Here is a 71,624-nt window from a genome sequence, read left to right as displayed (position 1 = left end):
TCTGCGCTATGTCATGCTGTGCCCCCTGAGCTATTATAGCTAAATCTTCTGCCTTCACTGATCTCCAGTCCGGTCTACTTGCTTTTACCTTCTCTGCAATCTCTTTCTTTAGTCCATTCATGAAAGCACTTGCTAATACCCTCTCACTAGTCTTATTTCCGGGGTTGAACCCCATTTCTGACCAGGTTTTCTTTAATGCATAGAAATAATCCTTAGGATCTTCCTCCTTCCCCTGCACTCTATCTTCTATTGTAACTTGCTTTTCTGCTTGCCTGTCTTTACATGCTTTTACCAACGCTTTTACATACAGAACCCCGGCTGCTGCATCATTAGCCTCCGCTACATCAGGGCCTGTTCTACTGTCATATTGTTTATAAGTTTCGTCCGTCAGTCTGTCATACCGAGCTTCATCTGCCAATTTCCTCTTAATTACCCCTTGCAGATCTATTCTAGTGGCATGGTACGTATCCTGTATGGTGGTGATCATTCTAGCGAAACCCATAGGGGACTGGGATGGGTCTGGCAGTTGGGAGATCAACGCCAACTGCTCTGAGGGACTCCATGGTCTATACATTAACATTGTGCGAGCTTCCTGACCTGGAACAACTGCGTCCCCCCCCCCCGCTGCTGCTGCTCCTGGCACAACTACCGTCCTCATTGGGAATAGTCTAGCTGGGTGGGGTCTCGGTCCTCTACATGCCACACAGATGTCTACTGTCAAGGGGCTCTGCTGTCCAAACCTGGGGCAAACCCAACAATTGGGTTCCTGAGAATTCTGGTACTGGGGTGAGGCTGAGCTGGGTGACGTCGGGAGCGGTCAGGGAGAAAAATCTGTCATTCCGGTTTTTGTCAGTCTGTAACGTCCGTCTCCTAATTCTTCAAGTTTTCCTTTAAAATTAGCACATGCATTCATCCATACATCCACTGTCTTCAACAGACCCTTATCTTTCAGCCATCCATGATAGCAGTTAAAGAAGGATTTCCATTTCTCTCCATTCATCTCTCCATTCTCATTCATTCCCGCTTTACACAATATTAGACAATGGGCCACAAAGGTTTCTGAACCATTCCACTACTAGCCTTCCAGGACTTATACGCCAACCAGAAAAACAGACCAAAAACACCAATCCCGATACACACCCACAACACAATCATCGGATCCATACTTTCATTCTTAAGTTTTTCCAAAGGATAGAAGGCAGGACTGACAATTTATCTGAGGGAATTCTACTGGTTCAAAGGGACCTGAGCCAGACAACAATCTGTGAATTACCTGGGAGCCGACCGCTCGGGGGTGAGGGAGTCTCTTCTATGCAGTGATATAATTAGGTAGAATATAACAGTTATTCTTACCTCAGCGCTGTATATATCACCAACAGAGAGCTTCACTCGTCCCACGTCTCGGACCGGTCGAGCACCCCTGGGTAGATTAACTCAAGGTCCCTGTTCGAGGCGCCAGCTGTGGTCACTGCATTCTGAGTCTATCCTTTGGATTACGAGCTCGGAGAGATGAGACACAGGACAGGATGTGTGTCAAACAAACTCTAAACTTTATTACAAATCATGGGTTTTATATCCACCCTGAAGGCAGGAAACGGATTTACCATATATGGTTTGATTATACAATTTTAGCACACAAAGACTGATTTCTTTTCTCGTGCTTGTGTTGAAGCATTCAATCGGACACATTTAATTAGACACATTTAATCAGATACATTCTGATGACTAGCAAGGACGCATTATTGATTCAAGAAGGAACATTCACTGCTGGTGTTATTTTGACCTAAAGTAACTTTTAGACATATATAGTGTTGAGCATTCCGATACTGAAATATCGGGTATCGGCCGATATTCGCGATATCGGAATTCCAATACTTTTACAATATCGAATACCGGAATCGGAAGTTCCCATAATGCCTGCGCTCTGCAGTGTCTCTGAAGGATGACAAGCTGGAAGGCAGTTCTCAGCTGCGATCCAGCCTGTCATCAGAATGCCATCCCAGCGTGGAGAATTCTCCTGATTGTTTAAAAGCCGGCGGCTTTTTACCGCCCGCCGGCTTTTAAACAATCACACAGCCCCATACTGCTTCCCCGCAGCCTCCCACCCCGATCCTCCGCTCCCCTCGCCACCTCCCATCCCGATCGTAAGTTAGGACCGGGCGGGGAGCACAGCACCAAGGAGCGGGGAGCGAAGGACCCGGGCGGGGAAGCCGGCAGTGAAAAGACTTCACCGCCGGCTTTCCCGTTCTGTGCTGCACTTTCCCGCCGGTTATTTCAAATGAACAGCTGAGGTATCAGGTGATGCCGATCAGCTGTTCATTTGAAGTAGCCGCGGTGCCCTCAGAGGGTTCATGCGAGTTCATGCTTGACTGCATCACATGAAAATTTCCCACGGCCACACAGGTCAGCCTCACCTCCCAGACGATCAGCCCGTCATGATTAGTGTGTGCGCGGTGTCTGTGCGATATCTGCGAGTGTGTGCGGGGTGTCTGTGTGATGTCTGCGGGGTGTCTGTGCGATGTCTGTGGGTGTGTGCGCAGTGTCTGTGCAATGTCTGTGAGTGTGTGCATGCAGGCAAACATAGGCCGATGTGACACTACTACTTCCATCGGCCTATGTCTGTCCCCCGTCCACTCGTGCCAGCAGGATCAGCTTGATGGGAGCAGTAGTTCCCATCAGCCTGATCCTGCTATTTAAACTGCCCCATGTGCTTTTTTTGCCCCTATACATGTTTTTTTTGGTCCCCAATAAATTTTACATACATGTCATTGGTGGCCAGTGGTTACCTACAATAAATTAGTTTATACATTACCTGTCCCTGCCACCTAAAATAAAGTAAAAAATAAAAAACTACACCTATACGCCTAATTCCCCGAAGCCATCGATCTCCTGTAATAAAATGTAAAATAATAAACCACAACCTTATCCTTACCCCTCCGTAGTAGTCCACGAGTATCCCACGAAGATCTCCAGTTTAGAGCAGCCACATAGAATGTGACCGCTCTGAACCGCTGCCGCCGCTAGAATGATGGGGCTGCTTTACGGCCCTGTCATTGCATAAGCGGGTTCGCCGGAGTTCAGGCAGCGCTGCTCCGGTCAGCTCCTTTACGGCCCTGCTGTACCGTGAGAAATTCCCACGGTACAGCAGTGCCGTAAAGGAGGTCTCCGGAGCAGCGCTGACTGAATGCACTCCGGTGACCTCAGTCAGTGGCTCCCGCTGCCGGGAGCGGACGTGTTCCCCGCAGCGTGAGCTTACAGCAGCCATGCACAGCTGTCACCATCTCCAGATGTGACAGCTGTGCATGGGAGAGCAGCGCAGGAACGTGGACAGGTAACTTTTTTTTTTTAGTAAACTAAGAATTAAATAAAATGGTGTGTTTTATTTCAAATAAATTATTTGTTCTGGGTGTAGTGTGTGTTTTCTTTTTAACACTTTGTAGGTTAGTAATGGGGGTGTCTTATAGACGCCCATCATTACTAACCTGGGCTTCATGGCAGCTGGCGCTGACATGAACCCCACCACTATTACCCCCTGCCACCGCACCAGGGCAGTGTGGAAGAGCGAGGCTAAGTGCCAGAATTGGCGCATCCTATTTCTGGGGCGGCTGACGGCTGGTGTTTCTAGCCTGGGAGGGGGCCAATATTCATGGCACCCTTCCTGGGCTATTAATATCAGCCCCCAGCTGTCTGCCTAGCCTTTGCTAGCTATTAAAATAGGGGGGACCCCACGTCATGTCTTTGGGGGGGTCCCCCATTTTAATAGCTGGTAAAGGCTAGGTATTTAGCTGGGGGCTGATATTAGTAGCCTGGGAAGCTCCGTGGGTATTACCCCCTTCCCAGGCTTCAAACATCTGCCCCAGCCGTCTGCTTAACCTCCGCTAGAGACTAAAATTATGGGGGATCCCACGCCAATTTTTTTTTTTTTTTTATATTGCAGGAGATCATTGGCTTCAGCTGGAATGGGCGTGATGGTAAGTATGGTTTAATTTACAACAATAAAGAATTGTGTCTTTATTTCAATTAAAGGACTTTATTCTGGGTGTTGTGTTTTTTTTAAATACTTTACTAGAAATTCATGGCGGTCATGTCTAATATTGGCGTGACCCCATGAATTTCAGGCTTAGGGCCAGCAATAATACCAAGCTGGCCCTAACCCCTTTATTACCCAGTGAGCCACCGCACCAGGGCCCTGGATGAGTTGAGTACAGCGCCAGAAGATGGCGCTAATGAAATAATTAAAAAAAAAAAATATGTGGAGCTTCGCCCTATTTTTTGTGTCCAGCCAGGTACAGCTAGGCAGCTGGGGGATGGAATCTGCAGCGCAGGGAGACCCAAGCTTTCTGGCTCCCCCCCTTCCCCCCCCCCGCTGCAAACTGCAGTCCGCAGCCACCCCGGAAAATGGCACATTCATAGAAGCGCCATCTTCTGGCGCTGTACTCAACTCATCCAGGGCCCTGGTGCGGTGGCTCACTGGGTAATAAAGGGGTTAAGGCCAGCTTGGTATTATTGCTGGCCCTAAGCCTGAAATTCATGGGGTCACGCCAATATTAGACATGACCGCCATGAATTTCTAGTAAAGTATTTAAAAAAAACACAACACCCAGAATAAAGTCCTTTAATTGAAATAAACACACAATTCTTTGTTGTTCTAAATTAAACCATACTTACCGTCACGCCCATTCCAGCTGAAGCCAACGATCTCCTGCAATAAAAGAAAAATAAACCAACCTCATCCTTACCTTTCCATGGTTTCCAGGACAGTTTCAGCTCTGCTACATCGAGATGAGAGGCTGGACCGCAGCAGAACGCTGCCATCCAGCCTGTCATCCCGCAGACACTGAGAAGCGCAGGCTTGCTTGCGCTCCTCAGTATCAGGCTGTGACGGCATAAAGATGAGCCGAGTCTCTCACGCTCACCACATGCGCAGGAGAATTTTCCCACGCTGTCAGTGACGTTCATGAGGTGAGCTGAGTTCATTGGACATGAACTCGACTCATCTGGATGCCGTCACAGCCAGACACTGAGGAGCGCAAGCATGCCTGCGCTTCTCAGTGTCCGCGGGATGACAGGCTGGATGGCAGCGTTCTGCTGCGGTCCAGCCTGTCATCTCGATGTAGCAGAGCTGGACCCGTTCTGGGAACCACGGAAAGGTAAGGATGAGGTTGGTTTATTATTTTATTTTTATTGCAGGAGATCGTTGGCTTCAGCTGGAATGGGCGTGATGGTAAGTATGGTTTAATTTAGAACAATAAAGAATTGTGTGTTTATTTCAATTAAAGGACTTTATTCTGGGTGTTTGTGTTTTTTTTTTAAATTTGACTATGGGGTTAGTAATGGGGGTGTCTTATAGACGCCTCTCCATTACTAAACTGGGCTTGATGTCAGCTGGCATCAACCCCAGCCCTATTACCCCACTGCCACCGCTACAGGGCAGTGGGAAGAGCGAGGCTAAGTGCCAGAATTGGCGCATCCTATGGATGCGCCATTTCTGGGGCGGCTGACGGCTGGTGTTTCTAGCATGGGAGGGGGCCAATATTCATGGCACCCTTCCTGGGCTATTAATATCAGCCCCCAGCTGTCTGCCTAGCCTTTGCTAGCTATTAAAATAGGGGGGACCCCACGTCATTTTTTGGGGTCCCCCATTTTAATAGCTAGTAAAGGCTAGGTATTCAGCTGGGGGCTGATATTAGTAGCCTGGGAAGCTCCGTGGGTATTACCCCCTTCCCAGGCTTCAAACATCTGCCCCAGCCGTCTGCTTAACCTCCGCTAGAGACTAAAATTACGGGGAACCCCATGCCAATTTTTTTTTTTAATTAATAAATCCTTTATTTTAACACTAAATGACAAGTACAGTAATCAACACTGTCACTGTACCTCTTATATATGTGACTGACATGTTTCTATCTTATCTATGTGTGATGCTCTATTCTTTCTGTTCTAAATTGTCGGGTACCGGTGTATGCCGCTGCTGAATTGCCGGCTTTTCATGTTTCACTGTGAGCACTGTTCCCATCGATTTGGGCAATCACCTCCCCCAATACATTCTACATTATTGTTAGTTGTTTTCCTTCATGTAGAATTAACCTACAAGGAAAGAAAGGGTTTATTTTCATTCCGATATTTGTGTCCCATTGACTTGCATTGGTTTCCGGTATCGGAATCAGCGATATCCGATACCCAAAATGTATCGGCCCGATCCAATCCGATCCGATATTTCCGGATATCGGAAGGTATCACTCAACACTACTTATATAGCATAGATGGGGTCTTTGAATTTGAGAGGCCTCATCTTCTGCTATAACATTAGCATTAGATACACATCTTAGCAGACTGTATCACACAGGATAGGATTAGATACAGAGCTCAGCAGACAGTATCACAGGGATAGGATTAGATACATGGCTCAGCACACAGGATAGGATTAGATACATGGCTCAGCAGACAGTATCAAACAGGAGAGGATTAGATACACGGCTCAACAGACAGTATCACACAGGAGACGATTAGATACACGGCTCAGCAGACAGTATCACACAGGATAGTGTCGTCACTGCATTCTTGGTCTTCTATCCTTTGGATTACAATATCGGGTAGAAGAAGACACAGGACAGGATGTTTGTGTCTAAACATACTCTAAACTTTATTACAAAACACAGGGCTAATATACACCCTGAAGGCAGGAAACGGATTTACCATATATGGTTCGATTATACAGTTTAGCTGAACAAGCGAAAAAAGCTAGTTTCTGTATGCTTTAAAATATTTAATTAGACGTATCTGGTTAGCAAGGCCATTTTATCTTCTTGCAAGGACACGCTATTGATAGAAGGAACATTTCAGCTTGCTGTTATTTTGCCCTAAAATAACTGTCAGACTTATATAGCATAGATAGGGTCTTTAAACTTAAGGGACTCCATCTTCTGCTATAACAATAGCATTAGATACACATCTCAGCAGACTGTATCACACAGGAGAGGATTAGATACACGGATCAGCAGACAGTATCACACAGGAGAGGATTAGATACACGGATCAGCAGACAGTATCACACATGAGAGGATTAGATACACAGCTCAGCAGACAGTATCACACAGGATAGGATTAGATACACAGCTCAGCAGACAGTATCACACAGGATAGGATACTTCCTCTGTAATCCCTCCTGGAAATGTAAGAACTCTACTTAATGCATTTCCTCTATAATTCCTCCTGGAAATGTAAGAACTCTACTTTGTGCACATCCCCTGTAAACCCTCCTGGAAATGTAAGGACTCTACTTTATGCACTTCCTCTTTAATTACGCCTGGAAATGTAAGAATTTTACTTTATGCACTTCCTCTGTAATCCCTCCTGGAAATGTAAGAACTTTTCTTTATGCATTTCCTCTGTAATTCCTCCTGGAATTGTAAGAACTCTACTTTGTGCACTTCCTCTTTAATAGAGATGAGCGTTGTTCGACTCGAACTGTTCGCCAATCTCAAATTCGAGCTGTTTTGGGCGGTGTTCGAGCCGTTCGGCGAACACGAACAATTTGAGAAAAATTCGGCTGTTCGAGGTTATGTTCGATAACTGTTCGTGCACCAAAATCATAACTGGATTTTTTCTCAGTAATGATGAAAATTAATGTTAATACGCAGTTTGAGTGTACAGCGGGGTGGGGGGGAGGGGCAGGGGATGGATCTCTGCAGGAATAATGAAGATCTCCATTTTTTTTTCTCTTTCCAGCATTTACAGTGGGGAGGTGCAATCTGTCAGCCTATCAGCAGCGCACACACGGAGCGAAGTGCTTTTTTTCACACAAGCAAGGGCATGTGTCATTGGCAGTGTATGTCACATGTCCTTGCCCTATAAGACCAAGCCATTTTCCCCGTCGCCACCATTTTCTCACTGCTGCAGCTGCGTGTTAGACGGCACCGCTGTTGCTGTGTGCGCTATACCTTGTTAATTTCAAGCCAATTTTCGCACAAATCTACAGATAGCTTGGGAGTAGGGAATAGTTGTGATTGCAGTCCTTTTAAGGACTAGGTTACAGCATTTCCTACGACTTTTATCAGGCAGGTCTGTGCTCTTAAATAGATAGATTGTGGGAGTAAAGACTAAGGCTGAGTTCACACGATGCGTTTTTCATGCGTTTCCGCGGCGTTTTTGCAGTTGCGTAAACGCCGCGGAAACGCATGAAAAACGCATGGTAGAAGGGCAGCAATGTTCCCCAATGGAAATCCGCATGTGCTGTGCCCATGATGCGGATTTTTCCGCAGCGTAAACACTGCGGTCAAAAATCCGCAGCATGTCAATTAATTTTGCGGAAATGCTGCTCTTTTGCCGCCATTGACTTGCATTAGACCGCATGGAATCCGCATCACTGTATATGTTGATGCGCTTTTCATGCGGTCTAATGTGCGGATGGTACCCGGGTGTGGATGAGAGGACTCGCATCCAGACCCAGGTACCATTAAAAAAAAAAAAAAAAAAGAATAAAATAAAAAATATATATATATTCTCACCTTCTGACGGCTCGCGCTGCGTCCTGCCGGCTTCCCGGGCACTTCGCGGTTGAATGAAGGACCTTCGCTGACGTCAGAGTCATGTGACGGGTCACGTGACGCTGACGTCGGAAGGTCCTACAGTCTTCACTGCCGGCAGCCGGGACCGATGAAGCAGGACACCGGGGGCCATCAGATGGTAACGTATAGATTTATTTTTTATTTTTTGACATCACACACTATATAAATCCATGCCGGCTGCATGGATTTATATAGTGTGAAGTTGACAAGCACTTTCCAAGTGATGCTAAAATCGCTTGGGAAGCGCTTGTCAACCCGCATGCGGAAAAGAAAGTGAAGACCGCTTCATTTCCGCATGTCCCTGGCAGGAAACCGCATGTACAATCCGCATGCGTTTTTTCCTGCCAGAGAGATGCAGAAACGCTCAGGAAAAAATCCTGAGCATTTCTGCATCGTGTGCACATACCCCAATTGTAATTGCAGCCCTTTTCAGGACTAGGTTACATCAGTTCCTATCAGTTTTTGCCAGGCAGGTCTGTGCAAGTTTTTTCACAGCATTTGGCTGAATCTAGCAAAGCTAATCCTTTTTGGCCTATTGCAGAGTGTGTTAGTCAGTGGAGTAGCCTATCTGTGTTGCAAGATATACCACCTGTGTATAGAATACCAATTTTTTTACTGCACCTAGTGAAGTAAAATCTTTTGGGCATAGCATCATTCTATTAGTCCATCTATACTGACCTCCATCAGGTTGCAAATTGAATATAATTTTTTTCAGCATCTAGCTCTGAAAAAATATTTGGGCTTCTAGCGGTGTGTGGGACTTGGTCTATTAATCCATCTATACAGACCTCCATCAGGTTGCAAACTGAATATATTTTTTTCTGCATCTACCTCTGAAAAAAAATGTTTTTTGTGCAAACAACTCCAGAGTTGTTAATTAGTTAACCACCAAAATGAGTGGAAAAAGGCCTGCTGCTGGTGGAAAGGGGAATAGGCGTGTTGGGAAGGGGAAAAAAGGTTGTGTCCGTGGGGTAGGTGTTAAAGCAACAGTAACATCTGCAGAAGAAAGACCATCTTCCAGCCAAACTAAAATGTCTACTTCTTTTAGCGGACAATGTGATAAGATCCCTTTCTTACGGCCACGCCAATCGCTACAAATTCCAGATGAGGCACAAAAACAGCAGGTGCTTCAACGGATATCAAGTGCTCCTTTAAGTGGGCTCTCCTCCACATCAACTTCAACATCACAAATACTCCAGTCCTCAAAGGTGTCACCCAAATCGCACTTGCTTCCTCACAGCTCCCAAATCTCCAGCTGCCCGTCTTAGTATGAGGTAGAACAGATGGTTGAGTCTGCAGAGCTGTTTACTCATACTATAGCCTGGGAATCAGAGGTCGACTCCAGCGCTTCTGTGAATCCAGACGAGGAAATGATCTGCACTGATGCCCAGAATCTTTATGAGTCGGATCCAGGACCAGACGCAGAAGGTTCTGACCATAATGTAGACCCTCATTCCAAAACTGTAACTCCTGTTGGTGGAGACAATGAGGAAGACGAAGATAAGACTCAAATACCTGATTGGAGCGACAACTTTAGTTTTTAGTCAGGGCAGGAACAGGTTGGCTCTGAGGACGACGGGTGTGATAACGCACAGGGTGATGATGAGGTCGGAGATCCCACAGTCAGCCAAGAGATGAGGTCAGCAGAGGAGGTGGAGGAAGATGCTAGTGACGACGAGGTCAGGTTGCGCCTTCCTGGACAGAGACGTAGTACTGGAAGCACGTCAACAACTGCATCCTCAAACACAACTCTGCCTCTGACCACAAGTCATGGTGGCTCTTCAGGTCGCATGGGTGCCAAGCCTTGCATAGCCTGGGCATTTTTTCAGATCGATAAGGATGACCCAACTCGTGTTATCTGTAACATTTGTCAGCAAAAGCTAAGTAGAGGCCAAAAAATACATAGTTTGAGTACTTCATGCATGAACCGGCACATGGACATGAAGCATAAGTTGCAGTGGGAAGCTCAGTGTGCTACAATGCGGCCTAGCCGGGCGGGCCAACCACCGTCTGCCACATCTTGTGCATCTGCGGCCTCTTCATCCTCTTTGACTGGGGGGACAGCAGTCACACCTGTTTTGGGATGCAGACCTGCCACCTCTTTACCCGCAACAGCCAGTGTGATTAGCAGGTCATCATTTCATTTGGTGGTGGAAACACCAGCTGGTGTTGAGCGCTGTCCGACATCGATAGCACAACCTTTGGATCAAGGCAGCCTAACATGTCCGCCTGCATCTTCCTCACAGACCGGCAGTTTACCGGGGACACCCTTCTCAACCCCGTCTAAGCACAACAGCCAGCCCTCGGTCCCTCAGATGTGGACAAGTAAAAGACCATTTCCTCCTAGCCATGAGAAAGCTAAGTGGTTGAATTTCACCATCTGCAAGCTCTTGGCTACAGAAATGCTGCCTTTCCACCAGGTGGACACAGAGGATTTTCGAGACCTTATGTCCGTCGCAGTGCCCCAGTACCAGATGCCCAGTCGGCACTACTTCTCAAAGAAAGGTGTGCCTGCGCTCCACCAGCATCTCGCACACAACATCACCGCTTCTTTGAGAAACTCTGTGTGTGACAGGGTGCATTTCACCACAGACACTTGGACGAGTAGGCATGGACAGGGGCGTTACATGTCGTTGACTGGGCACTGGGTAACTATGGTGACAGCAGGACAAGGGGCTGCTGTCCAAGTCTTGCCGTCCCCACGAGTTGTGCGTCAATCCTCTTTATCTAGAAGTTCCTCCACTGCTTCTGCCTCTTCAACCTCCTCTCGGTCCTCCACCTGCACCCAAAGCCTGTCTGGTCATGCCACCCTCTTTCTAACTGCGCAGAAGGAATCCTGCACACCTCCTTACTATGCTGGCAGTAGGGCTCAACGTCAGGCGGTTTTTACTTTGAAATGTCTGGGAAATGTGAGTCACACAGCTGAGGAGTTGTGGTCAGCTCTGGAGAACCAGTTTCATGAATGGTTGTCTCCACTGGACCTGAAACCAGGGAAGGCCGTGTTCAACAATGCTGCAAACCTCGGTGCGGCCCTTCGCCGGGGCAATGTCACACACGTGCCTTGTATGGCTCACGTGTTGAACCTGGTTGTCCAGCAATTTTTAGCCCACTATCCCGGACTAGATGGCCTTCAGCAGAGGGCACGGTCGCTGTGTGCTCACTTCCGCTGTTCGCATCCCGCAGCTCAGCGACTTACATCTCTACAGAAGTCGTTGGGCCTGCCACTTCACCGGCTAAAATGCGATGTGCCTACCCGGTGGAATTCAACTCTGCACATGTTGCAGCGACTGTGGCAGCACCGACAAGCCCTGGTGCAATACGTTCTGACGTATAGCCTGGGCCAACGAGATCCAGAGGTGGGGCAAATCACACTGGAGGAGTGGTCTCAGATCAGGGACCTATGCACCCTTCTGCACAGTTTTGAAATGGCGACGAAGATGTTTAGTGCCGACGATGCCATTATCAGCATGACTATTCCGGTGATTTACATGCTGGAGCACATGTTAAACAGAATTCGGAGTCAGGTGGTGGCACAAGAGGAGGTGGAGGTAGTAGAGGAGGAGGAGTTGTATGCGGAAGGGCAAACATCTGCAAGGTCCAGACGGTCGGCAGCACCAAGGCGGCAGGCATGTGAGGGTGGGGGAGATGGTTTTACCAGGGCGCATGGTAGCAGCCAAACTAGTGAGGAAGGTGCAGGAGCCCAGGAAGAAGTGGAAGACGAACTGATGGAAGACTCATCAGATGAGGGAGACCTTGATCACATTTCTGTTGTGCGAGGTTGGGGGGAGAGGGCAGAGGAAGGAAGCATGATTGCTACCTCGCCACCAACACAACAGGTACTTGGTGCTCCTGGATGCGCAAGACAAATGAGTGCCTTCTTGCTGCACTACCTGCAACATGACCCTCGAATTGTGAGAATTAGAAATAATCCTGACTACTGGGTTACCACACTGTTAGATCCCCGGTACAAAAGTAAATTTGCAGAAATTATTCCTGCCATAGAAAGATGCACGCATGCAGGAGTATCAGCAGAGACTGTTGCAGAATCTTACATGTGCTTTTCCACAAAACACCATTGGTGCACGTAGTGAATCTCACAGTTCCAACTTGCCAACCGTGGGACCGTCGAGTGTTCAGCACTCAAAACGTAACAGAACCACAGTATCTGCTGGTAACATCAATTTTGCGGAATCATTTCACCACTTTTTTAGCCCATCCTTTGCAAGGCCACAGGAGACAAGAAGTCTGACACATAGTCAACGCCTAGAGACGATGGTACAGGAGTATCTCCAAGTAAACATCGAAGCCATGACTGTCACTGGACCCTTGCTCTTTTTGGGCTTCCAATCTGGATAAATGGCCGGAGCTCGCCACTTACGCCTTGGAGATCTTGTCATGCCCCGCAGCCAGCGTTCTGTCTGAACGTGTGTTCAGCGCTGCTGGTGGTGTGCTGACAGATAAGTGCACGCGGCTCTCCACTGATAATGTAGACAGACTCACGTTCATAAAGATGAACAAATCATGGATCCGAAACGACTTTTCTACCCCTGTGTCATCCTGGGGAGAGTAAAAGCTTGATGATTTGTTAAAATCACCCTACCAACCGTTTTAAGCTTTCAAATTACTAATCATGTTTATCTGTATCTTGGCTGGAAAATAATTTTGGGGCTCCTAGATGCGCAACACACATGAGTGCCTTCTTGCTGCACTACCTGCAACATGACCCCCGGATTGTCAGAATTCGAAATAATCCTGACTACTGGGTTGCCACACTCTTAGATCCCCCACACTCTTCGATCAACCTTTTCATTTTAATAAAGAACAAAAAAATGGTCATTTTTGAAATTATAAGCATTAGCAGGTTATTACAAACTGAAATCAAACAGTTTTCAACTCAAAACTTTATTCTAGGTGATGTGTAATGCACACGCCCGGGCTGAGCGGCGTGTGCGTGTGATTGTAGTGATTCCACTGGACCGTGCCGGAGAGTGAATGCCTGGAGGGGCTTAACTAGGTATTCACCCGATCCGACCAGGGTCGCACGACGGCATACGACGCCATTGCACCAAGGAGGAACCGAGCAGAGGGACCAGGTGCTACTCCAGGACAGACCCCGGACACGGCTGTTGACCCACACAGGGGAATACAGGAACAGACTAGTAGGCTGGCACACAGACTGGTGGGTATAGGCAGGCACGACTGGTATGCAGGCAGGCGGGTATGCAGGCAGGGGGGTACAGGCAAGCACAGCTAGAGTGCAGACAGGGAGGCACTAGCAGGTAGGAACACAGGCGGGATAGGACCCAGTACACACTGGGACTCAGGAACAATACAGGCAGAGGGGTACAGGCAAGCACAGCTAGAGTGCAGACAGGGAGGCACTAGCAGGTAGGGACACTGGCAGGATAGGACCCAGTACACACTGGGACTCAGGAACAATACAGGCAGAGGGGTACAGGCAAGCACAGCTAGAGTGCAGACAGGGAGGCACTAGCAGGTAGGGACACTGGCGGGATAGGACCCAGTACACACTGGGACTCCGGAACAGAACCACAGATGTGGCGGACAAACACAGCAGAGTGAGGCCGCTCAGAGAGGTGAGCGAGAACAGGGCAGGACAAGGCCGCCTGGAGCGGTGAGCAAGAGTAGAGCAGGACAAGGCCGCCAGGAGCGGTGAACAAAGGGTCAGAGCTGAGCGAGACTGCCGGAGCAGTGAGCAAGAGTAAAGCAGGGCGAGGCCGCCTGGAGCGGTGAGCAAGAGTGGAGCAAGACTGCCGGAGCAGTGAGCAAAAGGATAAGAGCGGAGCAAGGCTGCCGGAGCAGCGAGCAAAAGGAGTCAGAGCAGGCTAGAACCGCCGGAGCGGTGAGCAAAGGAGTCAGAGCAGGCTAGAACCGCCGGAGCGGTAAGCAAGGCAGAGCAGGGGGGACAGGGCTCTGTTCACACGGAACAGACAGGAAGAGAAAGGCAGAGCCAGATACCGACAGGATACTTGCAGTGAAGTAGCGAGTGGACCACAAACTCACAAACGGGAGTACAGAGACAACAAGCAGGAGTTAGGTACGAGTTCAGACTCTGCAGAAAAAGGAAGGGAACGGACATAGAGGCAAAACAGGTAAAGGATAGGAAAGTTCAGACTGGAACTGAGTGTACGGAGGAGACCGACACTGCAGCGGGATACAGAAGCGGGTCTGGGAATACGGCCCCCAGAGAGGCGGGACGAACAGGCAAGGAGCGTGTTCAGACAGGACAGACAAGATACAGGAACAGGTCTAGGTAATCGGCCCCTAGAAGGCGGGAGGAACAGGCTAGGAGCGAGTTCAGACAGGCCTGGAAATACAGGCTCCAGGATAGGCAGACAAGAGAACACAGACAGGACTCAGTTCAGACACGGGAACTGATACCGCAAGGCAGGAGACATAGACAGGACTCAGTTCAGACACGGGAACTGATACCGCAAGGCAGGAGACATAGACAGGACTCAGTTCAAACACGGGAACTGATACCGCAAAGCAGGAGACAAAGAACGGGACCTGGCACCTTCAGAGTGCAAGCACACACTGAATGAAACACTATGCTCAGGCAGGGATAGATGGGAGCAGCTGAGCTATATACCAGGTGACAGACAGCAATAGGCTGAGGACGCACAAGGGGTGTGACCCACAGCAGGTACAAAAAGCAGGAAGTGATCGGGCGCCGCCCTTAAGCAGCAGAAACAGACACAAACAGACAGCATGGAGGGAAGCCAGAGAGACATTCTGGACTGGAGATCAAGTGCGCGCTCTTGCACAGTGGGAGATGGACCACCATGCAAGGACGCCGCCAGGTATGTTACATGATGTTACATTTTCACATAGGACCCCTTGTTCGAAAGGAGCTTCTGAACTCTCTCGTCCATTGAATTTGTCAGGTTTTGGATGGTTTCTGCTTCAATTGTTTTGCATGAGGACAGAATACCCTCCCAGAGCTGTTGCTTAGATGTGAACTGCCTCCCGCCATCATAGACACTCCTTTTGATGATGCTCCAGAGGTTCTCAATGGGGTTGAGGTCAGGGGAGCATGGGGGAGGGGGGGGGGGGGGTCACACCATAAGTTTGTCCCCTTTTATGCCCATATCAGCCAGAGATGCAGCATGAGACGGTGCATTATCATGCATGAAAATGATCTTGCTGCGGAATACACAGTTCTTCTTGAACCATGGCAGGAAGTGCTGTTTGAGAAACTCCACATACATTATGGAGTTCATCTTTACCCCTTCAGGGATCCTAAAGGGGCCGACAATCTCTCTCCCCATGATTCCAGCCCAAAACATTACTCCAGCTCCTCCTTGTTGGCGCTGTAGCCGTGTTTGCATGGGGTGTCCATCAACCAGCCATCCTCCACCCATCTGGACCATCGAGCGTTGCACAGCACTCATCAGTGAACAAAACAGTTTTGAAGTCAGTCTTCATGTATTGTTTGGCCCACTGGAGCCGTTTCTGCTTGTGTGCAGTGGATAGAGGAGGTCGACAGGATGGCTTACGCACAGCTGCAAACCTCTGAAGGACCCTGCATCTTGTTGTTCGGGGGACGTTGGAGGCACCAGCAGCTTCAAAAACTTGTCTGCTGCTATGACGAGGCTTTTTTGCCGCTGCTCTTTTAACCTGACGTAATTGCCTGTAGGAAAGAGTCCTCAATTTTACCTTAGCACGCACACGTGTGTACTGTGAATCAGATACATACTTCTTGATTGTGCGATGATCAGGATGAAGTGTCTTGGCAATGTTGATTGTAGTCATGCCTTGACCTAAACACTCCACAATTTGTTGCTTCTCAGCAGCCGACACATCCTTTTTCTTTCCCATTTTGGCAGAAAATGTAGGCTGCTTAATAATGTGGGACAGCCTTCTTAAGTAGTCTTGCCTTTCATTGGACACACCTGCCAAACTAATTAGCACAGGTGTCTGCAATTGCTTACAGTGATATAAAGAGCCCTGACACACATCACCATCAATGAGTTTAACTGACAAACAAACAAATTCTTCCCTTATCACTCCTAAACACTTTTTGTATAATAATTTGGAACGCAGTGTACATGTGCTTTTCCACAAAACACCAGTGGTTCACGTAGTGAATCTTACAGTTCTAACTTGCCAACCGTGGTCTGTATGGAGTTGTTCAATAAAGGGCCCAAAATTAAGATAACAGACGGGAGAGGTCTCTATGAATAGGAATTCCTAAGTATTTGATACCCTGTGAGGGCCAGGCAAAGGGAAAGTTGGACTGGATGGAATCCTGTATGGATTTGGGGAGGGAGACATTGAGGGCCTCAGACTTCGCTGCATTGATTTTAAAATTTGACCATGTAACGAAGTGATCTATTTCAGCCATAACAGCAGGGATGGATATATGTGATTGAGTGATATATACTAGGACATCATCAGCAAATGCAGAGCACTTGTACTTGGTGCCTCCCACCTCAATCCACCTAATATTGGGGTTATGGCGAATTGATGAGAGCAGGTGCTCCGTCACTAGGATGTATAAGAGAGGGGACAGAGGACATCCCTGCCTTGTCCCATTGGTGATTATGAAAGGTGATGAAAATGTTCCATTTATCTTCAGCCTAGGTGACGTATTGCGATACAGGGCCGTGATTTTGGCTATAAAAGGGTCCCCTAGACCCCTACCCCAAGCTTTTTAAGAGAATAATATATGGCGTGCCAGGAGACTATGGAATGCTTTCTCAGCATCCAACAAGAGTATCTAATTACAAATTTTTAACTGCATCTAGCCCAGGAAATACTTTTTGCCTAGTAGCAGTGTCTGCTAGTCAGCGGATTATCCCAGCTGTTAAGCAAGCTACACCACCTGTAGTTTGGACACTTCATTTTTTCAGAGGAAATGGTTCGGGCCCCCGGGACACTCAGTGAAGCGCATCGGGGAGCAGGGGCGGACCTACCTGTGTGACCTCCTGCATGGGGCATTGTAAGGGAGGGGGTGGTCTGACATACTGCATGGGGCATTGAAAAGGGGGGGGGGGGGGGGGACGACAGCCTGCATGGAGCGTTACATAGGGGCCAATATTCTGTATGGAGTGTTATATGGGGGACAGTATTCTGTATGGAGCGTTATATGGAGGACAGTATTCTGTATGGAGCGCTATATGGGGGCCAGTATTCTGTATGCAGCATTTTATGGGGGCCAGTATTCTGTATGCAGCATTTTATGGGGGCCAGTATTCTGTATGCAGCATTTTATGGGGGCCAGTATCCTGTATGGAGCATTATATGGGGACGTGTATCCTGTATGGAGCATTATAAGGGGGTCATAATACTGTATGGAGGACTATACTGTCCGGTCTGCACTGTGCGCTGTGAGGATTCGCCGGTTTCTGAGCTATTGTAGAATTTACAATAGATATCGCTCATGTAATGTAGTAAGTGAAATCCTTGGCCTTGTACTAATATATATATATATATTATATATATATTTTTTTTTTTTTCTCTGTGGTATCTGTGCATCATGAATCATGCTATGTGTTAAAGGGGCCACTGAAACTATCGCCCAGGGCCCACAAAAACCTGGAGCCGGCCCTGGGGGTAAGTATAACAAGTTTAATTTTTTTTTTTAAATACAATTAATTAACTAGGAGTGGGGGGAATCAGAGATGCACGGGGGGGGGGCCCCTTCATTCCCCCTATGAAGGGCAGGGGGGGGCCCCCAAAAAAATTCTTGCACAGGGGCCCACTACAGTCTGTGTCCGCCCCTGTCGGGGAGGCACCCCAAGGCACAGGGGCTGGGACTGGCGGTAGGATGCCTTGCGGTGGACAGCCAAGCTCGATCCTTATAAAAGCTTTTTAACTGCAGCAGCTTTAGTGGACGCTACTGGAGCTGGAATTACGCGGCTGCTGGCATGAGACTTGCCCTTCAATAGATCCTTGTAAGAGGATTTAAAGTGCACTCATTCAAATTAGAGAGACCATTTAAATTAAAAAGATTAGAGCTGCCTCCACCACAGGGGGGCTCGCTCGACCCACCAGCGGACAGACACCAGTATTGGGAGAGGGGGGCTGGCCGTCAGGGTCCACCGCGGCTCTGGCACAAACCCGGCGACACGGAGGTCGCACGGGCAGGAATGGACTGGCCGTGTCGGCTTCGCACTTTTTTGGTTTTAGAAGGGCCTATATCTGTGTCTCCCCCTCCTTTTACTCCTCCACCTCTTTTCTTTTCGCATGACTATATGTACTTGTCACTTTTCCATGTGTTAGTTGTGTCTTCTGAGCAGTTTGTCAGCTTTTGGACACCTTTGAAGGTGTTTTCTATTTGTTTTTGTTTGCCTGCCATTGGTTTTAACGGTGTTCGAAGGTGTTCGACGAACAGTTCGGCGAACATACGGGTGTTCGACGAACCGAACTGAACTCGAACACTACGGGGGTGGCTCAACACTAGTTCCAACCACCATGTCTTTGTGCGACACAGAAAAGGTGAACAGATGAACTCTACATGCCTGGGTCCCACCGTGAAGCATGGAGGAGGAGGTGTGATGGTGTGGGGGTGCTTTGCTGGTGACCCTGTTGGGGATTTATTCAAAATTGAAGGCATACTGAACCAGCATGGCTACCACAGCATCTTGCAGCGGCATGCTATTCCATCTGGTTTGCGTTTAGTTGGACCATCATTTATTTTTCAACAGGACAATGACCCCAAACACACCTCCAGGCTGTGTAAGGGCTATTTGACCAAGAAGGAGAGTGATGGGGTGCTACGCCAGATGACCTGGCCTCCACAGTCACCAGACGTGAAACCAATCGAGATGTTTTGGGGTGAGCTGGACCACAGAGTGAAGGCAAAAGGGCCAACAAGTGCTAAGTATCTCTGGGAACTCCTTCAAGATTGTTGGAAGACCATTTCCAGTGACTACCTCTTGAAGCTCATCAAGAGAATGCCAAGAGTGTGCAAAGCAGTCATCAAAGCAAAAGGTGGCTACTTTGAAGAACCTAGAATATAAGATATATTTTCAGTTGTTTCACACCTTTTTGCTAAAGTATACAATTCCACATGTGTTAATTCATAGTTTTGATGCCTTCAGTATGAATGTACAATTTTCATAGTCATGAAAATACAGAAAAATCTTTAAATGAGAAGGTGTGTCCAAACTTTTGGTCTGTACTGTATATGTCTGTGCCTCAGGGTCAATACCCCTGTGTGCCTGAGAGAAGCTGCAGCACATCCCCCAGGATTCCAAAGAATTAATGTAACCTGTCTTGCCCCTATCTGAACCTAGCGGTGTGCGTGTAACATGTACTTGCCTCAGCTTCATCTCCCACTGCGTATGCAATGATGTCACTGCAACCCGTGATAGTGTAGGGAGATGGACACGAGAGACTAAGTAACTGTAAGCAAACACCACCCTCTGCTGGAACAAACTGAAAATGAAATTAAACAAAGAATTGTGCTTGCAGGAACCAAGTGTTGCTAGCAGATTTTGCAGGGGTAGAGACTTGTGTGCTGAAACTGGTCATGTGACCCAGAGAGTTTCCTGGGTATAAAGGCCGTGTGTGCCAGATTGCAGGGAGCTTTTGGCGCTAAGTGTGTGCAGATGGGCACCGGAAAGACGCTGCAGCCAGAGATTTGGCACCAGGCTGCAGAGTAGAGCAGACGTGCAGAGGCCTGATCTGCACCAGAGTTGGATATCGCCTGAGAGGCTCCGGACAGCTCACAGAAGCCCCCCTGAGCCCTGCGCCTGTTGGTCAGAGTCAGGACCTGCACCCCACACTGAGTAAGTTCCCGGGATCTGACACTGCCTGTCTTGAGCCAAGGTTTGGACCCCCTCCCCCCCCCCCAAGCATGAGAGGCTACCGTCGACTGTCAAGCCGAGAAGAGCTGAGAGAGGACTGCGACAGGAGATACATGCCAACGGAAGAATAGCACGAGTGAACAGAGCCGTCACTTACAACTCTCACCTACGGTACAGGGGACAGATGGGATTAGGATCTCAGGTTGGGAGAGACCGTTGGTGTGTGGGAGGCTAAACAGGATCTAATAGACTTTATTTGGAGGAGACTTGCGGCCTAGCGGGAAGAACCAGTGACCCCTGCTAGGGCCATATAAAGAGAAAGAACTCACGTGGTGTCTCCCACGACTAGGTACACCACACTGTTGCAAAGAACTGTACTGTTATTCACTGAAATATTTCTCATTGCTATTCCTAGTTGCTGTTTATTACTCTTGCTACTAACCCCTTTGTAAAATAGTTGTTATACATATAAAGTGGTTATATCAATCCCTGGCTGTTCTCGTCTTGTGTCTGTGCGTTACATTCCGGCACATGTAACAATAGCATGACTACAAGCGTGAGAGCAGCCCTGCCTCCATCACTAGTCACAGGTAGCATGCGCTTCCTTAAAGCGCACCTCCAGGTTCATAAGGAAATTATTATAGTGCAGGACTCTGCACTGCAGCCATTTTTATAAATCACAATATTAGCGATTTTTGAGCTAGACTAAACTAAGCAGCGGCCTTTTCCTACCGCCCGGCTTTCTCCTCATTGTGGAGCGGGTGTCAGCGGATTTTACAGCTCTTACTCTCATACTGCAGGGATTTAGAAAAATTCATTACACTATATTTTGCTGTAAACACAATAACGACAAATTATCACTTCCTTAGATTTACAATAAATCTATTGACGTAGACGGGAGCGATCTCCTGTGCAATAAGACTACAGAGACCTCTGACCATCCGCAAAGAACCAACGTCTGGAGAGACAGAAGAATAATAGAACCGAAAAGAGAAAATAGAAGGACAAAGACTTAGATGAGAAAAATACACTGGATTTTCACCTCAGATTTGACCCTTTGTGATGCTTAGGGATTGTGCACACAAGTGGATTTTTGGTTTTTGCTATCTCCGTGTCTTCACAGCAATTTTCCCAAAGGATGGTTAGTGCGGGGACTCTGCCAACATTTTCTGAAAGCCCAGGGCCCTCCGAAGTCTCACACCACCAAACACCCCGTCCTCGCTGCGGGCCCCATCACCCCACTCTGCTTCCTGGGACTCCGACCACCGCAGCCGCCCTCTCAGGTAAGCTACATTCGGATTATAAGGCGCACCCCCAAATTTTGAGGAAAAAGAGTGCGTCTTATAATCTGAAAACTATGTTATCACCTTTGCTGTCAGCAGAACTCCAGCCCTAACCCTAATTCTATCCTAACCCGAATGTAAAAAAAAAAAAAAAAAAAAAAATGTAAAATTTATTGTAATGTTAGTGGGAGGTTTTTTGTTTTTTTTCACAAATTTGAACCTGCTCGCCCCACAGGTTTCTATCTCCACATTCACAAAATTACAATAGGGAGGAGAGGTACAGTCAGGTGACTAGAAGAGCACCTGACTGCTGCAGCCGATCACAGACTGCAGTGGTCCTGTGACTTCAGAAAAAAAGCAGACATCACTTCCAGAGTGTACTAACCTCGCAGAGTGAGCTGGATCTGTGGGGACACTGAAAGGGGATAATGAATGTTTATTATTCTAAAAGCATCAATGCCGAAATATAGGATTTCAGTATTGGAAAACCACTTCAGTATATACAGAGGTCAGAGCTAAGTGTTTATGATACAGAGCTCCAAATCCTTTGCATAGCACGGAGGAGAGGTGCATGAATAAAATTTGCCTGCCCACACCTACCACTAGGGGGAGCTCACTGCATACGGTTTCTACATTGAAATCAGTAATAACACAGTCTGCAGTGAGCTCCTCCTAGTGGTGACAGCAGGGAGACAGAATTTAATAGTGTATCTAAATCTATGCTGTGAATTTAAAGCCATTTATTTTTTCAAATCTGGAGCTCTGACTACTATAGATACATCGTAATTAATCACATCATTTTGGACCTAAACATTACATGATATAAAAAGTAAATTCACTGTAAATGAAAGTTCCATCCCCGCACAATCTTACCATTCTGATTCCCTTTAGGACATCGGTGAAGACTGAACGTCACAGACTGTAAGTTGATCTCACTTTTTTTGACCAGTTTTCTTATAAGCATTTATAATAGTTTTTGAAAATGTAGTTGGTTCTGCTAAGGTAAGTACAGCGCCCCCTGAGTCCCAAACAGAATAAAGCAAGAATGAAATCCTTTTTAGTCATTTTTTGTGAACATCTCTGCAGTCTTCTCTGCAGCCACTAGGAGGAGCAGGTACTATTCTTGTTCATGTCTCAGCTTTGTAACATACTAGATCTCCTTGAAGAGACCAGATGAGCATTGAGTCTTATTGACAATGTTCCACTGGAAAGATAGAGCTAATTTGTATATTATCCATGACTCCAGAAGAAGAAGCCCTGCTTCTCCATCCAGTGGCAGCAATGCAAAAAGCAAAGGCTCCACTCCTATGTTTCTATCTTCTGTTCTCTTGCCACAAGAGGGCAGTAGATGGTGTTCTTTGTAATCCACCCTAGTTTTCTCTAGTGACTAATAATTTAGACTGTGCACTGCTTCCCCCTTGTGGCACCTTAGCAAAAAAGCTAAACTTTGGTTTTTGTTCTTTTCTGAAATGATTCAACATAATGTAGAAATATACAAATCTATTAATAGATTTCATACACGGCAAATATTTTTGTTTTTAATAAGATATGTACAAACTAAACTTATCGTTAATTCAAGCTCCAATACGAGCTTCCAGGTGGGCAACATGCGGACATTTCCTACTGCGTTATTCAGCCCGGAACTCCGGCTCCAGTCTTCATATGGCGGACTGTGCACGGGGGAAAGCCCTTCAACCCTGCGATCCATTATCCAAGCAAACAAAAAATAGTAGGTAGGGAAAATGAAATACTTACAAGTCTTTAACTCTTTTTTTCAACTCCTGTTTTTCAACTCTTCTTATTCACAAGCCACTTATTGACCAAGCGCCCCACTGAGCAAGTCTAAGCCTGAGCTCTCTGGTCTCATTTAAGTACCTGAGAACAGTTGACTCCTCACCTCTTAATTAAGCACAAAGCAAACACAGCCCAAAGAAAAACAAAGGATTTTTAAATTGTGCCAGTAGTTCTAACACCAACTCCTGTTTTTTAACTCCTCTTGTTCACAAGCCACTTATTGATCAAGTGCCCCACTGAGCAGATCTCAGACTCAGTCCTCTGCTCCAATTTAAGCACCTGAGAACAATTAAGTCCTCACCCTCCTAATTAAGCACATAATATACACAGCCCACAGGAAAAATAAAGTTATTACTTTTTCAATTGTGCCAGTAGTTATAACCCCAACTCCTGTTTTTTTTTTATAATTCCATTTTTTCACAAGTCACTTATTGACCAAGCTTCACACTGAGCAAATGTTATGAATGCACTGCAGGTACTATTGCTATTGGGGTACTGTTCGCTACGCTGTGACTGTGGCAAGAAAACTGTGTTTCAAATCTGTAAAATTAGTAAGTATAATTTTAATTAATTTAATTATTTACTATTGGAGACAAAGGTTATTGTGACAATCTGATTTTCTCCCATTGGCTTTGATCACAGCAAAGCCTAAGAAATCTCACTTTTTCTATTTTTATATAGAGATTAATATATAAAATGAGTTTACCTTACCTATATAACTTCTGTGGACCAATAGTTCCCAAGAATAAGGCCGCTCAGACAAATCTTCCAAACTTTACAAGTTCCAAAATGTATTTTATTTGAAGCTGAATTCCAACTGCCTTTTTTTCAGACCATTTATTAAAATATATAATACATATAAAATTGTAGGCTTCATGATACAACCAAAATATATGCAATATATATTTTTTCTGCTCAAGGAGCTTCCACCCTAAATTACCCACTTACTAAAAGTAACCCTGTTCAAGTATCAACTTCTGCATAATAAAGTGGAGGTTGTATAAATGGCCCCTATTCAGACACAACATCTTAGCTCAGTGCAGAGATGTGCTGTGGCTCCATTTCCCAGTACAGTGTTTATCTGGCACTGAATATTGTATCTTGGTGCTGGATGACATTATCTGACCGCGCACTCAGCGGTATAAGGGCTCATTCAGACATCAGTTTTTCCACATACAGGCAGAATCTGGGATTTTCTGGGATAGAACTCGCACCCATTATAGGGTTGTTCACATAACTGTGTATTTCTGCCATCCAATTGGTCCACACAATATCATGGGGACATGTCCAATTTTGATCCGAGTCACGGATCAAACTGCAAGTCTATGAGTCAGTGAAAAAATTGGACAACATTCGGATGCCATCTTTGTTCTGTCAATTTTTCATGGACTGCTTGATTGAAAAAATTGGACAAACCTCCACCATTTTTTTTCAAAGGGAACAATTTAAGAAACTGATGATAAAAACTCACCTAATGCTAAAACTCTGATGAAAATCTGATCAAAAACATTGATGAAACCTGATGGACCTTTTTTTTTTTTACGTAGGAGAAAAATAATTGAAGTCTGAATGAGCCCAAACTTAAAGCTCATTGATCCCAATGCAAAATCTACATCAGACTCCCAACTATTATGGGTCTTTAACAGTATTAGTCTTCTCATATTGGTCATGCACAGGATGTCAGGATCCCGGCGTGGTGACATCATCGCGCTGCTCCAGGACCGTGATGACCTGTGTGTACGCTGGCACCATGACATCAATGCTTTGGTCCAAACGGAGCAATCATTGGGATCATGAATTAGGTGAGTATATGATGTTTTTTTTATTATACTTAAAACTTTTCGTGTGATTGTGGGGCATCATACATTGTAGGAGCTACTGTAGGGGCCATTATACAGCACGGTAGCTAATGTGGGGGTCAACCATATGGTGTGGAGACTATTTTGGGGGCCCTCATACAGTATGGGAGCTAATGTGGGGACCCTTAAAGTGTGGGAACTACTACAATGTGGTAACTAATGTCAGGGCCATTATACAGTGTTTTAAGGAGTTGTTGGCCCATCTTACTGTGTATAGGGGAGCTTTGGGCCCATCATACTGTGTATAAGGGAGCTTTGGGAACATCATACTGTGTATAAGGAAGAGAAGGGGCCAATCATACTCTGTATAAGGGAGTTGTGGGCCCATCATACTGTGTATAGGGGAGCTGTGGGCTTATCATACTGTGTATAAGGAAGAGGGGGCAATCATACTGTGTATAAGGGAGCTGTGGGCTTATCATACTGTGTATAAGGAAGAGGGGGGCAATCATACTGTGTATAAGGGAGCTGTGGAGGGATTATACTGTGTATAGGGGAGCTGTGGGCCCATCATACTGTGAATAGGGAGCTGTGCATTGGGGGACTCGGGACATTATTAAATGTTAAGTGGGGTCTTAAGCATTATTCTTGTAGTGGCACTCAGAGCATTGTGATAGTCATAAGTTGCACAGGGGCATTATTACTTTCTAGAGGAAAAATGTGGACACTTTTCTAGGGCACTTGCACAGGGCATTAATATTTTCTAGGAAGCAATTTTCCTATCTAGAGGGCAAAAAGGAGGCATTTTACTATGTAAGGGGCACAGTGGTGGCATTATTATGTGGGGCAGTAAGAGGAGCGCTGTTTTTGTGCCACACAGCAGGTGCAGTAATAGGGACACATACGGCAGCAGCGGTTCAGCATTGGGGTATCAGCAGGATGAGGAGTTTGTGCAGGTTGGGTATAGATGGGGAAGGGGCTGGAAATGTCAGGAGACAGATGTGTCTTTGTTGTAATCTCTGCAGACGAGTTGTGGTTGGAGAAGTTGTCATGTCGGTCTGGGACAGATGGAAAAGACGGGAAAAGTGATCAACTCCACCAAAAGCAACGTCACCTGTAAGTCACTATCTATAATTGTACTGTAGTCTCTTACATATTCTGCATCATGGGCATCTACTACTATATGGTCACCATGTGGCAGTAATATCAGTGTTGGCCTTTGTATAGAGATTATTTTCAGTAACAGCGCGGTCATCTGTTGAGGTTCACCTATAACCACTATTAGGTTTCACCACCATAGTTGTAATCAGGTTACCTGGTTAGGGGCCCACTCAAACGTTTCGCCCCCCTCACACCCTCCTGAGCTGAACCCCTAGCTACACCTCTGGGTCACATGGATGTACTACATGTGATCACTTCAGTAAATTTAGTTTTGGACAACCCCCTTAATACCAACGAGCCAAAATAATTTAATAATTATATGATAATTGCTGAAGAAATTAATATTTATTAGTCACAAATCATCATTTTCATTAATATATTCATTATTATGAAGTCATTAAATTCACAATTTATACATTCACCCAAAACCAAGCAAAATTATTTCTTGGTGGCGCCCATTTTTTTTTTTTTTTTCAAAAATACAAAAACTGAATCCACCTCTATTTTGGTTGTCACTTTTCTGGTAGATTCTTGGCAACTGATGACAAACCAACATACAGTGGATCCTGCGGCAGCCGCAATGACTGTCCCAATATCTCTAAGTATCAGAATCTGAATTTACAATCTTGTGTATGTGTAGCACCCTGAGGATTCGGCTGCTACAGGGGTATTGCACCTCAATCCAGAGGTGTGATATTCCACTCCCGGGTAAGGATGGAGTGTGGAACTGAGCTCGGTAGGCTGCATGCACTACACACATCCCATTTCCGAGGAACAGGCCGACGGTACTCCCACTTAGAAATGTGCAGGTACGACCGAGTCTGTTCCTGGCTGGAGTGGGAGGGGGGTGGTACATCCCAAGTAGTGTAGGGGCAGATAGGGGGAGCAGCCTGGGTAAAGATAGGAGCTCATTGGGTGCTGGTCGCCTGAGCTCACACATAGAGGGTGTATATAAGGTGGGCACCATCAGAGATCAGGGTCAGTCTGTCAGAGTCAGGAAGAGGAGCAGAGCAGATCCAAAGAGAGAGAGAGAGGAGAAAGAAGGAAAGACCCAGAGAGGGGGAAAACAGAAGAGAGGACTCTGAGAGCCCAAATTCAAGCTACGGGTGAAGAGTCGGCATTAGGGTACCGGAACCCAAGCTGGTGGGGGCAAAAACACACCCCAGCCAGAGACCGGAGGCCGTGGGCAGCGTCTGCCACGGCCACCCACCACATCCACCACGAAGGCATACCACGTGGAGGGTCAGGGAACCCAAGGCCAAGGGTCACCCAACAGAAGGCCCGAGGGAGCTGGACCTGGGTGGATCAATAGTGGGGACGGCCAGAGAAAGGACAGAAGGAGAGCTCAGGGTCACGCTCCGGACTCGCTTGGGGGTTGGCTGGATCCAGGACCTGGTGGATACAGCACGGCTCGGGAGGTCACTTGAAGCTGGAGTGACCGGAACATCAGCAGTGAGTAAATACCCTAAACTGCACAACCCGACTCTGTCTTCATTTAACACCTATGCTGCACCACCACAACCCCCATCCTCTGCACCTGACCCCCTGAGGCTATACCCCACCCGTTGGGGGTTATACCACCAAAAGCTGCACCTACACCATCAGCCTCAGCGGACCCTGCTGCAGCGGCGGCCATAGTGACCGCAATACAACGGGTGGCGTAGTCGACAATAAAGAACTTTATAACATCTGTAGGACTGCCACATACAACTGAGTTTGACACCCTGGGCACGGACCGGGTCACAGCCACTCGGAAGACTACAACTCCCATCTGATCCGGCTCCGGATATTCCCCCTAAAGAATATGGCCCAGGGGGCGCGTCATATGGATTTATCGTCTGATCAGTAATATATGACCATTGTTACATACTGGGTATAAATAATTATCAGTAAAATGACCAGAAAGGAATATCAGGTGTAAATACATTTCCTATTATTGTTAGTTATAGGCAGTGTTCACGTGAGGTTTATGCTGTTTTCTATTGTAAAGGTGACATATTTTCTTGTCAATTTTAAGCTGGTAAAAAGGACGCATGTGATCATTGCCATAATGTAAGCTGTAAATGACAATACTACAAAGATCTAAATGTGTTTTATAGTAATCCAATAACATTTTCCACATTATAATAACTAAAAATAATAATAACTAAAAATTGACAACAACTAGTGTTGAGCGAGCACTAAAATGCTCGGGTGCTCAAAGCTTGGGCCGAGCTCACCGTGATACTCGGGTGCTCGACCCGAGCAACGAGCCCAATGTTAGTCTATGGGAGACCCGAGCATTCTTGCGGCGGCACCCCCGGCAGTCTGTAGAAAGCCTAAAAAGTGCCCAAAACGATAGTGACAGTACTCAAATTGACTCGCCCAGGGGGGGATATGGGGGTTACTTGGTACCTGGGCCTTTATGTTCTGTGGCATGTCATGGCTGTCGGCTCCCGGGCCCGTACCCTGGGGTCACCTGTGGTTCCCGGTAATGAGTACCGGCGCTGCTGCAGACCTCCGGGGGTGATGGGATGGCAGCTGGGATGTTTCTGCTCCCCACAGGTGGAGCGGGCCCCTGGGGCAGTGTTGATGAAAGGGATGCAGATGGTAATGCTGGGCGTTGTAGTGCAGGCGCCGTAGCGTGGTAGAAATAACTGACGGAGACAGTTAAGTGCAGTCGTCTGAGTTTACTCACAGTTCTTTTAGGTTCCTCGGGTACACTGTCCAGGTGTCAGCCTCCCGCGTCGCACTGCGTTTGCCAGGCAGTGGTCCAGCACTCCCTCAAGTATATCAGAAGCACTTAACGGGACCCAGTTTCTTTATGTTCTTTCCTTGACTGACTTCCCACGTTGGGTCTTTTCCCTCCTACCCTGCGCTCCCCCACACAAAGTCCCGATAGGGTACTCTGAGATCCCTCTGGGCAACCTGGAGTTCCCGGACCTACTTGGTGCCCTTCACGGTGACTTGGGTGAGGTTGTGGCAACTGCACCATGGAAGTGCAGAAGCCTCCGGTTTTCCAGCCGAGACCTGGAGTAACACGGCTGGTCCAGGGACCGGTTCCCTACCTGCTGCCTGATCCCTCTGACGCTTGGCAGATTTGGGCATACGGGTGCCGTCCTGCACTCACCGTACCTCCTGGGATCCCTTCTATTACCGAAGCCTTCCTCCCTGACTCCCCTCTAACTCCTGGGCCTTTCTTACTAGGCCTCAATACGGAGCAGAGCTACTGAAGAGACTCTGCTCCTCAGACAGCTCCTCTCCTCTGTTTCTGAATCCACTCCTACCCAAGATGGCTTCCCTTTATATATCTATTCTCTAAGTGCTCCTCTGTTCTATGTCCTCTACCCACTACTGGTTCCCCCTCACTTTAGTTCCCCCCCACTCCAGCCAGGGACAGGGCAGCCGAAGAAGTGCATAAGGCCCTTCCAGCCGGCCTGGAGTAGTGTAGTGTTGAGTGCAGGTGTTGGGGTCCCGGGGCAGTACTCCATCCTTACCTGAAAGAAGGAGATGTCACACCTCTGGGAGAGGTGCAGTACCTCTGTGGCGGCTGAACCCTCAGGGGCGCCATAAAATGACATGGGGACAGCATGGGGATCACCCCAGGAAGCATTTCTGACCCCCAGGTCACTGCTGTCAACAACGTGGTCAGAAGTATTAAGCCACTTTTACGGGCTCACAATAAAACGTTCAGAAACTAAACTGAAACTGCTTTCCTGTGAAATATGTTAAGGAACTTCCTTTCCAGGGTAAAGACTTGTGTATAAGGTAAAATAAATAACCAAAAAGAAAAATACTCCTCCACACCTTGGGCTATGTTCACAAGTAGCATTTTTGTATGCGTTTTTGCACTTTTGTATTGCTTTCAACCGTGACAAATGCATTCACCGGGAAATGTCATTTTAACATTTTACAACCTTATCTGGCCATGTGCTGTGTGACACATGCATACAGTGCTGAAAAGACATGGGAACAGCATGGGGAAGACCCCTGGAAGCATCTCTGACACCCAGGTCACTGCCTAAAAGTGTGCCCATCAGAAGTGATTCTTGCCGCATCAGACTTGCAAGTCTTTGTCCCAGGGCAGTGTTCAATTGTACCTCCCTCATTCTTTGCAATGCAAGCGCAAGTATGCAGCCAACCACCCACCCACCCCCAGGCTGCAATACCATACTGCTTGCTTGCACTTGAAATTGGTCCTTTTAGGCATGTGGAGGCGGAATCTGGCCACCACGTCATGGCTGTGTCGGCAGCCTGGTATCCATACTCAGTCCCCAGCCGCCCGGAGGTCGGGTGTCCACGCTTGGTCCCCAGCCGCCAGGGGGCGGCCGGGTGTCCATACTCAGTCCCCAGCCGCCTCGCGGCTGGGTGCCCACACACGGTCCCCAGCCGACTGGGGGCGACCGGGTGTCCATAAACGGTCCACAGCCGCCCCTATTTGAAGGACAGCCTAACCACAAACACGTGGGCAAGTGAATATGGTCAGGGATGGTCCATCTGACTGATGCCGTCACACTGGGTTAATATTGTGGAAGCCGGGACACAGTTGGACACTGGGATGCAACACGTCCTCCAGACATAGAGGATTGCGGGAACTGGGTCAATCAGGCTTCAACACAAAGTTCAGAAGGTAGACAGCAGCAGTGGTCGGCCTCCTACACAACGAGTAAATTATTCATGATCATGAGGCCATCCATCTCCTTAGCTTTCTGTTCCTTGGAATGTATGTAGTAGTGGCTAGGCCTGAGGTGGTCAGCGTTTTGGCGCATATCCTACCTCCTCCGAGGATTGCTGGATGTTTTCCTGCTACTATCCCAGTTCTATGACTCCCATTAAAACAAAGCTTCAGGAGATGAATGATGGATGAGGTGGTGGCAAAGGAGACAGAGCAGAAGGAACAGGGACCATTCACATCAATATCAGGCCAGTCAACCACACATGTCTTGTAGGATATGTTTCTGTACCAAAAGGAGTGGCTCGGCTACACAGTTATACAGTGAGTGCAATGCCTACCAAAATTTCGAGGCACTCCAATGCCCTTTGGAAGTGACATGGAAGTCAGAGGGCCTTAACTAAACCGTTTTTTCCATTTATAGCAACTGGGACTCCTGTACACTGTTGGCCTAAGCAGTGAATGGAAGGCTTTCCAAAAATAATGAGGAACTGCAATGCCCCTTGAAACAGACGTAGATTACAGTGTACTAAAAACCTTCTACCCACTATTGGAGAGTGGTTCTCCCTTAGTTTTCGCCTATGCATTGAAAAGCAAAAGCTGCCTAAAATTAGGAGGAAATGCAATGTCCGTTGGAAGAGTCGTGCAGGTTAGAGGTAATTAAAAACAACATTTCAATGCCCCTTGGAAGAGCTGTGGAGTTCAGAGTGGTTTAACAAGACGGTTTTAATGCCCCTTGGAAGAGACGTGGAGGTCACAATAGCTTAACAAGACGGTTTTAATGCCCCTTGGAAGAGACGTGGAGGTCGCAGTGGAGTAAAAAGACAATATCAATGCCCCTTGGAAGAGTGGTGGAGGTCACAGTAGCTTAACAAGATGGTTTTAATGCCCCTTGGAAGAGTGGTGGAGGTCGCAGTGGAATAAGAAGACAATATCAATGACCCTTGAAAAAGACGTGGAGGTCACAGTAGCTTAACAAGACGGTTTTAATGCCCCTTGGAAGAGTGGTGGAGGTCACAGTGGAATAAAAAGACAATATCAATGCCCCTTAGAAGAGACGTGGAGGTCACAGTAGCTTAACAAGATGATTTTAATGCCCCTTGGAAGAGTGGTGGAGGTCGCAGTGGAATAAAAAGACAATATCAATGCCCCTTGGAAGAGACGTGGAGGTCGCAGTGGAATAAAAAGACAATATCAATGACCTTTGGAAGAGACGTGGAGGTCACCGTAGCTAAACAAGACTATTTTAATGCCCCTTACAAGAGCCATGCAGAACAGCATATTAAAAACATTATTCCCATTATTGGGGAGTGGGTCTCCCATAGTCTTTGCCTATGCCTTCCAAGCAAAAGCTGCCAAAAATTAGGATGGAGGAACTTGCAATGCCCCTTACAAGAGCTAAGCAGTACAGCATATTAAAAACATTATTCCCATTATTGGGGAGTGGGTCTCCCATAGTATTTGCTTATGCCTTCCAAGCAAAAGCTGCCAAAAATTAGGACGAAGGAACTTGCAATGCTGGCAACATGGACCACGGTCACCCTGGTGGTATAGTGGTGGTGGAGGCTGGGGATAAGGAGAAGAGCAAAATACAGCCGAAATGAGGAAGCGAATACCCATGTGTGGGTGTGAAGCGGTTCATGGGAATACACCTCCCGAAATAACACAGTGGATTTGACTTTGTTACTCTGCTGTCATTTGGTGGTGATGAGAAGTCTGGCCCAATCCAGCCCTTGTTCATTTTGATAAGGGTCAGCTTGTCAGCATTGTCAGTTGACAGGCGAGTGCGCTTATCAGTTATAATTCCCCCAGCAGCACTAAAAACACGCTTCGATAACACGCTAGCGGCAGGGCAGGCCAGGACCTCCAAGGCGTACAGAGTGAGTTCATTCCAAGTGTCCAGCTTGGATACCCAATAATTAAAAGGCACAGAGGAATCACGGAGGATGCTGGTACGGTCGGCAAGGTACTCCCTCACCATCTTTTGAAACTTTCCACTCCTTGTGAGAATACCCCGCGCCTCAGGGCTTGTAAGCTGGGTGGGTCTCAGAAAACTGTCCCAGAACATTGACAGTGTTCCCCTGCCTCTGCTGGATTGGAGTTGCGTCTCTCGCCTATACGCCTTGGTTGGGCAACGAACTGTGACCTCTGCCGCTAGAGTGTTCAGATGGGAAATTTTTTAACAGTTCTGCAGCAAGGGCCTTCTGGTACTGCCCCATTTTTGTAGACCTCTCCACTCAGGAATAAGAGAGTAAAAGTTCTACTTGTAGAGGGGGTCTAAAAGTGTCACCAACCAGTAATGACTGTCACCCAACATTTTGACAACGCGAGGGTCACGGTTAAGGCAGCGTAACATAAAGTCAGCCATGCGTGCCAAACTGGTAACGGGCAAGACTTCCGTGTCCTCACCAAGATGACGACTGACCATGCTCTCCTCCTCCTCCTCCTCCTCCTGTTCTCTGGCCACCCATGCTGAACCGACTGTATGACAGTTGTACAGGTACTACCGTCTACAGCGCATGATACCAGCTCCTGTTCTTCCTCCTCCTCCTCTCCCTCATTGTCCCCCAATGCACGTTGGGATGAGATGAGGCTGGGCTGTGTAATCGCCCATTACGGCTTCTTGATCCATCTCATCATACTCTGGCTGCAATGCCTCCTCTTTAATTCTCTGCAGAGAGCATTGCAAAAGACAGACAAGTGGGATGCTGACGCTTATGATGGCGTCATCGCCACTCACCATCTTGGTGGACTCCTCAAAGTTTGTCAGGATGGTACATATGTCAGACATCCAGGTCCACTCCTGAGGTCTTATGTGTGGAGTCTGACCTGAATATCGACGGCCTTGTTGCAGCTGGTACTCCACAACTGATCTCTTCTGCTCACAAATCCTTTGCAACATGTGGAGCGCAGAGTTCCAACGTGTGGGGACATCACACACCAGTCGGTGTGCCAGAAGCTGCAAACGCTGCTGCAACACAGCAACGGCAGCGGAAGCTGTAGCCGACTTCCGAAAATGAGCTGACAGGCGGCATATTTTGACGAGCAGATCTGGCAACTCTGGGTACGATTTAAGAAACCGCTGAACCACAAGGTTAAGCACATGAGCCAGGCATGGTATGTGTGTGATTTCGCCATTGTCACACACGACCATGCCTGGATGTAGGTTCAGCGGTCTCAGCCACAGATCTGCCTGATCTTTCACAGCTGTCCACAACTCACAAGCAGTGTGAGGTTTATCACCTAAGCTTATGAGTTTCAGCACAGCCTGTTGCCGCTGAGGCAGTACTGCAGTGCTTCCAGCTTGTAACTGATGTGGTGATATCTGAGATGGAGGCTGAGCATGAGGAGGAGGATGATGCGCAGGAGCGGTACACTGTGGGGGCAACTCTGACTGACATAGGGCCCGCAATCCTCGGTGTGGGGAGGATGTGTTCCGTCCCAAGGTCCGACTGGGTCCCGGCTTCCACCATGTTTACCCAGTGTGCCGTCAGGGAGATGTACCGTCCCTGGCCACAAGCATTTGTCCACATGTCCGTTGTCAGGTGGACTCTCCCAGTAACTGCGTTGTTGAGGGCACGGCAGATGTTTTGGGACACGTGCTTGTGTAGTGTGGGGATGGCACACCGGGCAAAATAGTGTCGGCTGGGGACCGAGTACTGAGGGACGGCCACCGCCATAAGTTTGCGGAAGGATTCCGTCTCCACCAGCCTAAAAGGCAGCATTTCCAACGCAAGCAGTCGTGAAATGTGCGAATTTAGGACTGTGGCCTGTGGGGCGTTGGCTGCTAATTTACGCTTTCATTCAAAGGTCTGGGATATGAACAATTGAACACTGCGGTGGGACGTGGATGTGGACGTTGATGCTGTTTCTTGAGAAACTGCCATAACAAGAGAAGACTGAGAGGAGGGGGCATCTTTGCATGCAGTATGGACAGGGGATTGCCTTGCACGCACAACAGAGGGTTCTCTTACACGCACAACAGCGGAAGAAGCAGTGGTCACACCTGCTGATGACGCGCTCCCAGGGCCGTGGGGCTCTCGGCAGCCGGGCCTTATGGCTGCTCTTGGGGGGGATATCACGGTGGCTGGCCCGGTCCGTGACCCAGGGCGGTCAGTGAAAAGGCGAACTCCTCTTATATGGGGTTTTGGGGGTTTCTCGTGACGCCACCTGTGGATTCTGGTAAGAGGTTACCAGCGCTGCGGCAGTCCACTGAGGCTGATGTTAGGGGCAACTATGATGGGACGGCTCCCCACAGGTGGAGCAGGCCTCAGGGCAGTGTAGAAGAGTAGAAAGATGGTGGTATGGTGTGCTGGGCATTGTGGTGCGGTGAGTATCAGCGATGCCGATGAAGAAACAGACAGAGGCCATTCGAAGCAGTCGTCCAAGGTTTTACTTACAGTCCTTAGGCAAGTCACAAATGCACTTTGCAGGTGAAGGCCTCTCTCGTCGCGCTGCGTTCACCGGGCAGGGGTTCAGTCCTTTCTCAGCAAATTTAGGAATGCCTAGCGGAACCCCACTTTCATATGTATCCATCTTGACCTTTTCCAAACTCGGTCCTTCTCACCGCTGCCCTACGCTGCTCACTCTCATTCCCGTTCGGGTATGCTGAAATCCTTCCTGTACGTCGGATCTGGGACCAACCTGACCCCCTGGGGTTTTGAATGTAGCAACCGATCCCTCCTGATCACCTGGCAGGAGCGGGGCATACGGATGCCGTCCTGCACGTGCCGTACCCCCTGGTATCCTTTAAGTAGAATGGAGCCTGCTCCCTGCTCCCCTCCGGGGCCTCTATCCTGGGCCCTAACTTGTGTAGCAGAGCTCTGACTGAGCCTCTGCTCCCTGACTATACTTGACTCAACTCCACACCTAAACCTAATATGGCTTCCTATTATATACTTACTGTATATGTGCTCCGTGTAACCGTTTCCTCTACCCACACCCACTATTGGTTCCTCCTACCTTTGGGTTCCCCCCTACTCCAGCCAGGGCCAGGGCTCAGCAGAAAACGACATTGCGTCTTGCCCCTCCTGCTGGCCTGGAGCAGTGTTGTGTTGGATGTAGGTGGTTGGGGTTCCGGGCAGCACTCCCTCCTTACCTGAGAGAAGAGAGACACCACACCTCGGGGTGAGGTGCAGTATCTCTGTGGCAACTGATCCCTCAGGGGCGCCACACTGACAATGGTCGTGGACCCTGGGGTTCGCCCCACAAAGTCAGGTGCTTTGCTGACATGTGCCTGATCATGCTGGTGGTGGTCAGGCTCGTAGTTTTGTCACCCCTGCTGATGCTGGCATGGCAGGTGGTACAAATGGCCTTTTTGGGGTTATCAGCATAGTCTTTAAAAAAATTCCAGACTCTGGAAGACCTGCCGGTTGTACTGGCAGCGTCCCTCATGTTGGTGTTACGGGGAACTGTTGCCCGCCTTCTGTGTGCGGCCACCACACTGCTTCTTTCTGCCTGTTGGGGTACTCTGCCTCCCTCCCCCTGTGTGCTGCTGGCCTCGCTATGCTTGTCCTCCTGCCACGTTGGGTCAGTTACTAGATCATCCACCACCTCCTCCTCTTCCACTTGCACACCACGATCCTCCACCTCACTTCGTGGCAATTGTGTCTCGTCATCGTCCACCTCTTGTGACAAATTGCCAGCATCGACTTCCTCTGGCCGTGGCTGTTCAAATATTTGGGCATCGCTACATGGGATCTCCTCTTCCGCCACTTCAAGCGGAGCAGGCGAGGGGCACAAATATGGAAATGGACCAGTGAACAGCTCTTCAGAGTGTCCAACTGTGGGATCAGTTGCTGTCTGACGACACTCGGCATGGTGGCAGGAAGGAGCATCAGGGTGAGGAGTAGTATGCGGTCGAGACTCACGGCTACTAAGAGTTGACCGTGTGGAAGACAGACCGGAGGTGGTGGTGCCCAGGTAACTGGAAGTATTATCTGCTATCCAATTAATAACCTGTTCACACTGATCAGTTCGCAATACTGGTGTTGTAGTGTGCTTCCCTAGTAATTCGGTCAAGAAGTGGGAGCGAGAAGATGTGGCTGTTGGTTGTGGCACATTTTCACCTTGGCCACGGCCCCGTCCTCTACACGCACCATCACCAGAATGTCCAGTTCCACGTCCCTTGCCACGCGCCTTGCCCATTGTAAATGAAGTAAAATAGCTTACACTCACACTATCAATGGAAAAAGGGTAATAAAAAGGAGATTTGAACCGTGGAAGAGGAAAACCGCAGTTCTATTTCTCTGGCCTACACCAGAATCTTTAAAACAGATATATTTGTGTCTGAACAGTCAGGGAGACACTATTACTGTTTTTTTTTTATGGAAAAAAGGCCAAAAGCTGGATAATACAGAGATTTGAACCGTGGAACTGCAAAACCACAGTTATAGTTATGTAGTTATGTGGCCTACACCAGAATCTTTTAAACAGATATATTGGTGTCTGAACAGTCACAGACACACTCAATTTTTTTTTTTTTTTGGGGGGGGGGGGGGATACCAAAAGGTTAATGAGACTTGTATTTGTACAGTCTGACTGAGGAAAAAAAAATACAGGATTTAGATGAAAAAAAGGGATTTTTCTTGGCCCCTGAGACCGGGGGATAAGTCTAGCAATTTGACCAGCAGGAGCACACAGGACTGTAATGCAGTGTTTGTTGGTATAACCACTGCGTCTCCTATACAGCCTGCCTGCCTGATATCTGGGATGGATATTAGTCCTGAGAAGGACTGTTTGTTTGATTTGGCAGGCTTTAGAGACCCTACACTACCTATTTCGCATTATATCTCTCTCCCTAACTCAGCAGCACTCTCCCTACACTGTCTGATCCGGAGCGACTGTGTCCAAGATGGCGGCGCCCGGTTTTAAATACTCGAGGTGACGCTGTGCAGCCAGCCAATCACTGTAATGCCCACAAACAACATGGCTGCGGCATTGTAGTGACTGGCTGGTAATCCCTGCATGTTCACTGGCTCTGTAAAGAGCGCCAAACGTGCAGGGCGGAGACCCGAGCTCCCGCCCAAGTAACCCGGAAATGCTCGGTGCTCGCTGAACATCCCGAGTAGCGTGATGCTCAGGCGAGTACCGAGCAGTGTCGAGCATGCTCGCTCAACACTAGCAACAACAAAATGAAAATTATATGTTTGTAACAATTGCTGAATTTGTTTGCAGTAAAATACCTTACTTAAATTAAAGGGATTTTTTCTCTGTTTTTTTTTACCTAATCTCATAGTAGCACAATGTAGGGGCAGAGACCCTGATTCCAGTGAAGTGTCACTTACTTGGCTGCTAAATGTAGTTTTAATAAAATCAGGAGATTATCAATAGAGGAGAACTTGGCCTGCTGCCAGGTAGTCCAACCACGTCCCCACCACTAATTGGCAACTTTCTGCCTGTCATAAAGTTCGTAACAAACTCACCGGTCGCTGTCCTTTCCCAGTGTCTGATCCATTTCTGTATCACATGGCTGCAGCGCCACTAACACCGGCAGAAAACGGCAATCGTTGAGTATGTTACTGCCTTCATGACACTTACATAGGACATGATACCTAACAAAGGGGCAAATAAAAAAAATCACTGTATTTGTCCTTTAATTTACTGAGTCCCTTCTGGCACGACTGATCCCATTAGTCTGAGATCCTTCCGGTTTATAAAATGCTGTGTGATGACATGCGGTCAATAATGTGACACCACAAGAACACTGGCCATTAGAGCGTAAGACGCCACAATTTCTATCTACAGATTGTAATGAGAAAGGTCGGGGATCAGCAATGAATGGCGCAAAATAAATATTTAATTATTTTACATTTTAAGAATATTGTCCATAATTAGAAAAACAAGGCTACTTTTTTTTTTTTTAAATAGAAACAGCACCACACCTGACCACAGGTTGTATGTGGTATTGCAACTCAGATTTATTCTTTTTAATGGAGCCAGCCTGTAATATTCGGCATAACCCATGGGCAGGTTTGGTTTTTACATAGAAAACAGACATGTTTGAACCTATTATGTATGCCTTATTTATACAGTCCAGGAAAACACCCTTTAATAACCTTCTCCGGGTTCTGTAGGTTCCATTCTATTTAATGATGTTAGAAAGAACATTTTCATTATTTAACCTGATCCAATAGAAGAGATCAATGTGCTGTAATTTTATGAAAACTCCTATAATTGTCAAATAAGAAGGGAAAGAAGAACATTCCTAAAACCTGCTGCATCCAACAGGCCACGTTCTCCATCAATCAGATTCTTTCAGTTTTCCCACCTGCTGCTCCCCCTGATATCTTTATAGAACCATCACATACATGTAATACAGCATGAAGGGGCTCGGTGAAGGTGGCAGTGAAGGTGTGTAAGTGTCTGATGGGGTCACACAGTTCATAAAAGGACAGCTGCCCGGCCTCATTATCCAGATATATCCTGACTCTATTACTGGAGATCTCGTCAGGCAATTGGATCTCTTTACTGTCATGTCTCACTGAACACTGATTATTATACAACCCCCCTACATGTAAACACCAGGACTTGTTATTATTTCCAATGTATGACTGATCCCCCCTCCTGTCTATACTGGGATAACACATCCCCACTTGCCATACCCATGATCCACTGATCTCCACATCCCAGTAATGTCCTGAGGTAAATCACCTCCTGCTCATCACCTGATAATACTGGAATCTCTTTGCTGTTTCTGGACGATTCTGTGTTATTTCTGTCCTGGTCGCAGTTTTCAGGTCGTCTGATATATGGAGATTATTACCAGCCGTGTTTATATCCAGTAATATGTCTGCAGGACCCTCCCCATAGAAGATCACAGATCGCAGCGGCCACCGCTACATCTTCATCGGCCGGGCCAGCACTGCAGCAGTTAACTTCCCTGTGCTGGCCCGGCCGCGTCACTGCTAGGAGACACGGCCGTGTCTCCTAGCTGTGACATCACGCAGTGCGCGCCCGGCCTGCACTGCTACTTACCACCGGAGAGGAGCAGGAGCCAGGAGGACTGGAGCCGAGCCGGGGGATGGTGAGTGTGTGTGTGTGTGTGTCTGTCTGTGTGTGTCTGTGTGTATGTGTATGTATGTATGTATGTGTGTGCAGGCAGATATCATTGTGTGATGTCGGTTTATATGTATTTTTGTGTTTCAAATGTGTTTATGCGTGTATGTATATGTCTGTATATGTTTGTGTGTGTGCGTGACTGCATGCGTGACTGCGTGCGGCCCCCTGCTGTGTATAGATGGCACCGTGCGGCCCCCTGCTGTGTATAGATGGCACCGTGCGGCCCCCTGCTGTGTATAGATGGTGCCATGTGGCCCCCTGCTGTGTATAGATGGCACCGTGCAGCCTCCTGCTGTGTATAGATGGCTACGTGCGGCCTCCTGCTGTGTATAGATGGCGCCGTGCGGCCTCCTGCTGTCTCTGGGTGGGGGGGCGCCGTGCGGCCTCCCGCTGTGTATAGATGGCGCCGTGCGGCCTCCCGCTGTGTATAGATGGCTACGTGCGGCCTCCCGTTGTGTATAGATGGCTACGTGCGGCCTCCCGCTGTGTATAGATGGCTACGTGCGGCCTCCCGCTGTGTATAGATGGCTACGTGCGGCCTCCCGCTGTGTATAGATGGCTACGTGCGGCCTCCCGCTGTATATAGATGGCTACGTGCGGCCTCCCGCTGTGTATAGATGGCTACGTGTGCTCAATATTGAGTCATACAATTAATGTAAGGCTATGTGCCCACGATACAGAAATGTTCCGGATTTTTTTTGAGCGTTTCTGCATCTCCCTGGCAGAAAAAACGCATGCGAATTGTACATGCGGATTGTACAAGCGTTTTCCTGCCAGGGACATGCGGATGTGAAGCGTTCTTCACTTGCATTTCCGCATGTGGGTTGACAAGCGCTTTTAACATCACTTGGAAAGTGCTTGACAACTTGGTTACACTATATAAATCCATGCAACCGGCATGGATTTATATAGTGTGACCGTAAAAGAATGGTAAAAAATGAAAAATATATACTTACCTTCTGATGGCTTGCCGACGTCAGCGGTCGCGTGACCCGTCACATGACTAAATGACGTCACGGCAGGTCCTTTTCAGACCATCGCGAGCTGCCGGGAAGCCAGGACGCATTGGATAAAGACACCGGGGGCCATCAGAAGGTAAGTATAATATTTATTTTTTATTTTATTCTTTTTTTACAGGTTCTATGGTGCCCGGGTCCGGTGGAGAGTCTCCTCTTCTCCAAACCCGGGTACCATCCGCATATTGAAACGCATGGATTCCGCATCTACAGATGCAGGGATGCGGATTCCATGCGTTCTAATGCAAGTCAATGGCGGCGAAAACGCCGTGCTTCCGCAAAATAATTGGTAATGCTGCGGATTTTTCCGCAATGATAATCCGCAGCGGAAATTTCTGCAGCATGTACACAGCACATGCGGATTATCATTGGGAAACATGGCAGGCCTTCTACCAAGCGTTTTTTAAGCGTTTCTGCAGCGGAATTGCCGCTGCGGAAACGCTTAAAAAACGCATAGTGGGCACACAGCCTAAAAAAAATATATTATAATTAATATTGTGCCAAATTAATTTCACGTGAACTATCACATGATCTATCACAGGGGATCATGTGACATGTCATGTGATAAATCAGGTGTGTGTGTGTGTGTGGGGCCCGGGGGGGGGGGGTGCGCCTTCTAAACTGCCCGGGGCCCTTGCTACTCTTAATCCACCCCTGGGCATGGGGCATTGCCCTGCTGGAAAAAATAGTCCTCAGAGTTGGGGAACATTGCCTGAGCAGAAGGAAGCAAGTGGTTTTTCAAGGATAACCTTGTATGCGGCTTGATTCATACGTCCTTCGCAAAGATTAACCTGCCCAATTCCAGCCTTGCTGAAGCATCCCCGGATCATCACCGATCCTCCACCAAATTTCACAGTGGTGCAAGACACTGTGGCTTGTATGCCTCTCCAGGTCTCCGTCTAACCATTAGACGACCAGGTGTTGGGCAAAGCTGAAAATTAGACTCCTCAGAGAAGATTACCTTACTCCAGTCCTCTATGGTCCAATCCTTATGGTCTTTGGCAAACTTCAGCCTGGCTCTCCTTTGCTTCTCATTGATGAAAGGCTTTTTTCTAGCTTTACATGACTTGAGGTCTCTAGGAGCCAGTTATGAACTGTTCTTGCCGTGCACTTCACCTCAGCTGCCATTTGCCATTCCTTTTGTAGGTCACTTGATGTCATCATGCGGTTGCTGAGTGACATTAGAATAAGATGACGGTCATCCCGGTCAGTGGAGAGTCGCTTTCGCCCTCTGCCGGTCTGTAGCTTTGTTGTCCCCAATGTCTGCTGCTTGACCTTGTTGTAATGGACTGCCGTCTTTGAAATTTTAAGGATGGAGGCAACATGACGCTCACTGTATCCCTCTGCTAGTGAAGCCAGAATTGAGCCCTTCTTTTCCTCACTCAAGACTTTTCTTTTCAACTCCTTTGGCATGGTTAAAAGTTAGTTTTTCATTCAAATTACTTTTGGGCTCTTCCTAGCACTTGTTTTGCCATCCAGCTTGTCCTATTACAAGAGGATTGTGAAGACCACAGCAGTGTTTTTTATACTTTCCCTGGTTACATAAGATTTGGTTCAGGTGATCACCTAATCAGAAGCACATTAAGTAAAATGAGGTGGACTGTGGTTGGAATTCAGCTGACGCTGGAATAGAATGGCTGTCAGACATGTAGAGATGGGGATTTTTTCCATTGATTTGAACAAAGGCAAACCGAGCCTAAAGTATGAATCTTCAGGCTATGTGCCCACGTTGCGGAAATGAAGCAGAAAATTTCTGCTTCATTTCCGCATGTCCTCTCCCGGAAAAACGCATGCGGAATTCCGCACGCGTTTATTGCGCGTTTATCGCGCGTTTTCCACATGCGGAATTGCCTTGCGTTTTTAATGCATTGCACAAGGCAATTCCGCATGCGGAAACGCAAAATTAATGGACATGCTGCGGATTTTTGAACGCAGCATAAACGCTGCGGAAAAATCCGCAGCATGGGCATAGAACTTGCGGATTCTCATTGGGGACCATGGGATGCGGATTACCAAGCGTTTTACAAGCGTTTCCGCTGCGGAAAATCCGCAGCAAAAACGCTTGTAATCCGCAACGTGGGCACGGAGCCTCAGGCTCCATTTGCTCTGCTTTCAGATGTCTCATTTCAGACAGCACAATCCTGAATTTCAGGGATTCAGTTGTAAGCCTTGTGTAAAGACCTGAATGCAGCGCTGAATGTAGTGTGAATAGGTCCTTACATCCTACACCACCTCAGGGGATTGTTGTTATGGCGTATTGCCCCTGGGTGGCCGCAGTTATGACCACCACCAGGGCTTGCGGTCACCCACCCTAGCTTTGGTATTCTGGGGAGCTGGTATAATGAATATCTGAGAAGAGCCCTAGAGAAGCAAGAACATTGGACAACCAAGAGGTGGTGGCCTCAAGTCAGGTGTAGCGTTCAACAGGGCAAGACTTTCTACCTTGTATCTATTGTGTATGGGTATCGTGGTTGTGGGGGACTTCATGTGTCCAGTAACCATAGTGGATGCCCTTTCCTAAACTAATCAAGGATTCCTGTGGACCTATTGAGCTAATAGAACCAGCAGTCAAATTAATGTCCCAAATGATCCCCACAAATTAATAACTAATAGGGAATTAGGTAATGCACACGGAGCATGATGCTTCGCACTTGTCTTTGGTTTGCTGCTGATTGCAGGAGCTTTATGGACTAGTTGATGTGCGGCCCCACAACTTGTCTATAGTAGATACCAGCCCCATCATCTTTTTTTCAACCTTTGTATGTGAGGACCCTGCACACGACTGCTCCCTTTTCCATACTTTTTCCATTAATAGCCGGTCATAATAGAGTAAACCAGAGATGTGGGTCATCCATTTCAGGTGTTGTAGGTGTTCTCAGTCTTCTGAAATCCCTTTAAAGAGAACCTGTCACTTTCCATAACGATGTAATTTTTTACCTGGTGTAAATGCCCCTGTTCTGAATACGGCGTTGCTTTTCTTGTGTTCCTGCCCCTCTGTCGCTCTTCCCTGGATGTAAATAATCTTTTTAGCCAAGTGGACTAAGAGTGGGATATATCAACCAATTCGTCTCCACCCACCTGTCAGGCAGATATGTTACATCTCCTCAGATGGATGCCAGCTCTGCAGGGAATTATTTGACATAAAGAGGTTGTCCGGCACCACTCACATCTGCATTGGTGGTGAGCGACACTGATGACATTGCTCTGGGAGATACAAAACAGGACATGTACTTTATTAAAGGGAATCAGTCAGCAGATTTTTGCTACTTAATCTGAGAGCAGCATGATGTAGAGCAAGATATCCTGATTCCAGGGATGTGTCACTTATTAGGCTGTGTGTTGTAGTTTCAATACAATCCATGTTTTATCAACAGGAGATGATCACTGCCTGACTAGGTCTCAGGTACAGGCCAGTCAGGCTAATCTGTGTAACCCCGCCCTCACCACTGATTTGCAGTTTGTACACAGGAATCTGCCAGCGTGGGCGGGGTTACACAGGGCTTAACATTCTGAGCACTGCTTCATTTACAACAGAGAAAGCAGGGATTCTATCAAAACTGCACCAAGCAGTCTAGTAAGTGATACATCGCTGGAATCAGGCTCTCTGCCCCTACATCATGCTGATCTCGGATTACGTAGCAAAACCTTCTGACAGATTCCCTTTAACTGGAATTGTGTATCTGTCCTATCCTATTGCAATAACTAAAGATGCAAGTCGGAAACGCATTTGCGGTTAAACATTATTCTGGTTAGGATCGTGACCTATGGTGATGTTTTTATATATTTTTTGCTACAAATAAACTCACAAGATTTTTAACCCTATCCTGACCCTGTAACGCTATTTTCTTCGTTCTAATAAATAGGTGGATTTGGCACAAATCCCTCCAAGTATCTGCTTTCCTCCCTATAGCCAGCCTTGGTAAATGGGCTATTGTGCTCATTTCTGAGTGAGGCCCTAGTTTTGTCTTGGGGCCCATGGCTACTTATTGCCCCCTGTGACACCTATTTAGCCATTTTCCTGGGTTTCCTGCATTCTGCTTTGCTGTGATCTGGTCATCAGTCTTTCAGGTAGTGTGTTTTATAGGACCAATACAATATAAGTGCCCCCATCACAGAGACCGACCCCCAAAACACTGGTGATGTAACTTGGGCTGGAGTTATATGTGACCTGCTCTATTACAGGTGCATCTCACAAAACTAGAATATCATCAAAAAGTTACTTTATTTCAGTTCCTCAATACAAAAAGTGAAACTCCTATATTATATAGAGTCATTACACACAGAGGGATCTATTATATAGAGTCATTACACACAGAGGGATCTATTTCAAGTGTTTATTTCTGTTAATGTTGATTATGGCTTACAGCCAATGGAAACACAAAAGTTATTATCTCAGTAAATTAGAATACTTTATAACAGCTTGAAAAATTATTTTAAAATCCGAAATATTGGCCTATTGAAATGTATATTCAGTAAATGCACTCAATACCTGGTCGGGGCTCCTTTTGCATCAATTCCTGCATCAATGCGGTGTGGCATGGAGGGATCAGCCTGTGGCACTGCTGAGGTGTTATGGAAGCCCAGGTGGCTTTGATAGAAGCCTTCAGCTCGTCTGCATTGTTGGGTCTGGTGTCTCTTATCTTCCTCTTGACAATACCCCATAGATTCTCTATAATAGATTCTCTATGGGGTTAAGGTCAGGCGAGTTTGCTGACAATCAAGCACAGTGATACTGTTGTTTTTAAACCAGGTATTGGTACTTTTGGCCGTGTGGACAGGGGCCAAGTCCTGCTGGAGAATGACATTTCCATCTCCAAAAGTTTGTCTGCAGAGGGAAGTATGAAGTGCTGTAAAATGTCCTGGTAGACGGCTGCGCTGACTTTGGTCTTGATAAAACACAGTGGACCTACACCAGCAGATGACATGGCTCCCCAAACCATCACTGATGGTGGAAACTTCACACTAGACCTCCAGCAGCTAAACAAATGAAATGAAACAAATTAAAATTGGAACTCTGGGACCTTGTGGAGTGTCAATGACTGCCTTCTGGACATCTGTCAAGTCAACAGTCTTCCCCATGATTGCGGAGCCTACTGAAACAGACTAAGGGACCTTTTAAATGCTTAGGAAGCCTTTGCAGGTGTTTTTTGTTAATTATTTAAGTTTACTGAGATAATGACTGTTGTGTTTTCATTGGCTGTAAGCCATAACCATCAACATTAACAGAAATAAACACTTGAAATAGATCACTCCGTTTGTAATGACTCTATATAATATATGACTTTGACTTTTTATATTGAAGAACTGAAATTAACTTTTTGATGATATTCTAATTTTGTGAGATGCTCCTGTATGTAGCACCCTCTATACTCCCTGGTCCTGCAGCAGCTGCCATCATGTATACAGCAGATGAGACAGACACTTTATTATATGCCGGATGAGCCAAGTCTGGTTCTAGTTCTGGAATATTGAGCGTCAGCGTTCACTCTCATCATTGTTTCTGTAGGGTGAAGTCCACACAAATAAAACACACAACACAATATATTATTATTAATTTTTTTATTGGAATAGCAATAAGCCACATTGTGATAAAAATATTACTGGCCCTTTAATAAATTAAAGTTCACAATGACTCTCAGGTCAGGCCCGATAGAGACTACAGAACTTGCTGCGGATAGTGCAGACCTGATGAGAGCCACTGGAACCAAAGATCCAGAGGAAGGCGAAGAAAACCCCCTAGGGGGGAAAAAAATTCCTTCCTGACCCCAGTTCTGGCGATCGGATATCTCCCTGGATCTTGTCTCTCCTGCTGCATATTGCTGTATATCTGTACGTCAGGGGCGGACACAGCCAGAAGAGGGCCCCTCTATCAGAACAGTATATCTAGCCCCGTGTCTGAACTGTTGGGCGGGCCGCCTCGGGCATGGCCCCGTGTCTGGACTGTTGGGCCGCCCACCTCGGGCCTGGCTTCGTGTCTGGACTGTGGGACTTCCCGCCTTGAGTCTGGACTGTTGGACCTCCCACTTCGGGTCTGGACAGTTGGGCCGCCCGCCTCGGGTCTGGACAGTTCCCCTCTATCAGTATATTGGCATAGCTCATCATAATGCACAATTCACCTGATTAGGAGGTGGTGGTGGCCCCTTTACATCTTGGGTCCCTGTGGAACTGCACATGTTGCACCAATTGGCCACCCTCCTCGGGTCTGGCTCCATGTCTGGACTGTTGGGCCGCCCGACTCGGGTCTGGACTGTTGGGCCGCCCGCCCTGGGTCTGGACTGTTGGGCCGCCCGCCCTGGGTCTGGACTGTTGGGCCGCCCGCCCTGGGTCTGGACTATTGGGCCGCCCGCCCTGGGTCTGGACTGTTGGGGCCCGTCCACCCTGTGTCTGGACTTTGGGGCCGCCTGCCCTGGGTCTAACCCCAGGTCTGGACTGTGGGGCCGCCTGCCCCGGGACTATCCCAGTGTCTGGACTGTGGGGCCCGTCCGCCCCGAGCCTGGACTGTGGGGCCCGACCGCCTCGAGCGTGAACTGTGGGGCCCATCCGCCCCGAGCATGGACTGTGGGGCCAGAACGTGGACTGTGGGGCCCGTCCGCCCCGAGCCTGGACGGTGGGGCCCATCCGCCCCGAGCCTGGACTGTGGGGCCCGTCCGCCCTCTGTCCGTACTGTGGCCGCCCCATGTCCGGACTGTGAGGTCGCCTGCCCCGGGTCTAGCCCCAGGTCTGGACTGTGGGGCATGCCCACCCCGTGTCAGGACTGTGGGGCCCGTCCGCCCCTTGTCCTAACTATGGGCCCACCCGCCCCGTGTCCTGACTGTGAGGCCCGCCCACCCCGTATCCAGACTGTTGGGCCTGCCCGCCCAGTGTCCTGACTGTGGAGCCCGCCCGCCCCGTGTCCTGACTTTGGGGCTCGCCCGCCCCAAATCCAGACTGTGGGGCCCATCCGCCCCGAGTCCGGACTTTGGGGCCGCCTGCCCCGGGTCTAGCCCCAGGTCTGGACTGTGGGGCCCCAGTCCCGGGACTAGCCCCGTGTCCGGACTGTGGGGCACGAGCGCCCCGAGCCTGGACTGTGGGGCACGCCCGACCCGAGCGGGAAAGGGGAGCCCGTCCGCCCCGAGCCTGGACTGTGGGGACCATCCGCCCCGAGCCTGGACTGTGGGGCCCGTCCACCCCGAGATTGGACTGTGGGGCCCGAGCGTGTACTGTGGGGCCTGTCCGCCCCGAGCCTGGACTGTGGGGCCCCCCGTCCGCCCAGGGTCTGGACTGTGGGGCCAGCTGCCCCCGGGTCTAGCCCCGAGCCTAGACTGTGGGGCCCGCCGGCCCTATGTCCGTACTGTGGCCGCCCCGTGTCTGGACTGTGGGGCCGCCTGCCCCGGGTCTAGCCCCAGGTCTGGACTGTGGGGCATGCCCACCCCGTGTCAGGACTGTGGGGCCCGTCCGGACTGTGGGGCCGCCTGCCCCGGGACAAGCCCAGTCCCCGGACTGTGGGGCTCGCCCCATGTCCTAACTATGGGCCCGCCCACACTGTGTCCTGACTGTGGGGCCCGTCCTCCCCGAGCCTGGACTGTGGGGCCGGTTGTCCCCGGGTCTAGCCCCGAGCCTGGACTGTGGGGACCGCCCGCCCTATGTCCGGACTGTGGCCGCCTCGTGTCCGTACTGTGGGGCCCGTCCACCCCGTGTCCGGACTGTGGGGCTGCCTGCCCTGGGTCTAGCCCCAACTCTGGACTGTGGGGCATGCCCGCCCCGTGTCAGGACTGTGGGGCCCGTCCGACCCGTGTCCGGACTTTGCGGCCGCCAGCCCCGGGTCTAGCCGCAGGTCTGGACTGTTGGGCCGCCTGCCCCAGGACTAGCACCGTGTCCTAACTATGGGCCCGCCCACCCCGTGTCCTAACTATGGGCCCGCCCACCCCGTGTCCTGACTGTGGGGCCCGTTCGCCCCGTGTCCTTACTGTGGGGCTCGCCCACAGAGTGTCCCGACTGTGGGGCCAGCCCGCCGTGTGTTCTGACTGTGGGGCCCACCGCCCCGGGTCTGAACTGTGGGGCCGACTGCCCCTGGGTCTAGCCCCGAGCCTGGACTGTGGGGCCCGCCCGCCTTATGTCCGGACTGTGGTCCCCCCCCCGTGTCCGGACTGTGGGACCGTCCACCCCGTGTCCAGACTGTGGGCCGCCTGCTCCGGGTCTAGCCCCAGGTTTGGACTGTGGGGCATGCCCGCCCCGTGTCCGGACTGTGGGGCCCGTCCACCCCGTGTCCGGACAGTGGGCCGCCTGCCCGGACTGTGGGCCGCCTGCCCCGGGTCTAGCCCCAGGTCTAGACTGTGGGGCCGCCTGCCCCGGGATTAGCTCCGTGTCCAGACTGTGGGGCCCGCCCGCCCCGTGTCCTGACTGTGGAGCCCGCCCGTACCGTGTCCTGACTGTGGGCACCGCCCGCCCCGAGCCTGGACTGTGTGGCACGCCCGCCCCGAGCCTGGACTGAGGGGCCCGTCCGCCCCGAGCCTGGACTGAGGGGCCCGTCCGCCCCGAGCCTGGACTGTGGGGCCCGTCCGCCCCGAGCCTGGACTGTGGGGCCCGTCCGCCCCGAGCCTGGACTGTGGGGCCCGCCCTATGTACGGACTGTGGCCGCACTGCATCTGGACTGTGGGGCCCGTCCACCCCGTGTCCGGACTGTGGGGCCGCCTGCATCGGGTCTAGCCCCTGGACTGGACTGTGGGGCCCCCCTCCCCAGGTCCGGATGGTGGGGCCCCCCGCCCGCCCCGAGTCTAGCCCCAGGTCTGGACTGTGGGCCCCCGCGTCAGCCCCGGGACGGACTGTGGGGCCCCCCACCCGCCCCGGGTCTGAACTGTGGGGCCCCCCACCCGCCCCGGGTCTGAACTGTGGGGCCCCCCACCCGCCCCGAGCCTGGACTGTGGTGCCCACCCTATGTCCGGACTGTAGCCGCCCCGTGTCCGGACTGTGGGGCTCGTCCACCCCGTGTCCGGACTTTGGGGCTGCCTGCCCCGGGTCTAGCTACAGGTCTGGACTGTGGGGCATGTCAAGCCCGTGTCAGGACTGTGGGGCCCATCCTCCCCGTGTCTGGACTGTGGGGCCGCCAGCCCTGGTACTAGCCCCGTGTCCGGACTGTGGGGCCCGTCCGCTCCGAGCCTGGATTGTGGGGCCACCTGCCCCTGGTCTAGCCTCAGGTCTGGACTGTAGGGCCGCCAGCCCTGGTACTAGCCCCGTGTCCGGACTGTGGGGCCCGTCAGCTCCGAGCCTGGACTGTGGTGCCCGTCCGCTCCGAGCCTAGACTGCGAGGCCCGTCCGCTCCGAGCCTGGATTGTGGGGCCCGCCTGTCCCGGGTCTAGCCCCGAGCCTGGACTGTGGGGCCCGCCCTATATCCGGACTGCGGCCGCCCCGTGTCCGGACTGTGGGGCCGGTTGCCCCGGGTCTAGCCCCGAACCTGGAATGTGCGGCCCGCCCACCCTATGTCCGGTCTGTGGCCGCCCCGTGTCCGGACTGAAGGGTTCGTCCACCCCGTGTCCGGACTGTGGGGCATGTCCGCCCCATGTCAGGACTGTGGGGCCGGTTGCCCCGGGTCTAGCCCCGAACCTGGAATGTGCGGCCCGCCCACCCTATGTCCGGACTGTGGCCGCCCCGTGTCCGGACTGTAGGGCTCGTCCGCCCCGTGTCCGGACTGTGGGGCCCGTCCGCCCCGAGCCCGGACTGTGGGGCCCGTCCGCCCCGAGCCCGGACTGTGGGGCCCGTCCGCCCCGAGCCCGGACTGTGGGGCCCGTCCGCCCCGAGCCCGGACTGTGGGGCCCGTCCGCCCCGAGCCCGGACTGTGGGGCCCGTCCGCCCCGAGCCCGGACTGTGAGGCCCGTCCGCCCCGAGCCCGGACTGTGGGGCCCGTCCGCCCCAAGCCTTGACTGTGGGGCCCGTCCGCCCCGAGCCTTGACTGTGGGGCCCGTCCGACCTGAGCCTGGACTGCGGGGCCCGTCCGCAGCGAGGATGGACTGTGGGGCCTGTCCGCCCTGAGCCTGGACTGTGGGGCCCCCCCGCCCGCCCCGGGTCTGGACTGTGGGGCCCGTCCACCCCGTGTCTGGACTGTGGGGCCGCCTGCCCCGGCTCTAGCCCCAGGTCAGGACTGTGGGGCATACCCGCCCCGTGTCAGGACTGTGGGGCCCGTCCGCCCCGTGTCCGGATTGTGGGGCCGCCTGCCCTGGGACTAGCCCCGTGTCCGGACTGTAGGGCCCGCCCACCCCGTGTCGTAACTATGGGCCCGCCCGCCCCGAGCCTGGACTGTGGGGCCCGTCCGCCCCGAGCGTGGACTGTGGGGCCCGTCCATCCAGAGCATGGACAGTGGGGCCCGAGCGTGGACTGTGGGGCCCGTTCGCCCCGAGCCAGTACTGTGGGGCCCATCCGCCCCGAGCCTGGACTGTGGGGCCCGTCCGCCCCAAGCCTGGACTGTGTGGCTCCCCGCCCCAGGTCAGAAATGTGGAGCCGGCTACCCCGGGTCTAGCCCCGAGCCTGGACTGTGGCCTTCCCGTGTCCGGACTGTGGGGCTCGTCCACCCCGTGTCCGGACTTTGGGGCTGCCAACCCCGGGTCTAGCCCCAGGTCTGGACTCTGGGGCCTGTCCACCCCGTATCTGGACTGTGGGGCCCGTCCGCCGCGAGCCTGGGCTGTGGGGCCCGTCCGCCCCGAGCCTGGACTGTGCGGCCCGTCCGCCCCGAGCCTGGACTGTGGGGCCCCTCCGCCCCGAGCCTGGACTGTGGGGCCCCTCCGCCCCGAGCCTGGACTGTGGGGCCCCTCCGCCCCGAGCCTGGACTGTGGGGCCCATCCGTCCCGGGTCTAGCCCCGAGCCTGGACTGTGGGGCCCGCCCTATATCCGACTGCGGCCGCCCCGTGTCCGGACTGTGGGGCCGCCTGCCCCGGGTCTAGCCCCAGGTCCGGACTGTGGGGCCCCCCGCCCCGATTCCAGACTGTGGGGCCCCTCGCACGCCCCGGGTCCAGACTGTGGGATCCCCCGCTTGCCCCGGGTCTGGACTGTGGGGCCGACTGCCCCCGGGTCTAGCCCCGAGCCTGGACTGTGGGGCCCGCCAACCTTAGGTCCGGACTGTGACCCCCCCCGTGTCTGGAATGTGGGGACCGTCCACCCCGTGTCCGGACTGTGGGCCGCCTGCTCCGGGTCTAGCCCTAGGTCTGGACTGTGGGGCATGCCCGCCCCGCATCCGGACTGTGGGGCCCGTCCACCCCTTGTCCGGACTGTGGGCCGCCTGCCCCGGGTCTAGCCCCAGGTCTGGACTGTGAAGCCGCCTGTCCCGGGATTAGCCCTGTGTCCGGCCTGTGGGTGTCTTGACTGTGGGGGGCGGGGGGGCCCGCCCGCCCGCCCCGTGTCCTGACTGTAGGGCTCGCCCGCCCCGAGTCCAGACTGTGGGGCCCATCCGCCCCGTGTACTGACTTGGGGCCGCCTGCCCCGGGTCTAGCCCCAGGTCTCGACTGTGGGGCCACCTGCCCCGGGACTAGCCCCGAGCCTGGACTGTGGGACACGCCCGCCCCGAGCGTTAAAGGGAGGCCCATCCGCTCCGAGCCTGGACTGTGGGGCCCGTCCGCCCCGAGCCTGGACTGTGGGGCCAGTCCACCCCGAGCATGGACTGTGGGGCCCGCCCGCCCCGATTGGACTGTGGGGCCCGCCCGCCCCGAGCCTGGACTGTGGGGCCCGCCCGCCCCGAGCCTGGACTGTGGGGCCCGTCCGCCCCAAGCCTGGACTGTGGGGCCTGTCCGCCCCAAGCCTGGACTGTGGGGCCTGTCCGCCCCGAACCTGGACTGTGGGGCCCCCCCGCCCGCCCCGGGTCTGGACTTTGGGGCCAGCTGCCCCCGGGTCTAGCCCCGAGCCTGGACTGTGGGGCCCGCCCGCCCTATGTCCGGACTGTGGGGCCCGTCCACCCCGTGTCTGGACTGTGGGGCCGCCTGCCCCGGCTCTAGCCCCAGGTCAGGACTGTGGGGCATACCCGCCCCGTGTCAGGACTGTGGGGCCCGTCCGCCCTGTGTCCGGATTGTGGGGCCGCCTGCCCTGGGACTAGCCCCGTGTCCGGACTGTAGGGCCCGCCCACCCCGTGTCGTAACTATGGGCCGGCCCGCCCGCCCCGAGCCTGGACTGTGGGGCCCGTCCGCCCCGAGCCTGGACTGTGGGGCCCGTCCGCTCCAAGCGTGGACTGTGGGGCCCGTCCATCCAGAGCATGGACAGTGGGGCCCGAGCGTGGACTGTGGGGCCCGTTCGCCCCGAGCCAGTACTGTGGGGCCCATCCGCCCCGAGCCTGGACTGTGGGGCCCGTCCGCCCCAAGCCTGGACTGTGTGGCTCCCCGCCCCAGGTCAGAAATGTGGAGCCGGCTACCCCGGGTCTAGCCCCGAGCCTGGACTGTGGCCTTCCCGTGTCCGGACTGTGGGGCTCGTCCACCCCGTGTCCGGACTTTGGGGCTGCCAACCCCGGGTCTAGCCCCAGGTCTGGACTGTTGGGCCCGTCCGCCCCGAACCTGGGCTGTGGGGCCCGTCCGCCCCGAGCCTGGGCTGTGGGGCCCGTCCGCCCTGGGTCTAGCCCCGAGCCTGGACTGTGCGGCCCGTCCGCCCTATATCCGGACTGCGGCCGCCCCATGTCTGGAGTGTGGGCCCGTCCGCCCCGTGTACGGACTGTGGGGCCGTCTGCTTCGGATCTAGCCCCAGGTCTGGACAGTGGGGCCGCCCGCCCCAAGTCTAGCCCCAGGTCTGGACTGTGGAGCCCCCCGCCAGCCCCGGGTACGGACTGTGGGGCCCGCCCGCCCCGTGTACGGACTGTGGGGCCCCCCGCCCGCCCCGAGTCTGGACTGTGGGGCCGGTTGCCCCGGGTCTGGCCCCGAGCCTGAACTGTGCGGCCTGCACACCCTATGTCCGGACTGCAGCTGCCCCGTGTCCGGACTGTAGGGCTCGTCCACCCTGTGTCCGGACTGTGGGGCCGCCTTCCCCGGGTCTGGACTGTGGGGCATATCCGCCCCATGTCAGGACTGTGGGGCCGCCTGCCCCGGGACTAGCCCCGTGTCCGGACTGTGGGGCCCGTCCGCCCCGATTCTAGACTGTGGGGCCCCTCGCCCGCCCCTGGTCCGGACTGTGGGATCCTCTGCTTACCCCGGGTCCGGACTGTGGGGCCCGCTGCCTTATGTCCGGACTGTGGCCCCCCCCCGTGTCCGGACTGTGGGGACCGTCCACCCCGTGTCCGGACTGTGGGCCACCTGCTACGGGTCTAGCCCCAGGTCTGGACTGTGGGCCGCCTGCTCCGGGTCTAGCCCCAGGTCTGGACTGTGGGGCATGCCCGCCCCGTGTCCGAACTGTGGGGCCCATCCACCCCGTGTCCGGACTGTGGGCCGCCTGCCCCGGGTCTAGCCTCAGGTCTGAACTGTGGGGCCGCCTGCCCCGGGTCTAGCCCCAGGTCTGGACTATGGGGCATGCCCGCCCCGCGTCCGGACTGTGGGGCCCGTCCACACCGTGTCTGGACTGTGGGCCGCCTGCCCCTGGTCTAGCCCCAGGTCTGGACTGTGGGGCCACCTGCCCCGGGATTAGCCCCGTGTCCGGACTGTGGGGCCCGCCCGCCCCATATCCTGACTGTGGGGCCCGCCCTGTGTCCTGACTGTGGGGCCCGCCCGCCCTGTGTCCTGACTGTGGGGCCCGCCCGCCCTGTGTCCTGACTGTGGGGCCCGCCCGCCCTGTGTCCTGACTGTGGGGCCCGCCCGCCCCGCCTGTGTCCTGACTTTGGGGCCCGCCCCGCTTGTGTCCTGACTTTGGGGCCCGCCCGCCCTGTGTCCTGACTTTGGGGCCCGCCCGCCCTGTGTCCTGACTTTGGGGCCCGCCAACCCTGTGTCCTGACTGTGGGGCTCACCCACCGCCAGCCCTGTGTCCTGACTGTGGGGCCCACCCACCCCGTGTCCGGACTGTGGGCCGCCTGCCCCGGGTCTAGCCTCAGGTCTGAACTGTGGGGCCGCCTGCCCCGGGTCTAGCCCCAGGTCTGGACTATGGGGCATGCCCGCCCCGCGTCCGGACTGTGGGGTCCGTCCACCCCGTGTCTGGACTGTGGGCCGCCTGCCCCTGGTCTAGCCCCAGGTCTGGACTGTGGGGCCACCTGCCCCGGGATTAGCCACGTGTCCGGACTGTGGGGCCCGCCCTGTGTCCTGACTGTGGGGCCCGCCCACCCTGTGTCCTGACTTTGGGGCCCGCCCGCCCTGTGTCCTGACTTTGGGGCCCGCCCGCCCTGTGTCCTGACTTTGGGGCCCGCCAGCTCTGGACTGTGGGACCCCCCGCCAGCCCCGGGTACGGACTGTGGGGCCCCCCGCCCGCCCCGAGTCTGGACTGTGGGGCCGGTTGCCCCGGGTCTGGCCCAGGGTCTGGCCCCGAGCCTGGACTGTGCGGCCCACCCACCCTATGTCCGGACTGCGGACGCCCTGTGTCCGGACTGTAGGGCTCGCCCACCCCGTGTCCGGACTGTGGGGCCGCCTGCCCCGTGTCTGGACTGTGGGGCATGTCCGCCCCATGTCAGGACTGTGGGGCATGTCCGCCCCATGTCAGGACTGTGGGGCTCGTCCACCCAGTGTCTGGACTGTGGGGCCGCCTGCCCCGAGTCGAGCCTCAGGTCTGGACTGTGGGGCCGCCTGCCCCGGGACTAGCACCATGTCCGGACTGTGGGGCCCGTCCGCCCCGAGCCTGGACTGTGGGGCCCGTCCGCCCCGGGTCTGAAATGTGGGGCCGGCTTCCCCGGGTCTAGCCCCGAGCCTGGACTGTGTGTTCCCCCCGCCCCGGGTCTAGCCCTGAGCCTGGACTGTGGGGACTGTGGGCACCCGGGGCCCGCCCACCCTATGTCTGGACTGTGGCCACCCCGAGTCCAGACTGTGGGGCTCGCCCTATATCCGGACTGCGGCCGCCACGTGTCCGGACTGTGGGGCCGCCTGCCCCGGGTCTAGCCCCAGGTTCGGACTGTGGGGCCCCCCGCCCGCCCTGATTCCAGACTGTGGGGTCCCTCGCCCACCCCGGGTCCGGACTGTGGGATCCCCCGCTTGCCCCGGGTCTGGACAGTGGGGCCCCCCGCCCCGGGTCTGGACTGTGGGGCCGACTGCCCCCGGGTCTAGCCCCGAGCCTGGACTGTGGGGCCCGCCCGCCTTATGTCCCCACTGTGGCCCCCCCGTGTCCGGACTGTGGGGACCGTCCACCCCGTGTCCAGACTGTGGGCCGCCTGCTCCGGGTCTAGCCCCAGGTCTGGACTGTGGGGCATGACCGCCCCGTGTCCGGACTGTGGGCCGCCTGCCCCAGGTCTAGCCTCAGGTCTGGACTGTGAAGCCGCCTGCCCCGGGATTAGCTCAGTGTCCGGACTGTGGGGCCCGCCCGCCCCGTGTCCTGACTGTGGAGCCCTCCCGCCCCGTGTCCTGACTGTGGGGCCCGCCCGCCCTATGTCAGTACTATGGCCACCCCGTGTCCGGACTGTGGGGCCCGTCCACCCCGTGTCCGGACTGTGGGGCCGCCTGCCCCGGCTCTAGCCCCAGGTCAGGACTGTGGGGCATGCCCGCCCCGTGTCAGAACTGTGGGGCCCGTCCGCCCCGCGTCCGGACTGTGGGGCCGCCTGCCCCGGGACTAGCCCCGTGTACGGACTGTGGGGCCCGCCCGCCCCGTGTCGTAACTATGGGCCCGCCCGCCCCGAGCCTGGACTGTGGGGCCCGTCCGCCCCGAGTCTGGACTGTGGGGCCCGTCCGCTCCAAGCGTGGACTGTGGGGCCCGTCCGCCCCGAGCGTGGACTGTGGGGCCAGAGCATGGACTGTGGGGCCCGTTCGCTCCGAGCCAATACTGTGGGGCCCATGCGCCCCGAGTCTGGACTGTGGGGCCCATCCGCCCCGAGCCTGGACTGTCTGGCCGCCTGCCCCGGGCCGAGCCTCAGGTCTGGACTGTGGAGCCCGTCCGCCCCGAACCTGGACTGTGGGGCCCGTTCGGCCCGAGCCAATACTGTGGGGCCCATCCGCCCCGAGCCTGGACTGTGGGGCCCATCCGCCCCAAGCCTGGACTGTGTGGCTCCCCGCCCCGGGTCTGAAATGTGGGGCCGGCTTCCCCGGGTTTAGCCCCGAGCCTGGACTGTCTGGGCTGTGGCCGCCCCGTGTCCGGACTGTGGGGCTCGTACACCCCGTGTCCGGACTTTGGGGCAGCCTACCCCGGGTCTAGCCCCAGGTCTGGACTGTGGGGCCGCCAGCCCCGGGTTTAGCCCCAGGTCTTGACTATGGGGCATGCCCGCCCCGTATCCGGACTGTGGGGCCCGTCCACCCCGTGTCTGGACTGTGGGCCGCCTGTCCCGGGTCTAGCCCCAGGTCTGGACTGTGGGGCCACCTGCCCCGGGATTAGCCCTGTGTCCGGACTGTGGGGCCCGCCCGCCCCGTTTCCTGACTGTGGGATTAGCCCTGTGTCCGGACTGTGGGGCCCGCCCGCCCCGTTTCCTGACTGTGGGTCCCGCCCGCCCAATGTCCTGACTGTGGGTCCCGCCCGCCCCGTGCCCAGACTGTGGGGCTCGCCCGCCCCGTGCCCAGACTGTGGGGCTCGCCCGCCCCGTGTCCAGACTGTGGGGCTCGCCCGCCCCGTGTCCAGACTGTAGGGCTCGCCCGCCCCGTGTCCAGACTGTGGGGCTCATCCGCCCCGTGTCCGGACTTTGGGGCCGCCTGCCCCGGGACTAGCCCCGTGTCCAGACTGTGGAGCCCGTCCGCCCCGTGTCCGGACTGTGGGGCCCGTCCGCCCCGTGTCCGGACTGTGGGGCCCGTCCGCCCCGTGTCCGGACTGTGGGGCCCGTCCGCCCCGTGTCCGGACTGTGGGGCCCGTCCGCCCCGTGTCCGGACTGTGGGGCCCGTCCGCCCCGTGTCCGGACTGTGGGGCCCGTCCGCCCCGTGTCCGGACTGTGGGGCTCGCCCGCCCCGTGTCCGGACTGTGGGGCTCATCCGCCCCGTGTCCGGACTTTGGGGCCGCCTGCCCCGAGACTAGCCCCGTGTCCAGACTGTGAGGCCCGTCCGCCCCGTGTCCGGACTGTGAGGCCCGTCCGCCCCGTGTCCGGACTGTGGGGCCAGTCCGCCCCGTGTCCGGGCTGTGGGGCCCGTCCGCCCCGTGTCCGGGCTGTGGGGCCCGTCCGCCCCGTGTCCGGGCTGTGGGGCCCGTCCGCCCCGTGTCCGGGCTGTGGGGCCCGTCCGCCCCGTGTCCGGACTGTGGGGCCCGTCCGCCCCGTGTCCGGACTGTGGGGCCCGTCCGCCCCGTGTCCGGACTGTGGGGCCCGTCCGCCCCGTGTCCGGACTGTTGGGCCCGCCCGCCCCGTGTCCGGACTGTGGGGCCCATCCGCCCCGTGTCCGGACTGTGGGGCCCATCCGCCCCGTGTCCGGACTGTGGGGCCCATCCGCCCCGTGTCCGGACTTTGGGGCCGCCTGTCCCGGGACTAGCCCCGTGTCCGGGCTGTGAGGCCCGTCCGCCCCGTGTCCGGACTGTGGGGCCCGTCCACCCCGTGTCCGGACTGTGGGGCCCGTCCACCCCGTGTCCGGACTGTGGGGCTCATCCGCCCCGTGTCCGGACTTTGGGGCCGCCTGCCCCGAGAATAGCCCCGTGTCCGGACTGTGAGGCCCGTCCGCCCCGTGTCCGGACTGTGGGGCCCGTCCGCCCCGTGTCCGGGCTGTGGGGCCCGTCCGCCCCGTGTCCGGGCTGTGGGGCCCGTCCGCCCCGTGTCCGGGCTGTGGGGCCCGTCCGCCCCGTGTCCGGGCTGTGGGGCCCGTCCGCCCCGTGTCCGGGCTGTGGGGCCCGTCCGCCCCGTGTCCGGGCTGTGGGGCCCGTCCGCCCCGTGTCCGGGCTGTGGGGCCCGTCCGCCCCGTGTCCGGACTGTGGGGCCCGTCCGCCCCGTGTCCGGACTGTGGGGCCCGTCCGCCCCGGGTCTAGCCCCAGGTCTGGACTGTGGGGCATGTCCGCCCCGTGTCCTGACTGTGGGGCCCGTCCACCCCGTGTCCGGACTGTGGGGCCCGTCCACCCCGTGTCCGGACTGTGGGGCCCGTCCACCCCGTGTCCGGACTGTGGGGCCCGTCCACCCCGTGTCCGGACTGTGGGGCCCGTCCACCCCGTGTCCGGACTGTGGGGCTCATCCGCCCCGTGTCCGGACTTTGGGGCCGCCTGCCCCGAGAATAGCCCCGTGTCCGGACTGTGAGGCCCGTCCGCCCCGTGTCCGGACTGTGGGGCCCGTCCGCCCCGTGTCCGGGCTGTGGGGCCCGTCCGCCCCGTGTCCGGGCTGTGGGGCCCGTCCGCCCCGTGTCCGGGCTGTGGGGCCCGTCCGCCCCGTGTCCGGGCTGTGGGGCCCGTCCGCCCCGTGTCCGGGCTGTGGGGCCCGTCCGCCCCGTGTCCGGGCTGTGGGGCCCGTCCGCCCCGTGTCCGGGCTGTGGGGCCCGTCCGCCCCGTGTCCGGGCTGTGGGGCCCGTCCGCCCCGTGTCCGGACTGTGGGGCCCGTCCGCCCCGTGTCCGGACTGTGGGGCCCGTCCGCCCCGGGTCTAGCCCCAGGTCTGGACTGTGGGGCATGTCCGCCCCGTGTCCTGACTGTGGGGCCCGTCCACCCCGTGTCCGGACTGTGGGGCCCGTCCACCCCGTGTCCGGACTGTGGGGCCCGTCCACCCCGTGTCCGGACTGTGGGGCCCGTCCACCCCGTGTCCGGACTGTGGGGCCCGTCCACCCCGTGTCCGGACTGTGGGGCCCGTCCACCCCGTGTCCGGACTGTGGGGCTCATCCGCCCCGTGTCCGGACTTTGGGGCCGCCTGCCCCGAGAATAGCCCCGTGTCCGGACTGTGAGGCCCGTCCGCCCCGTGTCCGGACTGTGGGGCCCGTCCGCCCCGTGTCCGGGCTGTGGGGCCCGTCCGCCCCGTGTCCGGGCTGTGGGGCCCGTCCGCCCCGTGTCCGGGCTGTGGGGCCCGTCCGCCCCGTGTCCGGGCTGTGGGGCCCGTCCGCCCCGTGTCCGGGCTGTGGGGCCCGTCCGCCCCGTGTCCGGGCTGTGGGGCCCGTCCGCCCCGTGTCCGGGCTGTGGGGCCCGTCCGCCCCGTGTCCGGGCTGTGGGGCCCGTCCGCCCCGTGTCCGGACTGTGGGGCCCGTCCGCCCCGTGTCCGGACTGTGGGGCCCGCCCGCCCCGTGTCCGGACTGTGGGGCCCGTCCGCCCCGTGTCCGGACTGTGGGGCCCGTCCGCCCCGTGTCCGGACTGTGGGGCCCATCCGCCCCGTGTCCGGACTTTGGGGCCGCCTGTCCCGGGACTAGCCCCGTGTCCGGGCTGTGAGGCCCGTCCGCCCCGTGTCCGGACTGTGGGGCCCGTCCGCCCCGTGTCCGGACTGTGGGGCCCGTCCGCCCCGTGTCCGGACTGTGGGTTGCCTGCCCCGGGTCTAGCCCCAGGTCTGGACTGTGGGGCATGTCCGCCCCGTGTCCTGACTGTGGGGCCCGTCCACCCCGTGTCCGGACTGTGGGGCCCGTCCACCCCGTGTCCGGACTGTGGGGCCCGTCCACCCCGTGTCCGGACTGTGGGGCCCATCCGCCCCGTGTCCGGACTGTGGGGCCCATCCGCCCCGTGTCCGGACTGTGGGGCCCATCCGCCCCGTGTCCGGACTTTGGGGCCGCCTGTCCCGGGACTAGCCCCGTGTCCGGGCTGTGAGGCCCGTCCGCCCCGAGCCCGGACTGTGGGGCCCGTCCGCCCCGTGTCCGGACTGTGGGGCCCGTCCGCCCCGTGTCCGGACTGTGGGGCCCGTCCGCCCCGTGTCCGGACTGTGGGGCCCGTCCGCCCCGTGTCCGGACTGTGGGGCCCGTCCGCCCCGTGTCCGGACTGTGGGGCCCATCCGCCCCGTGTCCGGACTTTGGGGCCGCCTGTCCCGGGACTAGCCCCGTGTCCGGGCTGTGAGGCCCGTCCGCCCCGTGTCCGGACTGTGGGGCCCGTCCGCCCCGTGTCCGGACTGTGGGGCCCGTCCGCCCCGTGTCCGGACTGTGGGGCCCATCCGCCCCGTGTCCGGACTTTGGGGCCGCCTGTCCCGGGACTAGCCCCGTGTCCGGGCTGTGAGGCCCGTCCGCCCCGTGTCCGGACTGTGGGGCCCGTCCGCCCCGTGTCCGGACTGTGGGGCCCGTCCGCCCCGTGTCCGGACTGTGGGTTGCCTGCCCCGGGTCTAGCCCCAGGTCTGGACTGTGGGGCATGTCCGCCCCGTGTCCTGACTGTGGGGCCCGTCCACCCCGTGTCCGGACTGTGGGGCCCGTCCACCCCGTGTCCGGACTGTGGGGCCCGTCCACCCCGTGTCCGGACTGTGGGGCCCGTCCACCCCGTGTCCGGACTGTGGGGCCCGTCCACCCCGTGTCCGGACTGTGGGGCCCGTCCACCCCGTGTCCGGACTGTGGGGCCCGTCCACTCCGTGTCTGGACTGTGGGTCGCCTGCCCCGGGTCTAGCCCCAGGTCTGGACTGTGGGGCATGTCCGCCCCGTGTCAGGTCTGTGAGGGCCGTCCACCCCGTGTCTAGAATATGGGACCGCCTGCCTCGGGTCTAGCCTCAGGTCTGGACTGTGGGGCCGTCTGCCCCGGGTCTAGCCCAAGGTTTGGACTATGGGGCATGCCCCCCCCCGTGTCCGGACTGTGGGGCCCGTCCACACCGTGTCCGGACTGTGGGGCCGCCTGCATCGGGTCTAGCCCCAGGTCTGGACTGTGGGGCCCCCCGCCCGCCCCACGTCCGGACGGTGGGGCCGCCCGCCCCGAGTCTAGCCCCAGGTCTGGACTGTGGGGCCCCCCGCCAGCCCCGGGTACGGACTGTGGGGCCCCCCGCCCGCCCCGGGTACGGACTGTGGGGCCCCCCGCTCGCCCCGAGTCTGGACTGTGGGGAAGCCTGCCCCGTGTCTGGACTGTGGGGCCCGTCCGCCCCGAGCCTGGACTGTGGGGCCCCCCGCCCGCCCCGGGTACGGACTGTGGGGCCCCCCGCTCGCCCCGGGTCTGGACTGTGGGGCATGTCCGCCCCATGTCAGGACTGTGGGGCCCGTCCACCCCGTGTCTGGACTGTGGGGCCGCCTGCCCCTGGTCTAGCCTCAGGTCTGGACTGTGGGGCCGCCTGCCCCAGGACTAGCCCCGTGTCCGGACTGTGGGGCCCGTCCGCCCCGAGCCTGGACTGTGAGGCCCGTCCGCCATATGTCCGGACTGTGGCTCCCCCCGTGTCCGGACTGTGGGGACCGTCCACCCCGTGTCTGGACTGTGGGCCGCGTGCTCCGGGTCTAGCCCCAGGTCTGGACTGTGGGGCATGCCTGCTCAGTGTCCGGACTGTGGGGCCCGTCCACCCGGTGTCCGGACTGTGGGGCCCGTCCGCCCCGAGTCTGGACTGTGGGGCCCGTCCGCTCCAAGCGTGGACTGTGGGGCCCGTCTGCCCCGAGCGTGGACTGTGGGGCCAGAGCGTGGACTGTGGGGCCCGTTCGCTCCGAGCCAATACTGTGGGGCCCATCCGCCCCGAGTCTGGACTGTGGGGCCCATCCGCCCCGAGCCTGGACTGTGTGGCCCCCCGCCCCGGGTCTGAAATGTGGGGCCGGCTTCCCCGGGTTTAGCCACCCACCCTATCCCACCCACCCTATCCCACCCTATGTCTGGACTGTGGCCGCCCCGTGTCCGGACTGTGGGGCTCGTCACCCCGTGTCTGGACTTTAGGGCAGCCTACCCCTGGTCTAGCCCTAGGTCTGGACTGTGGGGCATGTCCGCCCCGTGTCAGGACTGTGGGGCCCGTCCACCCCGTATCTGGACTGTGGGGCCGCCTGCCCCGGGCCGAGCCTCAGGTCTGGACTGTGGAGCCCGTCCGCCCCGAGCCTGGACTGTGGAGCCCGTTCGCCCCGAGCCAATACTGTGGGGCCCATCCGCCCCGAGCCTGGACTATGGGGCCCATCCGCCCCAAGCCTGGACTGTGTGGCCCCCCGCCCCGGGTCTGAAATGTGGGGCCGGCTTCCCCGGGTTTAGCCCCGAGCCTGGACTGTGGGGCCCGCCCACCCTATGTCTGGACTGTGGCCGCCCCGTGTCCGGACTGTGGGGCTCGTACACCCCGTGTCCGGACTTTGGGGCAGCCTACCCCGGGTCTAGCCGCAGGTCTGGACTGTGGGGCATGTCCACCCCGTGTCAGGACTGTGGGGCCCGTCCACCCTATGTCTAGAATGTGGGGCCGCCTGCCCCGGGTCTAGCCTCAGGTCTGGACTGTGGGGCCGCCTGCCCCGGGTCTAGCCCCAGGTCTTGACTATGGGTCATGCCCGCCCCGTATCCGGACTGTGGGGCCCGTTCACCCCATGTCTAGAATGTGGGGCCGCCTGCCCCGGATCTAGCCTCAGGTCTGGACTGTGGGGCCGCCAGCCCCGGGTTTAGCCCCAGGTCTTGACTATGGGGCATGCCCGCCCCGTATCTGGACTGTGGGGCCCGTCCACCCCGTGTCTGGACTGTGGGCCGCCTGCCCCGGGTCTAGCCCCAGGTCTGGACTGTGGGGCCACCTGCCCCGGGATTAGCCCTGTGTCCGGACTGTGGGGCCTGCTCGCCCTGTATCCTGACTGTGGGGCCCATCCGCCCTGTGTCCTGACTGTGGGTCCCGCCCGCCCCGTGTCCTGACTGTGGGTCCCGCCCGCCCCGTGTCCTGACTGTGGGTCCCGCCCACGTGTCCTGACTGTGGGGCCCGTTGGCCCCGAGACAATACTGTGGGGCCCATCCGCCCCGAGCCTGGACTGTGGGGCCCATCCGCCCCGAGCCTGGACTGTGGGGCCCCCCGCCCCGGGTCTGAAATGTGGGGCCGGCTTCCCCGGGTTTAGCCCCGAGCCTGGACTGTGGGGCCCGCCCACCCTATGTCTGGACTGTGCCCGCCCCGTGTCCGGACTGTGGGGCCCGTCCACCCCGTGTCTGGACTGTGGGCCGCCTGCCCCGGGTCTAGCCCCAGGTCTGGACTGTTGGGCCCGCCCGCCCCGTGTCCTGACTGTGGGGCTCGCCCGCCCCGTGTCCTGACTGTGGGGCTCGCCCGCCCCGTGTCCTGACTGTGGGGCTCGCCCGCCCCGTGTCCGGACTGTGGGGCTCGCCCGCCCCGTGTCCGGACTGTGGGGCTCGCCCGCCCCGTGTCCGGACTGTGGGGCTCGCCCGCCCCGTGTCCGGACTGTGGGGCCCGTCCGCCCCGTGTCCGGACTGTGGGGCCCGTCCGCCCCGTGTCCGGACTGTGGGGCCCGTCCGCCCCGTGTCCGGACTGTGGGGCCCGTCCGCCCCGTGTCCGGACTGTGGGGCCCGTCCGCCCCGTGTCCGGACTGTGGGGCCCGTCCGCCCCGTGTCCGGACTGTGGGGCCCGTCCGCCCCGTGTCCGGACTGTGGGGCCCGTCCGCCCCGTGTCCGGACTGTGGGGCCCGTCCGCCCCGTGTCCGGACTGTGGGGCCCGTCCGCCCCGTGTCCGGACTGTGGGGCCCGTCCGCCCCGTGTCCGGACTGTGGGGCCCGTCCGCCCCGTGTCCGGACTGTGGGGCCCGTCCGCCCCGTGTCCGGACTGTGGGGCCCGTCCGCCCCGTGTCCGGACTGTGGGGCCCGTCCGCCCCGTGTCCGGACTGTGGGGCCCGTCCGCCCCGTGTCCGGACTGTGGGGCTCGCCCGCCCCGTGTCCGGACTGTGGGGCTCGCCCGCCCCGTGTCCGGACTGTGGGGCTCGCCCGCCCCGTGTCCGGACTGTGGGGCTCGCCCGCCCCGTGTCCGGACTGTGGGGCTCGCCCGCCCCGTGTCCGGACTGTGGGGCCCGTCCGGACTGTGGGGCCCGTCCGCCCCGTGTCCGGACTGTGGGGCCCGTCCGCCCCGCGTCCGGACTGTGGGGCCCGTCCGCCCCGCGTCCGGACTGTGGGGCCCGTCCGCCCCGCGTCCGGACTGTGGGGCCCGTCCGCCCCGCGTCCGGACTGTGGGGCCCGTCCGCCCCGCGTCCGGACTGTGGGGCCCGTCCGCCCCGCGTCCGGACTGTGGGGCCCGTCCGCCCCGCGTCCGGACTGTGGGGCCCGTCCGCCCCGCGTCCGGACTGTGGGGCCCGTCCGCCCCGCGTCCGGACTGTGGGGCCCGTCCGCCCCGCGTCCGGACTGTGGGGCCCGTCCGCCCCGCGTCCGGACTGTGGGGCCCGTCCGCCCCGCGTCCGGACTGTGGGGCCCGTCCGCCCCGCGTCCGGACTGTGGGGCCCGTCTGCCCCGCGTCCGGACTGTGGGGCCCGTCCGCCCCGCGTCCGGACTGTGGGGCCCGTCCACCCCGTGTCTAGAATGTGGGGCCGCCTGCCCCGGGTCTAGCCTCAGGTCTGGACTGTGGGGCCGCCTGCCCCAGGTCTAGCCCCAGGTCTTGACTATGGGTCATGCCCGCCCCGTATCCGGACTGTGGGGCCCGTCCACCCCGTGTCTAGAATGTGGGGCCGCCTGCCCCGGGTCTAGCCTGAGGTCTGGACTGTGGGGCCGCCAGCCCCGGGTTTAGCCCCAGGTCTTGACTATGGGGCATGCCCGCCCCGTATCTGGACTGTGGGGCCCGTCCACCCCGTGTCCGGACTGTGGGGCCCATCCACCCCGTGTCCGGACTGTGGGGCAGCCTACCCCGGGTCTAACCCCAGGTCTGGACTGTGGGGCATGTCCGCCCCGTGTCAGGACTGTGGGGCCCGTCCACCCTGTGTCTAGAATGTGGGGCCGCCTGCCCCGGGTCTAGCCCCAGGTCTTGACTATGGGTCATGCCCGCCCCGTATCCGGACTGTGGGGCCCGTCCACCCCGTGTCTAGAATGTGGGGCCGCCTGCCCCGGGTCTAGCCTGAGGTCTGGACTGTGGGGCCGCCAGCCCCGAGTTTAGCCCCAGGTCTTGACTATGGGGCATGCCCGCCCCGTATCTGGACTGTGGGGCCCGTCCACCCCGTGTCTGGACTGTGGGCCGCCTGCCCCGGGTCTAGCCCCAGGTCTGGACTGTGGGGCCACCTGCTCCGGGATTAGCCCTTCGTCCGGACTGTGGGGCCCGTCCGCCCCGTGTCCGGACTGTGGGGCCCGTCCGCCCCGTGTCCGGACTGTGGGGCCCGTCCGCCCCGTGTCCGGACTGTGGGGCCCGTCCGCCCCGTGTCCGGACTGTGGGGCCCGTCCGCCCCCTGTCCGGACTGTGGGGCCCGTCCGCCCCCTGTCCGGACTGTGGGGCCCGTCCGCCCCCTGTCCGGACTGTGGGGCCCGTCCGCCCCCTGTCCGGACTGTGGGGCCCGTCCGCCCCCTGTCCGGACTGTGGGGCCCGTCCGCCCCCTGTCCGGACTGTGGGGCCCGTCCGCCCCGTGTCCGGACTGTGGGGCCCGTCCGCCCCGTGTCCGGACTGTGGGGCCCGTCCGCCCCGTGTCCGGACTGTGGGGCCCGTCCGCCCCGTGTCCGGACTGTGGGGCCCGTCCGCCCCGTGTCCGGACTGTGGGGCAGCCTACCCCGGGTCTTGCCCCAGGTCTGGACTGTGGGGCATGTCCGCCCCGTGTCAGGACTGTGGGGCCCGTCTACCCTGTGTCTAGAATGTGGGGCCGCCTGCCCCGGGTCTAGCCTCAGGTCTGGACTGTGGGGCCGCCTGCCCCGGGTCTAGCCCCAGGTCTTGACTATGGGTCATGCCCGCCCCGTATCCGGACTGTGGGGCCCGTCCACCCCGTGTCTAGAATGTGGGGCCGCCTGCCCCGGGTCTAGCCTGAGGTCTGGACTGTGGGGCCGCAAGCCCCGGGTTTAGCCCCAGGTCTTGACTATGGGGCATGCCCGCCCCGTATCTGGACTGTGGGGCCCGTCCACCCCGTGTCTGGACTGTGGGCCGCCTGCCCCGGGTCTAGCCCCAGGTCTGGACTGTGGGGCCACCTGCCCCGGGATTAGCCCTGTGTCCTGACTGTGGGGCCTGCTCGCCCTGTATCCTGACTGTGGAGCCCGCCCGCCCCGTGTCCTGACTGTGGGGCCCGCCCCGTGTCCTGACTGTGGGTCCCGCCCGCCCCGTGTCCGGACTGTGGGTCCTGCCCGCCCCGTGTCCGGACTGTGGGTCCCGCCCGCCCCGTGTCCGGACTGTGGGGCCCGCCCGCCCCGTGTCCGGACTGTGGGGCCCGCCCGCCCCGTGTCCGGACTGTGGGGCCCGCCCGCCCCGTGTCCGGACTGTGGGGCCCGCCCGCCCCGTGTCCGGACTGTGGGGCCCGCCCGCCCCGTGTCCGGACTGTGGGGCCCGTCCGCCCCGTGTCCGGACTGTGGGGCCCGTCCGCCCCGTGTCCGGACTGTGGGGCCCGTCCGCCCCGTGTCCGGACTGTGGGGCCCGTCCGCCCCGTGTCCGGACTGTGGGGCCCGTCCGCCCCGTGTCCGGACTGTGGGGCCCGTCCGCCCCGTGTCCGGACTGTGGGGCCCGTCCGCCCCGTGTCCGGACTGTGGGGCCCGTCCGCCCCGCGTCCGGACTGTGGGGCCCGTCCGCCCCGCGTCCGGACTGTGGGGCCCGTCCGCCCCGCGTCCGGACTGTGGGGCCCGTCCGCCCCGCGTCCGGACTGTGGGGCCCGTCCGCCCCGCGTCCGGACTGTGGGGCCCGTCCGCCCCGCGTCCGGACTGTGGGGCCCGTCCGCCCCGCGTCCGGACTGTGGGGCCCGTCCGCCCCGCGTCCGGACTGTGGGGCCCGTCCGCCCCGCGTCCGTACTGTGGGGCCCGTCCACCCCGTGTCCGGACTGTGGGGCAGCCTACCCCGGGTCTAACCCCAGGTCTGGACTGTGGGGCATGTCCGCCCCGTGTCTAGAATGTGGGGCCGCCTGCCCCGGGTCTAGCCTGAGGTCTGGACTGTGGGGCCGCCAGCCCCGGGTTTAGCCCCAGGTCTTGACTGTGGGGCCCGTCCACCCCGTGTCCGGACTGTGGGGCCCGTCCACCCCGTGTCCGGACTGTGGGGCCCGTCCACCCCGTGTCCGGACTGTGGGGCAGCCTACCCCGGGTCTAACCCCAGGTCTGGACTGTGGGGCATGTCCGCCCCGTGTCAGGACTGTGGGGCCCGTCCACCCTGTGTCTAGAATGTGGGGCCGCCTGCCCCGGGTCTAGCCCCAGGTCTTGACTATGGGTCATGCCCGCCCCGTATCCGGACTGTGGGGCCCGTCCACCCCGTGTCTGGACTGTGGGGCCGCCAGCCCCGGGTTTAGCCCCAGGTCTTGATTATGGGGCATGCCCGCCCCGTATCTGGACTGTGGGGCCCGTCCACCCCGTGTCCGGACTGTGGGGCCCGTCCACCCCGTGTCCGGACTGTGGGGCCCGTCCGCCCCGTGTCCGGACTGTGGGGCCCGTCCGCCCCGTGTCCGGAGTGTGGGGCCGTCCGCCCCGTGTCCGGACTGTGGGGCCCGTCCATCCCGTGTCCGGACTGTGGGGCCCGTCCGCCCCGTGTCCGGACTGTGGGGCAGCCTACCCCGGGTCTTGCCCCAGGTCTGGACTGTGGGGCATGTCCGCCCCGTGTCAGGACTGTGGGGCCCGTCTACCCTGTGTCTAGAATGTGGGGCCGCCTGCCCCGGGTCTAGCCTCAGGTCTGGACTGTGGGGCCGCCTGCCCCGGGTCTAACCCCGGGTCTTGACTATGGGTCATGCCCGCCCCGTATCCGGACTGTGGGGCCCGTCCACCCCGTGTCTAGAATGTGGGGCCGCCTGCCCCGGGTCTAGCCTGAGGTCTGGACTGTGGGGCCGCCAGCCCCGGGTTTAGCCCCAGGTCTTGACTATGGGGCATGCCCGCCCCGTATCTGGACTGTGGGGCCCGTCCACCCCGTGTCTGGACTGTGGGCCGCCTGCCCCGGGTCTAGCCCCAGGTCTGGACTGTGGGGCCACCTGCCCCGGGATTAGCCCTGTGTCCTGACTGTGGGGCCTGCTCGCCCTGTATCCTGACTGTGGGGCCTGCTCGCCCTGTATCCTGACTGTGGAGCCCGCCCGCCCAATGTCCTGACTGTGGGGCCCGCCCCGTGTCCTGACTGTGGGTCCCGCCCGCCCCGTGTCCTGACTGTGGGTCCCGCCCGCCCCGTGTCCTGACTGTGGGTCCCGCCCGCCCCGTGTCATGACTGTGGGGCTCGCCCGCCCCGTGTCCGGACTGTGGGGCTCGCCCGCCCCGTGTCCGGACTGTGGGGCTCGCCCGCCCCGTGTCCGGACTGTGGGGCTCGCCCGCCCCGTGTCCGGACTGTGGGGCCCGTCCGCCCCGTGTCCGGACTGTGGGGCCCGTCCGCCCCGTGTCCGGACTGTGGGGCCCGTCCGCCCCGTGTCCGGACTGTGGGGCCCGTCCGCCCCGTGTCCGGACTGTGGGGCCCGTCCGCCCCGTGTCCGGACTGTGGGGCCCGTCCGCCCCGTGTCCGGACTGTGGGGCCCGTCCGCCCCGTGTCCGGACTGTGGGGCCCGTCCGCCCCGTGTCCGGACTGTGGGGCCCGTCCGCCCCGTGTCCGGACTGTGGGGCCCGTCCGCCCCGTGTCCGGACTGTGGGGCCCGTCCGCCCCGTGTCCGGACTGTGGGGCCCGTCCGCCCCGTGTCCGGACTGTGGGGCCCGTCCGCCCCGTGTCCGGACTGTGGGGCCCGTCCGCCCCGTGTCCGGACTGTGGGGCCCGTCCGCCCCGTGTCCGGACTGTGGGGCCCGTCCGCCCCGTGTCCGGACTGTGGGGCCCGTCCACCCCGTGTCCGGACTGTGGGGCCCGTCCACCCCGTGTCCGGACTGTGGGGCCCGTCCACCCCGTGTCCGGACTGTGGGGCAGCCTACCCCGGGTCTAACCCCAGGTCTGGACTGTGGGGCATGTCCGCCCCGTGTCAGGACTGTGGGGCCCGTCCACCCCCTGTCTGGACTGTGGGCCGCCTGCCCCGGGTCTAGCCCAAGGTCTGGACTGTGGGGCCACCTGCCCCGGGATTAGCCCTGTGTCCGGACTGTGGGGCCCGTGCGCCCCGTGTCCGGACTGTGGGGCCCGTGCGCCCCGTGTCCGGACTGTGGGGCCCGTGCGCCCCGTGTCCGGACTGTGGGGCCCGTCCCCCCCGTGTCCGGACTGTGGGGCCCGTCCCCCCCGTGTCCGGACTGTGGGGCCCGTCCCCCCCGTGTCCGGACTGTGGGGCCCGTCCACCCCGTGTCCGGACTGTGGGGCCCGTCCACCCCGTGTCCGGACTGTGGGGCAGCCTACCCCGGGTCTAGCCCCAGGTCTGGACTGTGGGGCATGTCCGCCCCGTGTCAGGACTGTGGGGCCCGTCCACCCTGTGTCTAGAATGTGGGGCCGCCTGCCCCGGGTCTAGCCTCAGGTCTGGACTGTGGGGCCGCCTGCCCCGGGTCTAGCCCCAGTTCTTGACTATGGGTCATGCCCGCCCCGTATCCGGACTGTGGGGCCCGTCCACCCCGTGTCTAGAATGTGGGGCCGCCTGCCTCGGGTCTAGCCTGAGGTCTGGACTGTGGGGCCGCCAGCCCCGGGTTTAGCCCCAGGTCTTGACTATGGGGCATGCCCGCCCCGTATCTGGACTGTGGGGCCCGTCCACCCCGTGTCTGGACTGTGGGCCGCCTGCCCCGGGTCTAGCCCCAGGTCTGGACTGTGGGGCCACCTGCCCCGGGATTAGCCCTGTGTCCGGACTGTGGGGCCTGCCCGCCCTGTATCCTGACTGTGGAGCCCGCCCGCCCAATGTCCTGACTGTGGGGCCCGCCCTGTGTCCTGACTGTGGGACCCGTCCGCCCTGTGTCCGGACTGTGGGGCCCGTCCACCCGGTGTCCGGACTGTGGGGCCCGTCCACCCCGTGTCCGGACTGTGGGGCCCGTCCACCCCGTGTCCGGACTGTGGGGCCCGTCCACCCCGTGTCCGGACTGTGGGGCCCGTCCACCCCGTGTCCGGACTGTGGGGCCCGTCCACCCCGTGTCCGGACTGTGGGGCCCGTCCACCCCGTGTCCGGACTGTGGGGCCCGTCCACCCCGTGTCCGGACTGTGGGGCCCGTCCACCCAGTGTCCGGACTGTGGGGCCCGTCCACCCAGTGTCCGGACTGTGGGGCCCGTCCACCCCGTGTCCGGACTGTGGGGCCCGTCCACCCCATGTCCGGACTGTGGGTCGCCTGCCCCGGGTCTAGCCCCAGGTTTGGACTGTGGGGCATGTCCGCCCCATGTCAGGTCTGTGAGGCCCGTCCACCCCGTGTCTAGAACATGGGACCGCCTGCCCCGGGTCTAGCCTCAGGTCTGGACTGTGGGGCCGCCTGCCCCGGGTCTAGCCCCAGTTCTGGACTATGGGGCATGCCCGCCCCGTGTCCGGACTGTGGGGGCCGTCCACCCCGTGTCTGGACTGTGGGCCGCCTGCCCCGGGTCTAGCCCCAGGTCTGGACTGTGGGGCCCGCCCGCCCCGTGTCCTGACTGTGGAGCCCGCCCGCCCCGTGTCCTGACTGTGGGGCCCGCCCGCCCCGTGTCCTGACTGTGGGGCCCGCCCACCCCGTGTCCTGACTGTGGGGCCCGCCCGCCCCGTGTCCTGACTGTGCGGCCCGCCCGCCCCGTGTCCTGACTGTGGGGCCCGCCCGCCCCGTGTCCTGACTGTGGGGCTCGCCCGC

The sequence above is a fragment of the Phyllobates terribilis genome, unplaced genomic scaffold (genome assembly GCF_046119375.1).
Source record: "Phyllobates terribilis strain yellow unplaced genomic scaffold, ASM4611937v1 Scaffold_216__1_contigs__length_3321164, whole genome shotgun sequence".
NCBI classification, from domain to species: Eukaryota; Metazoa; Chordata; class Amphibia; order Anura; family Dendrobatidae; genus Phyllobates; species Phyllobates terribilis.
Note: the sequence above shows the minus strand (reverse complement) of the source record.